At 35.4% G+C, this 68,035-nt stretch overlaps 4 protein-coding genes and 2 pseudogenes across 4 annotated transcripts; 3 read left to right on the top strand and 3 right to left on the bottom strand.

The window, feature by feature from the left end:
- Positions 1 to 8,201: 8,201 nt before the first annotated feature.
- LOC115970332 lies at positions 8,202 to 8,789 on the bottom strand. Its single transcript, XM_031089979.1, has one exon. The coding sequence runs from the start codon at positions 8,787 to 8,789 to the stop codon at positions 8,202 to 8,204; it is 588 nt and encodes a 195-aa protein (XP_030945839.1).
- A 6,131-nt stretch (positions 8,790 to 14,920) lies between these two features.
- LOC115971832 (actin-depolymerizing factor 7-like) lies at positions 14,921 to 17,169 on the top strand. Its single transcript, XM_031091900.1, has 3 exons — positions 14,921 to 15,061; positions 16,146 to 16,405; positions 16,579 to 17,169. The coding sequence occupies exons 1-3, from the start codon at positions 15,059 to 15,061 to the stop codon at positions 16,733 to 16,735; spliced, it is 420 nt and encodes a 139-aa protein (XP_030947760.1). The 5' UTR covers positions 14,921 to 15,058; the 3' UTR covers positions 16,736 to 17,169.
- A 2,240-nt stretch (positions 17,170 to 19,409) lies between these two features.
- On the top strand, positions 19,410 to 21,783 carry LOC115970331 (annotated as a pseudogene).
- Positions 21,784 to 22,596: 813 nt separating this feature from the next.
- On the bottom strand, positions 22,597 to 27,863 carry LOC115971603 (probable LRR receptor-like serine/threonine-protein kinase At1g63430). The gene is made up of 13 exons (XM_031091603.1): positions 27,245 to 27,863; positions 26,666 to 26,804; positions 26,477 to 26,548; positions 26,207 to 26,350; positions 25,977 to 26,126; positions 25,260 to 25,376; positions 25,120 to 25,184; positions 24,561 to 24,812; positions 24,245 to 24,450; positions 23,986 to 24,118; positions 23,715 to 23,872; positions 23,237 to 23,452; positions 22,597 to 23,099 (listed from the first exon to the last, which is right to left on the bottom strand). The coding sequence occupies exons 1-13, from the start codon at positions 27,327 to 27,329 to the stop codon at positions 22,854 to 22,856; spliced, it is 1,983 nt and encodes a 660-aa protein (XP_030947463.1). The 5' UTR covers positions 27,330 to 27,863; the 3' UTR covers positions 22,597 to 22,853.
- A 4,733-nt stretch (positions 27,864 to 32,596) lies between these two features.
- On the top strand, positions 32,597 to 33,280 carry LOC115970329 (annotated as a pseudogene).
- Positions 33,281 to 61,414: 28,134 nt separating this feature from the next.
- LOC115970827 (O-glucosyltransferase rumi homolog) lies at positions 61,415 to 65,160 on the bottom strand. Its single transcript, XM_031090446.1, has 6 exons — positions 65,002 to 65,160; positions 64,245 to 64,804; positions 62,740 to 62,932; positions 62,467 to 62,531; positions 62,134 to 62,344; positions 61,415 to 61,882 (listed from the first exon to the last, which is right to left on the bottom strand). Exons 1-6 carry the CDS (start codon positions 65,158 to 65,160, stop codon positions 61,547 to 61,549), a joined length of 1,524 nt encoding a protein of 507 aa, XP_030946306.1. The 3' UTR covers positions 61,415 to 61,546.
- Between the last annotated feature and the right edge of the window lie 2,875 nt (positions 65,161 to 68,035).

Here is a 68,035-nt window from a genome sequence, read left to right as displayed (position 1 = left end):
GTTAGTTATTTTTAGTGAGCTTTTAGCTTTTTTTTTTTTTTTTTTGAGAGAGAGAGAGAGAGAGAGTTTCAATTGCTTCACATTTGTTTGTTTTCAAACAATCTAAGCTCAAACCTTATGATGAAGCGTGAGTTCGTCAATCAGAGTGGGCAGATGGAACCAATCCCTAGTCTGTGTGAATGTATCCTTAAAGATGGTCACCAATATGGTGCCTGCCACAACGTCTCTGATGCCAGAGTCAGTACAAGGGAACCCTTTGTAAGTTAAAACAGAATTGTAGAAGAACAGTTGAAATTATCTCAGTATCTCTCTTACCCCATGTTGATATCGTGGGGGCCTTATATATGTTTTTGCAACTTCTAGCCGTTGGGGTAGTTATGGTGGCCTTAATGTCCCTCTTGGTAACATTTTATGCTTTGTAATGTCGCTTCAATGTGCTCCAACGATTCATACAGCTGGCTCTGTAATTGCTCCAGGTATAATTGGCCACATTGAATGGCCTGGTTGCCTTCGTCAGTGATGTGGGTATTTGTTTAGCTCGTCTGAGGATGTCCTCGTCTGTATCGTTGAGATCATCTATGGGAGACGAATTCGTCAGTCCCGTCAACTGCCCCCCAATTCTGTGGTCATCGTGACGTGTCATGACGATCATAGAATATGAAAGGTTACAGGTTGTAGGTGACTCTTGGGGTTTCGCTCCATATTAAATGCATTGTGGTGGCGCTTCACAGGTCGTGGCCTACGTGGCACATTCTGACTGGTGGAGTTAATGCTTCAATTTGTGGGACTATTGGGTTTCCTGTTGGTTTTCAGTTTTCTGAGCCTTGGTTTTAAACTTCTCCCATTCTCATTTTTTTTCTTTTCACTTTTCTCAGAAGCTTCCAATCATCGTTCTAAGCATTTTCTTCGCTAAGCTCACTCTGTAACTCTTCTCCGGACTGGTGTGTTGTGAGGTGGTGCTTCCTTTGTCCGCCATTTTTAAGGTACATTTCTTCTCTTTTTCCGATTTTGCCTTTCCCCTTTTTATTTTATTGCTATATAGCTTATATTTCTTCCTTCTTCTCCTTTCCTTTTTCCTTTTGTTTGTCTGTGATTTCTTGGGGATTTAGCTTGTATTGTTCCCTTTGTGTTTTTTCTGTATTTCCATGGTTAGTAGCTCTAAGGTTAGGATAGTTTGCCCATCAATTTCCTTCATTTTCGCACGCTTAGGGGAGTCTTTAGGCGTTTTCCCACATCTTGAGGATTCCGTGTTTAAGGGTAATTGTTTGGGCGTTGCATTGGTTGACCCGTTGCCTTTGCTTCGTCAATCGATTGATTGGTTCGGGAGTCGGGTAAGAGAGCAGGAGATAATGTCTATGGTTAGGTCTAGCGAACTCGAGACTGGGTTATCTTCTAGCGATGACCCAGTGGAGGGGGATACTGCCGTCTCTACCCCTCGAGAAGTTAGGGCTTTTTACGCCCTCGGGAAGGAGTGTGGATTCGATGCTGACACACTGGGGAGATTTAGGGATAGATTCCAATTCCCGAAACGAGTTAGGGTTCATTTGCCCAATGAGGAGGATTGGGCATGTCACTTCTTCCTAGGGGAGGTATGCTTTTATGAGTCTGCCTTCGTCTGTGGGTTGAGGTTTCTTGTCCATCCCTTCCTGATGGAGCTATTAGACCGCTTTGGTAACGCTCTTGGGCAGCTAATGCCTAACTTGTGGAGAATAGTGGTCAGCTGTATGGGAATATGGTTGGCCGCTACGGACAGAGATATGCTCAAGGTTGACGAGCTTGTCTATCTATACCGCTTAAAAGCGTCTAAGGAGCACGGGTATTACGAATTGGTGCCCTGGGAGAGGAGGACTAGGATCGTCAAGGGTTTACCTTCGTCTTTCAGGTATTGGAAGTCCAGATTTTTCTTTGTGTCTGGGGACGATTTTGAGACTTCCTCTAGCGAGGTTTGGGGTGATCTCCAGAGGTTGCATCGTTGGTGGGGAACCCCGACCTTAGGTGCATCAATATTTCTTCTCGTCATTTAAGTTTTATTATGTTTGCCGTTATTGCTACTAATTCTTTCACTTCTTGTTTTGCACAGTTAAAAGACAGCTCAAACTTAAGAGCAAGTATAAGGAGTGAGTGTAGAAGGCCATCAAATACGCACAAACGATTGAGAGCTGTGACGATCTTGTGGACCCAAGGACTCTTACCTTCTACTGTCTCAGACCAGAGCCTTCCACCTTCGACCTATGCAATCTTGAAATTGAAGGAAAAAAGAGTAAGTGTTAGGTTCGTCAATACTGACTTTTTCATATACACCGCTCTTTTTTTTTTTCTTTTTTTTTTTAAACAAGTGTTTCCCTCTTGCAAAGATGACGACCAAATTCAACAAGAACATGTATGCAAAGATGAGATTGAAGAAGGACGAGCCGTTGTCGAACATAGGGAAGAAGACGGTGCGCGTCACTGGGAAGGGTCCCTCCGTCAATCCAGCTACTTCCGTCACTCCCGTCGTTTCCGATGCTAAGACGACGAGGATGGCTTCTCCTTCGACCTCGGTTGAAGAGCTTCCTACTCCCGCCTCTAAGAGGCCACGCTTGTCCGACAGGGAGAAGGAAAAGGTCGATCCTCGCACGTCCACTGTCTGGGATGACGAAAGACTGGCGGTGGACAAGGCTCACGGGATTGTGATTGCTGAGGATTTAAAGGTCTTTTCTAGAGTGCCTTTCAACAATGTCGCGAGTCGCCACATCCATAAGGTTGTTTAGGTAAAATGTTTGTGCAACTTTTAGTCTCTTTTTCTTTTTCATTCTACTGACGATTTTTGAATTTCTTTTCAGGTGTTAGGGGAAAGTCTCCACATTACCTCTGAGTACTTCACTTAAGAAGCCAAGATGGCTTCTCTCACATCGATAATGAAGGCTTTGGAGGTGGAGAGTTCCATGTTGAAGAAGAATCTGATTGACTCCATGGGCAAGGCCGCTATTCTAAAGGAAAAAGTGAAGACTTTGAGTGATGAACTCAGGGCTAGGCGTCAGTTGACCTTGGAAAAGGATGAGCAACTTCTAGGTGCCAAGGAGAAGCTTAAGACTATTGCTGCCAGGTCTGTTGAAGCCTTCCAAACGACTGATGAGTACACATAGTCCTGTTCAGCTGGTACTTCAAGGGTTTTAAGCTTCTGAGGAGATACCTCGTCAAGCATCCTTCCGGGGTAGACTTGGAGAAACTGGATTTGGAAGAGGTCGACCAGGAGATGGCTACTGATGAGGCTGCCCAGTCTTCTGCCACTGAGACTGACGCCCCCGAGAATGCCCCTGCTAGTGACGCCCCCGCCGGTGATAATGTTGCTACTGATGCCTGAACCTGATCCTTATGATTTTTTTTTTTTTTTGTGTGCCCATTAAGTTTTGGGCTTTTTTGTAAATCTAATTTCGTAATGGTTTCTTTTTAATCTGTCTTGAGAACAATATTTTTGGCCCAGTGTTTATGGGCCTTTAGATGTAAAAACAATGGTAATTGCCCGTTGTTTTTGGGCTTTAATTAAATTTATGGCTGCGTACTTACTTGCTTCTACGATTGCACACTTATTGGCTCTTGATATGCTTGTGATGTCTTACATCCGTTGTGCCTTGTACTTAGTAAAATTTTTAGTTTTGACTTTCTTTTCTCTTCATCAGCGATTTGCTTCTCGTCCACGCTGATTCTGTTACTCGGTTGTTCTGTTTGAGCTTTGTTCTTGTTTGTTGCAAGGTTCTTGTCCTCTCTCCTTTTTTTTTTTTTTTGTTTGTTTGTTTGGCTTCGTCAGTAACTTACATCCGTTTGGGCAGAACCTTGTTACTTGGCCATTTCTTTTGTGACATACACCCTTTTAGGAATCTCGTCATTCTTATGGATTCGTTAGTAACTTACATCCGTCTAGGCGGAATCTTGTTACTTAGTCATCTTTGGCTTTTGTGACTCACACCCTTTAAGGGATCTTGTCGTTTTTATATATTCGTCAGTAACTTACATCCGTCAAGGCGGAATCTTGTTATTTAGCCATTTTTGGCTTTTGTGACTCACATCCTTTTAGGGATCTTGTCCTTTTTATGTATTCATCAGTAACTTACATCCGTCAAGGCGGAATCTTGTTACTTAGTCATTTTGGCTTTTGTGACTCACACCCTTTTAGGGATCTTGTCGTTCCTATGGCTTCATCAGTAACTTACATCCGTTAAGGCGGAATCTTGTTACTTAGCCATTTTTGACTTTTGTGACTTACACCCTTTTAGGGATCTTGTCGTTCTTTGAACTTATAGCTGACTGGACCTGCTCATACGAAGACATTAGCTGAATTATCCTTTTATTAATTCAGGAATGAATACATTTATTTGATACATCTATTAGTGGTACTTCTTCAAGTGCTCAATGTTCCATGGCCGAAGGAGCCTCTGTCCGTCTACAGTTTCCAGGTGATAACTGCCTTGCCTAGAGTAGTGGACGACTTTGTAAGGTCCTTCCTATGTGGGACCAAGCTTTCCTTGGGTAGAGTCTCTAGTCGTTGTGGTAACCTTGCGCAAGACGAGGTCGCCTATGTCAAGTCGTTTGAGCTTTACCCTCTTATTGTAGCATTCGGCCATCTTTTGCTGGTACTTCGTCATTCTGTTAGAAGCTTTTTCTCTTACTTCGTCCAAACAATCCAGGTTGATTCGCAGGTGATCGTTATTGCTCTCTTCGTTGAATATCTCTCGCCTGATACTGGTTACTTCTACCTCAACCAAGATCACTGCTTCAGTGCCATAGGTAAGCCTGAAGGGGGATTCTCCTGTTGGGGTTCTTGCTGTGGCTCTGTAGGCCCATAGGACATTGGGCAATTCTTCTAATCAGGCACCCTTCGCGTCATCCACTTGGCTTTGATAATCTTGAGCAATGTCCGATTTGTCACTTCCGTCTGTCCATTTGCTTGGGGATGCCTTGGGGATGAGAATTGGTTCTTGATGTTTAGGCTTGATAGAAGTTCCTGAAGCCTTGGCTGTCGAACTGCCGCCCATTATCTGATATGATCGTCATTGGAATCCCGAACTTGCAAATTATATTTTTCCACACAAAGCTCTGAATTCTTACTTCAATGATTGTTACTAGAGCCTCTACTTCGACCCACTTTGTGAAGTAATCAATAGCAACTAATAGGAATTTTACCTGACCTTTACCTAGGGGCAGTGGGCCGACGATGTCAATTCCCCATTGTGCAAATGGTCACGGGGAGGTTATCGTCATCAATCTCTCTACTGGAAGTCGCTGGACATTCCCGAATTGTTGGCACTTGTCACACTTCTTGACGAGCTCCACTACGTCCACCTGCATAGTAGGCCAGAAATAACTTGTTCGAATGACCTTGCTTACCAGGGATCTAGGGCCAACATGGTCCCCACAAATCCCTTCGTGGATTTCCCAATCACTAGCTTTGAATCATTTTGGACTAACAGGTTCTTAGCTCCAAGCGCCTTTCCGAGTCTCAGTCCGTCGATATTCCTTCGTAATCGGCCTCGTTGTTGGTAGTCGAAAATTTCAGTTGAACTCCGTTTGAGCACTTCTCCGTCGGGGGTGGTTATGACAACCCCTGCTCTGACCCTCTTTTGGGCTGACGAACCGTCGATCTGTATTGTCCATCGTTCGGCCTCGTTGGCGAGACTGTCCTCGTCTGGAAAGGTGAACTCGGCGATGAAGTCCGCCAAAGCTTGTGCTTTAATGGATGTCCTGGGATGGTACTCAATGTCAAATTGGCTAGTTCAATTGTCCACTAGACCATTCTTTCAGCTGTCTCAGGTTTGTTCATGGACTTTTTGATAGGTTGGTCCATCATCACCAGGATAGGATTTGCCTAAAAATACTGTCTTAGTTTGTGTGAGGCTACTATTATCGCGACGCAATCTTTTCAATCCTTGGATACTTGGACTTAGCTCCTTGGAAAGCTTGGTTGACATAGTAAACTGGGAGCTGTTTCTTGCCTTCTTCTCGAATCAGGGCTGCACTCACGGCTGTAATTGATACTGCCAAGTACAAATGTAGGTTTTCCCCTTCCTTGGACAAACTTAAGACGGGTGGATTACTCAGGTAATGTTTGAGTTCCTAGAATGCTACCTCACATTCATTGGTCCAGGCGAAAGCCTGCTTCAAGGTTTTGAAGAAGGGCAGGCATTTGTCCGTTGCTCTAGAGACGAATCTATTAAGAGCTGCGATCCTTCCTGTGAGCTTCTGGACTTCCTTGATGGTCCTAGGCGATGCCATGTTGATTATGGCTTCCACCTTCTCTAGGTTTGCTTCTATTCCTCTTTGGGATACCATGAATCCCAAGAATTTCCTTGAAACTACACTAAAAACACACTTACTAGGATTCAGCTTCATTTGGTACTGTTTGAGGGTGGCAAATGTCTCCTTTAGGTCGTCCAGATGGGCAAGCTCTTCCTTACTCTTGACGAGCATATCATCCACGTATACTTCCATATTCCTACCAATTTGTTTGCTGAACATCTTGTTCACTAATCTCTGATAAATAGCTCCTGCATTCTTTAATCCAAAAGGCATTACCTTATAGCAATAGAGTCCTTGGCTCGTGATGAAAGCAGTTTTCTCTTGATCTTCTTCAGCCATTTTTATTTGGTTGTATCTGAGAAAGTGTCCATGAACATCGACAACTTATGTCTGGCTGTAGAATCCACAAACTGGTCTATCCTTGGTAAAGGGAAACTATTCTTCGAGCATACCTTGTTCAAGTCCGTGAAGTCCACACACATTCTTCACTTCCCATTTGCCTTCTTCACTAGGACGACGTTTGCGAGTCAATTAGGATAGTACACTTTCCGGATGAAGCCTGCCGTCAACAGTTTGGTAACTTCATTGGTAACCGCTTGGTCTCGTTTTGGGGCGAAGACTCTCCGTCTTTGCTAGACGGGATTTCTTTCCGGGTTCACATTCAACTTTTGCTGAATGACTTCTGGAGATATGCCTAGCATGTCCTCGTGGCTCCATGCGAAGACATTTAGGTTCTCTTTAAGGAACTGGACAAGCCTTGTCCTCGTCTCAGGACTTAGCGTTCATCCCTATCCTCGTTGTCTTGGTTACCTCTCCTTCGGCTAGTTCCACTGTTTCTAGGGCTTCCATTTTATCTTCTTCATTCTCTTCAATCATCCATGTATGGTTCTCCTTTGCAGCCAAGACGGCCTGGTAGCACTCTCTGGCTAGGACTTTATCTCCTTTTACTTCGTCGACACCGTTATCCATCGGGAACTTTACCTTCAGGCAATAGGTGGACGTGGTTGCCTTCCATTTGTTGAGTGTGGGCTTTCCAATAATTACATTGTAAGATGAGAGGCAGTCTACCACCAAGAAGTCTAGCTGACGGGTCAACTGCCTCGGGTAGGTCCCCACTGTTACTGTCAACGTCACTATGCCCTTAGGATATACCCTATCTCCACTGAAATTGACGAGGGGGGAGTCAAATGAGTGCAGTCTCATTGGATCTAGCTTCAACTGCTGAAAAGTAGGAAGGTTGATGATGTCTGCCAAGTTACCATTGTCCACGAGGATCCTTTTGGTGTTGAATCCCTCTATATTCAGCATCATGACCAAAGGGTTATTGTGAGGCTGCTTCACTCCCCTGACATTTGCTTCGTTGAAAGACATATCCTGGTCCGTCCGTCTTTGCTTAAACGAAGGTATCATATGGATGCTATTCACCTGTCTTTGGCAGGCTTTCTTAAGGGATTTGAATGACCTTCCTGTAAAGGGCCTTCCTGCAATCGTCTTTATTTTCTCGATCACATCCTGTGGAGGCTGGAACAGACGAACGTTACTCCTGGATGAGGACTCATGTTGGCTCTTATTGTTGTCTGTAAACTTACTATACTCCCCCTTCTTCACATATTTCTACAGTTTCCCTTTCCATATCAACTCCTCTATTTGCTCCTTTAGATCCCGACAATCTTCTATATTGTGGCCATGATCCTTATGAAACCGGCAGTACTTATTCTTATCACGGACGTTAGGGGATGAATGTAATGGTCTCGGCCATTTGAGGTAGTGCTCATCCTTAATCTGCGTTAAAATTATAGGCAAAACTAGAGGGGTAAATTTTACCGTCTGAGGACCTTTATCATCTTTTCTTCTATTCTCGTCACTGGTCCGACGATCTGGACGCTCCCTCTTATGGCTGCTAATACGTCTTCAACATTCATGTACTTCTATGCTTTCAGGAGCATCTTTGCCATCATCTTTGGAGGATTCTTCGTGAGTGAAGCCACAAGCTCTTTGGATCTCAGTCCTGCTTTAAAGGTCGTCAACTGCACCTTGTCGTCAGCTTCTTCTACCTCCAGGGTCTCCCGAGTAAAGCGTTCCACGTACGACCTCAAGGTTTCCCTCTTTCCCTGCCTAATGGTGAGTAAGTGGTCCGCTGGCCTCTTAGGACGCTGCCCCCCAATGAAGTGACGCAAGAAAGCGTTGCTCAACTGCTCGAAGTTGTCAATGGACGATATTGACAACTTTGTAAACCATTCCCTTGCAGCTCCTTTGAGAGTGGTGGGGAAGGAACGACACAGTATCTCGTCGGGGGGCTGTTGAAGGCCTAGCGTCGTTTTGAAGGTATTAAGGTGATCCTGAGGGTACTTGAGCCCGTTGAAAGGCTCAAGTTGAGGCAGACGAAATTTCGACAACACTGGACATTCGATGACTGCTGTAGTGAAAGGTAAATCTGTGACCCTTACCATTCTATCCATGCTCCAATCCGTTTTCTCCTCAATGGCATTCCTCAACTCGTCCATCTCTTTCCTCATCTCTTGAAGAAGATCCGAATTCTGTTCGTCCAGAGTAGTAGGTCTTTAATGATTACTTCTTCTATGGCTGTCTCCCTCACCCTCCGAGTTGTCCTTGGACCTGATTCTCCTCTTGTTGAACCTGTTAAAGCTGTAGCTTCATTTCCTGATTTTGTTTGGTAAGCTCTTCAATGATGGCCGCAAGAGCTTGGATTTGTTGAGCCAAGGTTACGGAATCTTGATTGGATTCCATCTGAATATAGAAGTTGATGGAAACTATGTTTTCGAATATGAATATGAAAATGTCCCGTTCCCACAAACAGCGCCAAACTGATGAAGCGTGAGTTTGTCAGTCAGAGTGGGCAGATGGAACCAATCCCTAGTCTGTGTGAATGTATCCTCAAAGATGGTCACCGGTGTAGTGCCTGCCACAATGTCTCCGATGCCAAAGTCAGTACAAAGGAACCCTTTGTAAGTTAAAACAGAATCGTAGAATAACAGTTGAAATTATCTCAGTATCTCTCTTACCCCGTGTTGATATCATGGGGGCCTTATATATGTTTTTGCAGCTTCTAGCCGTTGGGGTAGTTATGGTGGCCTTAATGTCCCTCTTGGTAACGTTTTATGCTTTGTAATATGGCTTCAATGTGCTCCAACAGTTCATACAGCTGGCTCTGTAACCGCTTTAGATATAATTGGCCGCATTGAATGGCTTGGTTGCCTTCATCAGTGATGTGGGTATTTGTTTAGCTCATCTGAGGATGATCTCGTCTGTATCGTTGAGATCGTCTATGGGAGACGAATTCGTCAGTCCCGTCACCTTATATTTTTGTTTATTTAATAAATGAGTAAAGCTCAAGCAAAATAAATTATTCTTGAATAGACTTATTAACAGTAGAACTTGATTAAATATATATATATTAAAAAAAAAAAAAAAACAAGATGAGCAAAATAAATTATTCCTAAATAGACTTTTTTTTTTTTTTTTTTTTAAATATAAGGTAGAATTTCTACTCTAGCCTAATCTAAGTATATATGTGTGTGAAACTCTCTCCTAGAGACTTGAACCCCGGCTCTTACCCCCCACACCCCATAAGCACTTATACTTGTGGAGTGACCATCGTACTAAGGGTGTGCGATGGTCCTAAATAGACTTGTTAACAGTAGGACTTGAAAAAAAAAACAAGATGAGCTTAAGCTCATTAATGTGCTTGAAAATATGCCTGATATAGACTTGATAATGTAGTGTGCATTTGGGTTAGTGATCTTCAGCAAGCTTTTTGCTCTTTTTTTTTTTTTTTTTTTTTGTCTATTGTTTATTGATCCCATGTGGGTCCCACAAAAAGAAGCTTGTATAAGATGCGTGTTTTTTTTTTTTGAGAGAGTTTCAACTACTTCACATTTGTTTGTTTTTAAACAATCTAAGCTCAAACCTTATATTTTTGTTTATTTAATAAATTAGTCGCTAACCCGTGCTATGTACGGGAACCTACCTATTTGTGAGGTAAACTAAATAATTTTATAAAATCTTAAATTGATTAAGAAACTAAATCATTGCATGATTTGCTATTGTATGACTTCAATTTGTGTTACAATTTGATGAAGAAGCCATTGCTTGAAAGACCAAAAAATATTAAAGAATTAGATTATTTACTGCTTAGAAATTATTGAAACAAAACAAAATATATATGACTAAATAATAGAGAAATATAAAAGAAAAATGGGTTACATTCAAAAGAATAATTTCAATTATTGAAAACTTTTTTATCTTGTAAAAAACGGCTAAAGAGAATTTGGTAGTTCATGTACAAAAACTACTTTTTAAAAAATACATGAAAAACCATAAAATAAATTATTTTTTTTAACAAAGTAAAGGAGAAGAAAATAACATAAGAAGAGCTTATACCTCTACTCGGCTTTTAAAAAAAATATTGGGGTTTGTATTGCTTTTATATTGTTCATAATTAACCTCGCAAAATTTGAGTTTAAGTTGGACTTGTTAGAGAGATAGAATTTCACTCTTTGTTAAGTTTGGACTAAACAAAAATAATTTTGTTTTAAAAAAATGATAATGATGCCTACCAAGCATCTTAATTACTACGTTGTTGTATAAGAAGTTGTAGTAGAATTCTTCTATTATCCTAAGAAGTTGAACTTCATCAATAGTTGATGACTTTTATATTTATCCAAATAAAGCCACGTTTAGGATAATCTTAATATAGGATTTATTCAATTTTTTTTTATATATTTTATTATTAACATTTGATTTTGAGTTTAAGTTAGACTTGTTAGAGTTTCATTCTTTGTTAAGTTTGGACTAAATAAAAATAATTTTGTTTTAAAAAAATGATAATGATGAGTTTGAGTTTAAGTTGGACTTGTTATAGAAATAAAGTTTCATTCCTTGTTAAGTTTGGACAAAAAAAAAAAAAAAAATGATGAGTTTGAGTTTAAGTTAGACTTATTAGAGAGATAGAATTTCACTCTTTGTTAAGTTTGGATTAAACAAAAATAATTTTATTTAAATATTATGCTGACGTGGAAAATTGTGAGAACTTCAGAGGTTTCGGTTTTATATAAGTTTGGACTAAATAAAAATACTTTTGTTTAAAAAAATGATAATGATGAGTATATTATGCTGACGTGGAAAATTGTGAGAGTTTCAAATGTTTCAGTTTTATATTAGTTTGGACTAAATAAAAATAATTTTGTTTTAAAAAATGATAATGATAAGTTTGAGTTTAAGTTGGACTTGTTAGAGAGATAGAGTTTCATTCATTGTTAAGTTTGGACTTAAAAAAAATAAATTAAATGATTAAAAAAATGATGAGTTTGAGTTTAAGTTGGACTTGTTAGAAAGATAGAGTTTCACTTCTTGTTTAAGTTTGGACTAAACAACAAAAATTTTATTTAAATATTGTACTGACATGGAAAATTGTGAGAGTTTCAGAAATTTTGGTTTTATATATATATATATATATATATAAATGAGTAGAGCTAAAGCAAAATAAATTAGACTGAATAGACTTGTTAATAGTAGGACTTGATAAAAAAAACAAGACGAGCGTAAGCTCATTAATGTGCTTGATAATAAGCCTGATATATACTTGAAAATGTAGTGTGCATTTGGGTTAGTGATTTTCAATGAGTCTTTTTTTTTTTTTTTTTTTTTCTACTGTTTATCGATCCCATGTGGGTCCCAAAAAAAAAAAAAAAAAAAACTTATATAAGAAGTTTTCTATCATCATATCAAGACACCAATTAGTTTTTGGTGTAAGCAGAAATTGAATCTCAAATCTTTTATTCAACCATTAGAGACTTCTCTAGTTGAGCAAACTGTAACCAACAAGATATGTGTGTTTAGCTTTTTTTATTAACCGTAATATTACTGTTTACAGGTCCTATGTGCTGTTAGCTTTGGCACTAATAATATTATTGTTTGCAGGTCCCACATTCAATATATTTTTATTTATCTTTTAGCTTATTTTCATAGTATTTTTAGGGAAAAAATCAATTTATTTTATTTAGCTTTTAGTTTTTATTTTGAGCACCTTCAATAAAGAAAAACTAAATAAGTTATTTCTAGGATATCTTAAATATGTTATTTCCAAATAAACACATAATTGTGTTGGATCTCATGCTTAAGAACTTGATGTTGAGCTCGAACTCGGCTTTACTAATGTATCAACTATCAAGCTAAGCCAAGCTTAAACTTTTGAAATTTTTAATGGGATGAACTTAAAGATTTTATTTATGTTGTTGAAAAGAGCTCAAACATTTGTTACCCAATAAAACTCAGTTCGTTATTACGGTTATACAATTTGATTAAATTGAAAGCATGATAAAATTAAAGGAGAATAGAAACCTTCGGGAAATACCAATTATTGATGGAAATGGTAGTGCATTTGGGAAATGGTAATTCACTATAAATTAGTTCTATTTCAGCCAATTTTTTTCTGTACAAATAATGATACTGAAACTCACCTTGAAAGAATGAGGAAATGAGCAACATGGTTTAGGGGCTCGTCACTTGTGTGGAACTGGAAGTGAAGCTAGTGAACGTTACTCGATTGGCACTGGAAGATGTGAGTCCCGCTAGATAGAATTGAAGGAGTTGCGAAGGAGTAATCAAAACCTCTTTAAAAATATGACAGCTGGGGTTGACGGGGAGAGTTCATCGTGGCAACGCAGACGTAGCGATCATCACAGTAAAAAAAGCTCTTCAGTTTGTCTTGTCTTGGGAGCCAAGGTCAACAAATTAAAGGGGCCATTGATGATTAATAAAACCATTAAAAGCTTTTTAAGATTTAACATAACTTTTTGCAATTTATTGGTGTTTTTCTCATTTCAATTGCGATTAAGTTTCAATTGAATCAATTTTCACCTAATGATTTTAAAAATCGTTGCACTTGGAACATATTTTAACACTAAATTATTTATTTATGTTCAAACCTTTTATTTTTTCCTTTTGCTTTAGCTAAGGGATCAAACCTTAAACACAAACCCCAAAAGAGTGTGGATGGCATTGGCCATTGGGACATTGGATAGGCTAAACAATGATGTTAAAACTATACATAATATTACGTCCACAATAAAGTTAAAATATTAACAAGTAAATATTATGTCTATAATAATTTTACAATAAAATATTGATGTTATATTGTTATTAGTAGGTAAAAAAATAATATTAGTTGTGGGTCTAGATTATAACTAGTAATAGTCTACCACTCCAAATTTGTTGTGAAATTATTGTGAACGTAATGAATTTCAACACAAATTTTTTATTAAATTCGACAAAATAGCACAAATCCAACAACGCATTTAAAGCCACCATGAATTGGTTTGGGTTAGCTATTTCTATTTCTGAGCCCAAGAAACTTGGATTACATTGAAAAATATTAAAAACTCATCCACCCTCCTAATTTAAAATTGCCTAGGTTGCTTGTGGCATATTCATGTGACTATGCTATATTGTCACTTATCAAAAAAGTTGTTGAGTCATGAAAACTACCAACAACAATGAACCACAATGGCGGCCAAAATATTGAGCATGATTTAATTGGTGTTTTAAATTGTACTAAAGCCTCACAACCATTCTTCATAAGTATATCCCAATGGCTTAATTTCCTAGCGGCCCCCCACACCTCCCACCCCACCCCACCCCCCCGGGAAAATAACAAAAAACAAAAAGTCTCAACCTTTCTTATTGGTAAGGATAAAATTATAACATTAATACCTACCCAAACAAAGGCATGAAGCAACGACCCAAACGAATCCGTCATCATCCATTGGCAAGTGACGATAGTATGATTATGGCAAAGTGCGCCTCGAAGCTGACGAGAATACCTAAGAGGATGTGTAGCTGACGCCAATAAAGCTGAAGGGAGCAGGCGAAGCCGACGAGCTTAGCATAGCCTAGCTTGGTTTCCACGTTTGCATATATAAGGAAATATCTTGAGGCCCATGTTCCATGTTAATCCAAAAGGACTCCTACAGGGAAAGGAGTTTTGTAAAAAACGCTCATAAAGACTCTTATAAGGAAAGGAATTCTAAACCAAGGAAGAGAGATCAACCCTCTACTACTATAAAAACCCCCAAAACTTTTACAAAACAAGGTACGTATAATTCACCCCAGCTCTGTCACTCTAGAATGGTAAGAAGTTCTAACTTAACCTTCTGAGGATATTTGGCCAGCACCATACCGATGCTCTCTGTTAGGTCTTCTCTTTTTGTATTGTGCAGGTGTTGTTCGAGCACATGAGGACCATGTAATTTACTATTGATTTTTCGGCATCATCACTTATGAAAACATTGCGACCAAATATTTTAAGCATGGCTTACTTGGAGTTTTAAATTGTACTAGAAACCCTCCCACCAATCCTCAAAAATATATGGTAATGTCTTAAGTTTTCATGGACAAACATTATAAAAAAATAAAAATCAGTATTTGATTTTGGGTATTAAAGGCCGTCCTTAAAAAATTTACAACCCATAAGGCTAGAAACTAGAAAGTGAGTTGTGGACATAATTGGATGAGAAACAAATTGTGCTCCAAAATATCCTTTCCCTCCGCTATCAAAGTTCCACCGCTGATACCCCCAAAGAAAAATATCCTTTCCCTCCGCTATCAAAGTTCCACCGCTGATACCCCCAAAGAACAAGGATCTTTTTTTTTTTTTTTTTTTTTCTTTCTTCATTCAAATACCTCCTTTTCTTTCCCTTCCCAACCCTTTTCATTCTTTCTTTCCCCCTTGTCACATTTCACAAGGCCTTTCCTCATTGGTGGCAAAATGGTACGTACTTTCCATCTCTTTCTATCTCTTAATCTTTTCTTTCTTTTTTTTCTTTTCTTTTTTTGTAATGGATGACACTGTTAGATAAATTCATAAACTAATAGTATGATTATTATACTGTAGTTTTTTTTTTTTTTCCTTAATTTGAATCAACTGATCATAGAGAAATCTTTTGATTCTACTTCGAACACCAATACCAGTAGGTCACATTTGTTATCTAACAAAGGAATACTTATATAGTCCAGCCAATTTGCCTAAAACATGATTATTTTTATGTTAGATGACCAAGAAAAAAGAAAAAGAAAAAGAAATGAATGAGTAAACATATGAATAATTTTCAGGGATACGTCTGTATGTTTGAATAGTACATTCCTATCTTTTGTGTCTTAGGATCTGCCTACAAATAATTATAAATATTCAATTACAAGCTACAATGCACACCTTTTGAAAATTTTAAAAAAAAAAGAAAAGAAAAATTTGTTAATTCATTGCATTGTATGCATAAATCCAATGTAATTGTATGTTTTTCTTGACACTTAGATAAAATTAAAATTTTTTTTAATAAAAAAAATGTATAAAAGTATCATGAGATGAAATATTAAATACATCTTAACTTGTGTTATTTGGATGCTTGTTAACAAATAAATAAAAGCAATCACTAATACATCAAAAGTCAAAAAGGGCAATCATTATTCATTTGTTGCAATACCGTTGAAAGCCATAAACAGTTGCTTATCCTCCTCAAGGCCCAACCAATATAGTTTTTTTTATCCTCCTTAAGGTCATAGATGATACATGATTTTTGGCACAATCATTAGAGAATATTGTCAGGGATTTATCAGATAAAGATCACATATAGCCAAGGGATAAAGGTCAAATCTTTCTCAAAGAATTCTGCAGCTCAAACTTATTAAATTTTTTCATAATTAAGTTTTTTTCAATCAACTTGTCGTGATTAATTAAGCTGGTTTATGTTCAATAGCAAATACAAATACAATGCAGTCTAATACATAGTAGCTGCACCAATATATCAGAATTTCTAGTCATAACCAAATAATTTTCTGTAAATTTTGTGTTTATAAAGGCAAACGCAGCATCAGGAATGGCTGTGCACGATGATTGTAAGCTGAAGTTCTTGCAGCTTAAAGCAAAGAGGAGCTATCGTTTTATTGTGTTCAAGATTGAGCAACAACAGGTGGTGGTGGAGAAGCTCGGGGAGCCTACCGAAAGCTATGACGATTTCACTGCCAGTTTGCCTGCCAATGAGTGTCGTTATGCCGTCTATGATTTTGATTTCATAACTGCAGAAAATTGCCAAAGGAGCAAAATTTTCTTCACTGCATGGTAATTTCACACAAAAACACACTTATTAGAAAATGTGGTTTCTCTTATAATTAATTTGCATGGTAATTTCAGCCTTAATTCCTTTATACTTTGCCTAGTATACTTTGCGCTTTTTTTTTTTTGGTGAAAGTTCAGAACAAAAAATTCAACATGTGGGTGTGTTTTGGATGCAGGTCACCGGATTCATCAAAGGTGAGGCATAAAATGGTTTATGCTAGTTCCAAGGATAGATTCAAGAGAGAACTGGACGGCATTTCATTTGAGTTGCAAGCCACTGATCCCAGTGAGCTGAGCTTGGACATTGTAAAAGGGCGAGCCACATCTACTTAATAAGCACCCTTTTGCTTTGCTTTCCTAAACTGTTTCCATCTTTGGGGGGCTTTTTTTTATTGCCATTTGTAAGTTGGTTCCAAGTTCTAAACCCTTGGGATGTAAATTCATTATACCTTCTTCTGTAACCTCAACCCTGTAGAGCTCCAGAATTGATGTGGCTGGAAAAAAACAGAGAGCTATAAATGGCTTTTGCAATTCTCAAGTAGAAATGGGTGAGTTAGACTGAGGCTGCTTCTGCCGCATTTAGCTAATTTGTTGGTAAGACTATGAGTTGTGGAATAAGTCCTAATCCTGTGCTCATTGTGGATCTTCATCACTTGGGAATTGAGGGGGGTCAACTTTGTCTAAGGGTTTGTTTTTAAGGACGAGATATTGTTCTTTTCTTAGTGTATTTGGAAGTGTAATGGTATTGTCATTTTGGAAATGGAAAACCAATTTTTCATCCAAGAAAAAAAAAGAGAGCCTAGCAAACGTCAAGCTTAGCTTAGCCTTAGCAACCAAAAAAGCATTAACCGTAAGATAGTTGTACAAATATGTATTACCACCTCTTTCAGAGTGCAATTACACTAATAAAGAAAGGAAGATGATCAATTATCAAAGTCATTCAACCAATTCATCCTATAAGGTGACAGAATGAATATAAAATTAATGAATAGTGTTCGAGTATAATAGTATTGGGATATATTATTTATATAAGAAGAGAAAGTACAGTGTTATTGTACTCCAAGCATACTGAATAATCACTCATATATAATCCCTAATGATTAGTGAAATGACATAGTAATTTGTGTAAAGATTACAAACCTGGAGCTTTAGAACATTCCTGGAGGCTTTTCCTACTCAAAGGGGTTCTTGTTAGGTTCTTTGATGGCTTCTACAGCAGCGTTTTGACATGTTGGTCATTGTTCTTTTTATTTTTTTATTACACTGAATACTGAATAGTGAGCAAAGGTTTTTAATAGTTAGTGTTTGCATGTGGTACACTGGTATTTCCTATTGTCCCATTTTTTTTTTTTGATAGGATCCTATTGTCCCATTTTGAAGAGGTTGATATGTCATTATTTTATTAGAGGGTGCAAAGAGTAGGCTTTAGTGTTTTACACGAAATCCTTATAAAAGTTAATTTTTTTTTAGAAGGCAATTAGGACCCTTTTAAGGATTTTTTTTTTTTTTTTTTTTTTTTTTTGCTCTCTTAAGTGTGTACTGTACATTCTCCCCAAAAAAAAAAAAAAAAAATTGTGTACTGTAATGAAAGGAATATAAAGAGAACGCTAAAGTATTTACTTATATATTTAATCATTTTATATGTGATAAAAGATACATGTCATATTAAGTTAATCTAACTCGCCAACAAATTGTCATAGGTTTTACCACCTATTTTAATTCAACTCACTTTAAAGCAAACCTAATTGGGCCAAATGAGAAGTGATTTGAACCCTATCTATTTACCAAGTTTATTTGTAGGCTCTTTGCTTGACAAAAAAGTACCTCTTGTGTTAGAAAAATTGTTAACTAAGGCCTTTGGTTTGGAAACTAAATTGATTCTTGGCAAAATAAAGTGTAGAATGAAAAGAAAATAAAGGTTGCTTTTTCTACCAAAAAAAAAAAAATTGTGCTTGAATTTTGCCTTTGATCAATAACTCTTTACGCAATATTTCAAATATCTGATACCAAATTGGTAATAAAATTAGGTCCTCAAAACCTCCTACAAGATTTTTTTTTCTTTTTTTTATTTCATTATTATTTTTTAAATAGCGAGTATTGTGATTTTTTTTTTTTTTTTGGGTGAGAGAAGTATATTTTGAAACTTGGTCCTTAATCCTTATTAGGGTTGTCCAACAAACCCGATCACCCAAGCCATCCAACCAAACCTAAAACAACCTTCACTCAATCCAATGATTCCAATGGTTGATGGCAGATTTCCACCTTCAAAAATCGATACCAGCAAATCAAGTGTCAGGTCTCCTCCTCCAAAATCCAACTTGATCCAATTTGACAGTAAAAACCCTTAAATTCAGCGAGTTTCATTATGTTTGGCAACGTTTTTAGTGAAATTCGGCAAAGATCCACACATTTCTGTTATTGCTTTGCCTCTCTCTCCCATTACCAGTTTCACCCAAATTTGACCGTCAATCAATGAGAATTCAACCTTGCCTCCCTTATCGATCAACAACAAGTCTAGTTCTCTATCACCTTACAAGATTAGATTGAGTACGGGTTGAGCACAAACCCGACTCGAGCCAACCCATTGACATCCTAGTCCTTATATTAAATCTTACAAAAATAAAATAAATAAATAAATAAGACACCTAAAAGAAAAGGAAGTCAAATTTAGGAGTTAAAACTTGAATTAGTTCTCATTTAACCATAAAATAAAAAACGACATCGTTCGTAGCATTCCTCATTTCCCCACTACAACTCCCTTAGCTTTCTAGGGTTTAAGCGCTCTCTCTCTCTCTAGCGTAACCATGGAGGACAACACAAACCCAATAGCCCCAGCTCCAGCACCAATTCGGAGCAGCATAGTGAAGAGCCAACCACCTCCAAAGCCCAACCCCTTCAACTGAAGTCTTCGTCATCGACAACAACAACTGCAACTCCACAAAGGGCATAGCGGTGGCCGTAGTCGATGCCAACGCCTTAATCGAAGGCGGTGATAAACTCACCCGCAATGCCGACAAGTTGGTCACCGTCCCTAAGGTCATGGCTGAGGTCCGTGACCCTGCCTCCCGTCACCGCCTCTCCTTCCTCCCTCAACAAAGGTATTTCTTCCCTTTCCCTTCCATTTCTTTACTTTCCCAGAAAATGAATAATAATAATAATAATAATCGTTTTCTCGAGAAACTAAATGTTGATCTTAATCTAGCTGAGTACTAATATTTTAATGTAGACAAATAGACATATATTTGAAAATTAATCTCGAATTAGAATGATAGTCTCTGATGATTATTATTATTTTTTTGGAAATTTAATTTGATAGTTATAAAGTTTGCGAGGGCGACCGGTGACTTACAGACGCTATCAGATGTTGATTTAAAATTGATTGCATTGCATTGACTTATACATTGGAGTCTCAGATTCATGGGACCAAACATATTAGGGACTGTCCATGTGGTCAATGCGAAAAAGATTACCTCCAGGCTGGGTTTACAATGTGCCCAATTTGGGAGAATGGGAAGCATTAGACCGTGCATCAGTTGGGGATGGTGGTATGTCCAATTCCAATTCGAGAATCCTACCTTTGCAGGACTTGAACTTGAATGTTGTCGGAGGATGGCTTGAAGGTTGGTTCTGAGAATCAAGAGGGTGTAAGTGGGGTGAGGCCTAGGAGATTTTTGTCAAAGAAGAAAGAGGTAACGATTGAAGGGAAGAAGATGGTTGCGAGTGGCATTGATGCGTCTCAAGGAGAGTTTGATGAGGATGCTGGTGATTAGATGCCTGCTGTTAGTCGAAGTACTCATAGACGGTTTCTTAGAAGGAAAGCTAGGCGTGAACATTATGAGGCGATGGCTCAAGAGGATGCTGAAAAAAATAGGGATAGCAATGTTGTTGAGGATGGTAGAAGCTTGGAAAATGAGATTAAGGAGGGGGAGAATGGTGATGAAAGTCTATCTACGATTCTGGAACAAATGAGCTTGGAAGAAGAAGAAGACATGTCGAATGGTCTTCTTCCATAGGGGAATGAGCTGGACATATCTTCTGAGAGGCTTGGATCCAGCAACCCTGAATTAGCAGGGGCTTCGTTTGAGAGCAATGAAGCTGAGGTTGATATGGTTAATGAAGGATTGGATCATGTGGAGATGTCAAGCCAGGCCGATGAAAGTGTTGATGCATCCTATGCTGATGATGGTAGTAGTGAGCAAAGCTGGATGCTGTGATCGTTGTCTGAGCCCAGTGTGGCCTGTGTAACTAGTGACTTCACAATGCAAAATGTTCTTCTACAAATGGGTTTACGCTTGCTGGCACCTGGAGGAATGCAGATACGACAGCTGCACAGGTTTATATTTCATATACACTTCATTGGGTCATTACTTGTTAGAGTTATCTTTTGCATTTTGTTGTATTTATTTTCCTCTCATCCATCCCCTATTTTTGGATAAAGAAACGTAGAAATTATGTGCATTGGCGATTCAAATGTGCTACTCACAGGAATTATTATGCTTCTAATTGTAGCTTAATTCTGTTAGTTTCTAACTAGCAAACACTTGTTCTATATAAGCGTAGTGTTCTCTATCTTGTTCCTACCATTTGATTGTTGCGTACTTTGTCTTATCATCACTGCTTCCTGCCATTTGGTTACAGAAACTAACCCCTCCTTACTGGTTCCTACCTATTATGATGAAAATATTAATACATTATAGAGGATAAGTATTTTTTGGATTTGTTTGGTGGATATTTCATTCTCAAGGCCTTTTAGAATCCAGATTGGAGCTTTACTGGCTATTTGCATGCATGTGTTTTGACATTTGTCCCTCTGCAGTTTTCACTGCCTTTGCCCCAGGGTGGAAGGGAGGCCATTGCCAAGAATGTCATCTTGCGTGAAGATCAACTCCCACAAAAGTTTCTTCATCCCAAGACAAAGAAGAAAATGAATAAGCAGGTTTGTTTTGGTTTGTGTACCTGCTGATTCTTGTATTTGTAATTTTTCCTTTTTTTGGAGATCATGTCTTAATCATAACTGAGACTACTGTATATTTGATTCTCAGGGAGACGGCATCTTCACTGCAGATGACTTCGGCCACCATGTTGATAAAAGAGCCCCCCTGCAGCCTCCTGTAAGAAAGGCATTAGCAGTTTTCAGTGGAAAGAGGAATCCTAATGACAACCATTTTTCTCGTTCTAAGCATTAGTTGGTTAACTGAAATTTTGTTCGCTCTGTTTTCTTGGAAAATGTATCAAAACTGGCTTTGATATTTAAAAGTTTAATGCCACCAAAGTGGTGAAAGCTTTGTCGTGTTGAATGAGACCTCTGGTAAACTGTCACCTATGATTAATATGTTCTATAGATATTTTGCTTAAATGTGAGCACAGTTTTGGTCAGGTTATACCTTTTATGCTTCTTTCTTTATCTTCTTTTACCCCTCATGCTAGATTGCAGAAAGGGATTGCAATCATTGCATTCCAATTGCAGTATTGTTCTCATAGGCCAAGATGTGGAAGTATGATCAAAATTTGTGATATCAAACTAGGTACTGGGTTCCCACTTCCCATATAAATGGATGGTCATATGCTGCGAACCTTCCAAATCTATTGGCCCTAGATTTCGATTCAATCAAAGATGCGTTTTCATAAGTTCTAATCTTGGTCTGCCTAACAAGCTAGTTGTACCTCAGGGCATCTTAATGAGAATTTGATGAAATAATAACCAGAACAAAAAAATTGAAGAAGTCGGTTATTTTGCTGTAGTGTGAGCACAGTTTTTCTCATGTATTGTTGCACAGTTTGTCCCGTGAATTATTATTTGTAAATCCTATTATACGTTTTGAAATTATCTTTCAAGATGGTAGTATCCTTCTAAAGTTAAGTAGTTAACAGTGCTGGATCTTTTGATCGTGTAAGAACTCTTCAAATTCAAAAATTCCTTTAACTACTTACAGAACCCTAGAATTTGTTCTATAAGAGCCCTGAACTTGAGGCCAAAATGTTGTTGATAGATAAGACAGAATTGATAAACGTGAACCAGACACATCTTCAAAGCACTTTGATTGTGACTATATTTAATGCTTTGATGCTCAAGAAAACAGGAGGGGCATGGTTTGTAGATTTTTTTTTTCTTCTTTGAGGAAGTGGGGGAAGGGTGAATGCTGGTCAAATGGAAAAGTCAAAAACAGCTCACCGCATCAGAAATAACTCAAAAGTCAATGTTCCATCATGTAAAATAAATTCATTTCTGATTTGCACCCAATGAACAATTTCTAAGAAGATTGTTATTCAATTAATCTCAGAACTTTACTAGTTAACTACTCGTATACAAAGACTTTGTCATGCCTGAAGCTTTACTTTTCCTCTCGCATGGAAGCATTTACAAGGAACAGATAAAATTGAGGTGGGAGAAAAAGAAAGAAAAATGAACTACCGTATACTCCTGCTTTACAGTGTGTTAGCTTCAACTTATTTATGAAGAAAGAGCAAGTTCAGCCCATGCCAAAGAAGATGACTTAAAGTCAACCGATATTGATGTGTCAATTCCACTCTCTAACATGGTACACAGTTCCTTCATGGACAACTGCTTGCTGGAGTCGGGATTAATGCAATGATTAACTACCTCACATACAACTTTGAGGTCTTCAAATCTGAAATGTTTCAACTCTGGGTCCACCACATATGACATAACTTCTGGCAGGTCAAGATATTCCTTAGCCTGCAGCAGGAGAAGTTTTGGTGCCTTAACTACCTTAAACTATTATATACTTTTTAACCATCCCTTTAAGATCGCATTTTAATTTAAAAGGAAGCTTGTCATAGTCATAAATATTCATAATTTAGAGAGTTTCTTACCCAATCTACCAAGCACCCTTTCTCCCTACAATATGGAGGTCTTCCGCTGATTATTTCCAGCATAAGTACACCGAAAGCGTACACATTGCCTTGGACATCCAGATGGCGTGCCTCCAGAGAATTTGGAAGAACACAGATAGCACCTTGATTGCCGATAGCACCTGAATTCTTTTCTGACCTTGCAAGAATTGTCTTCCAACTTTCAAAATCAACCAGCTGCAGATGAATGTACTTCAGAATTCTATATGAAGAATAGCCAGTACAAAAGGATTTATGAAGAGGGTTTTGGAGTTTTATCAAAACATTTTTACTAGTATTAAAAACCACACTATCTAAAAAATGGATAAACAGTGACAAGAATTATTATTCTGACAAAAAGAAAGTTCACTGATTTACCATTGGATTAAGAAGAGGAAATAGATATTCTTTATGTCACGATAAAAAAAATAAATTAAAAAAGAAAAGGCTTGGGACATGCCTTGGGGGAAAAATCTTCTGTAAGATAAATGGCACTAGAATTCAACTCTGATATGGTAAATGGTGGCTCAAGTTCTGTGTGAAGATACTTGAGTCCACGTGCAATGCCAATAATAATTTTCATACGCCTAGTCCAAGAAAATTGGCATCCTTCTCCATCTGCAATAAAAGATAAATGCTCAGGGTTTGAGTTGGTGAAGCACGTAAAAGAATAAATTTCCAGTGAAGCAGGTTAAAGTAGACAAACATTGCAATTACGAAATTTGACTTACAATGTAGGTACTCATACAGTGTTCCATTTGATGCATATTCAAAAACAAGCATCCTTGTAAAGGGAGTGCTCTCTTTACAATATCCCAGTAATTTTCCTGTATTCTCATGATTTAGTCTTGCCAAATCTGCCACCTGAATGGCATTTCAAGTCAAATAGTTGTTTTGAACATGGTTGAATTGCCAAATCTTACATTCTGTGATTGTATTTTTCGTTAAATGCTTTAGGCTACAGTTTTTTGCAGTAATAATAGTGGTTACCTCTCTCTGAAAATAAAGCTCAAGATAGCCTGTCCAATGCTCTTCTTTGATGCAGAGGGATATCACAGCTATCTCAGGCCCACTTTTCATTGTACCTTTATAGACCACACTGTCTGGTGAGGAGCCAATAATGTTGCTGAAGTCTTCACAGGCTACTTCTAGATCCTGTCTGCTGTATCTTACAACATCTTTCAATATTTCAGAATCTGAAAGAAAACCCACCAAATTAACCAATAGATTTTTTTTTCAATACACTTCTAGTCTTCTGAACTTCAAATGCATTTAGGCAGAGGTAGCATGAGCTAAGGAACCCAACCTATGTATACAGTCATATGGTCCTTTCCACTTGCTGATTTCTTCCAGGGCATTGTGATAGAAGATTTGCCATTGCACTTCTGAAGAGCAGTGATAATACCAACCAGAAAGAGAGAACCAACCATGGTTCCTGTTGCTATTTCCAGAGCCAAAAGCCAGGTAGGTTTTGATGCCCCCTGATGCTTGGGTATATTATCAGTTGGCCGGTGGTTTGAGTTGGCTCCTGGATGGCTTTTGGAAGGTGGAGCACCACCTACAAAAGAAAAACTGTCACTACTAACTACAATAGTTAGAAATGAATTTTTATAGGCCACAAGACTTATAAAATTGTGAGAATGAGTTCAGTTCCAATGCAGAAGTGAGATCAGCCAATTGCAAATTAGGATGTTCTTGAAAAATTGATTAAGCTAGTTTGCTTAGAACTTAGAATAGAGCATAATATATTGTCATCAAGTTTAAATGTTCAAGGGTTTGTTCTTCATTTTGCATTTACTATTTACTGAAACTTATATGTATATGTGTACCAATAAACAGCATTGCACGAGGGAAAACTAATATACCACATTGCCCGGTTAAACGTTGTTTGGGATCTTTGTTTTGGAGGCAGTTCCCTTGAAAGCTTGACCTGTATGGAAAATGTCAAGTAAAAGAAGACTTAAGCAAAAAGAAGCAAGCATGAGAAAAGCTCAGAAAAAGGGACCTTGGAAGACGCTCCAAGCACTTAGGTATGCTACCAACCAAGAAGTTGTATGAGAAATCTGCAACTTGTAATTGAGAACTGCGACAGAAGCCAGTTCCCTTTGCACTTGAGGTATACCTGAAGCAGAATTGAAGAGATGCACTTTAATAAAATCAAAACCTTAAGCAGGTTTAAGTAACACAACATTTTCCATTTTAGTAAGCCACCTAATATCTTAAAATTAATATCACTATACACCAAATTTGAATGAAGCCCAAGAACATTACTCGCGATGACTTGTCTCAATACTAGACACTAACATAAATTTCCATATTCACAGGACATATGAGCAGTTTACCATATCCATTGCCAAAGCAAAGATGAAATTAATTATACAAAAATGATAAGAAGAAAGAATCTTTTTAAAATCCCCTCTAACAGGTGAAATTTTTCAAAAAAAAAAGATGTAGATGTATTTGATGACACCATACTGCTTGTGTATGAGCTATCTATATTATATATGCATATACTGAAACTCAATAAATTTGCAAGGAAAGCAGATTATGCAATGCATACTTTTTAGCATCAGTTGATCAATTCTTCTTATTGGGATATTAAGATTTATATTGTACCCATCTTCACACACACACACACATCCACAACCAGAATTGCACACTAAATGGAGCATCATCTTCAGAACTTAATCAAACATTTCCACTTGAAGTATCTTCTACTTACTTTCTACGTATATCAGATGAGAAATCTGGACTGCTAGCAGCAGGAACACTTCCTTGAAACCTATTCCTGTCCAGCCGAAGTTCTAGGAGATGATTCAAATTGCTAAGCTCAGGAGGTATTAAACCAGTCAATCCATTTGACTGAAGATTTCTGCAACAACAAAAGTTAATTAATTCTGAGAACCCAACACAGCCTAACTTTAAACAGATCACCAACCCAATTCTTTTTACATTTTCACTAGACTTGTCAAATTTCCAATCTCTGGAGGAATTGGACCCGAAAGTTGATTCATCCCCAAATCCAAAATCTTGAGGAATGTCAACATGCCAATTTCTTTAGGTATTATCCCAATCAGATTGTTCCCATGCAATATCCTACAAACCATCAATCCATGAAATAAAGCTTTAACCATCGTATTCTCAATAAATTAAAAAAAAAAAAAACAAAAACAAAAACCTTCAGTTGTAGGGGATAAATAAAAAAGAAAAGCAAGAGCATACAATTCTTGCAAGTAGGCAAGTAGCCCCAATTCTTGTGCAAGATATCCCCTTAAGGATGACCCAGAAATGTTTCTGCAGAACAGAATTCCATAAAGTAAAGGAAGCATGTATTAGCCTAATCAGCTGCATTTAATTGCAAATAAGACTACTCTACAATTTACACTAAGATAGGAAGATATGAAATCTTACAGCTTTATAACATGGTCTCGAGCACCATTACACGAAATGCCAGACCATTCACAAGGATCTGGATCTAGGGCATTCCAGTTGGACAAAACCAGCAGTGGGTCTTCATATATACCTTCCTTAAAGGTTGTGAGGGCCTCAACTGTGCAAAACACAGAGTTTCCAGTAAGAGAACCTTCTTTGAAGTAGCAATTAAGTACATGAATGCAGTACTTTTGTCTTCTTCAAAAAAAGCAAATATAGTACACATCTCAAAACAACAACAAAAAAAAAAATCCAAGATTTACTTAACAAAAGTACGCCAACACTACTTCAAGAAAACTAACCCACATTTGGTAAAAGAAAATAGCAGACAAAGAGAAAATAAAATAAGAAGTACACAGCTTTGAAACTTAAAATTTGGCCTGATTGTCATATTTATAGCTAAGTCATACTCTGAATGAAATTCAGAAGATACATTGGCAACTTGGGTTTCACATCTTTCCCACATTTTCTCAGCAACCAAATGGATCTTAACAAAACATCAAGATCTGAGAAAGAAAAGTTACCAAAAAAAAAAAAAAAGTAAAAAAGAGCACATACCTTCATATGATGGAAAGGGATCACAGGTCACAAAAAGAAGCCCAGATATCAGACATAGAAGCAGAATTGAAGTATATGATCTCATTCTTGTCCTTAGTTTTCCTCATAAAACCAAGAACCCAAAAAAAGTCATGAAACCAACACTAAAACAAGAAACAAGGAGGAAAAAGAAAACCCACTTGGTTGGAGATATGGGGTTTTATGAGAGAATAGAACTTACATAAAGTTCAAGTCTTTAATACTGTAATGTACTTATGTGTTTAGGTTTAGAGAACTTTAAAAAAAAAAAAGAAAAAAAGAAGAAGAAGAAGCTATACTAAAAGAGAGAGACAGAGACAAAAATCAAGCAGCAATAGTAGGGAGTTTTAAATCCAAGATTTGGTAACAACCCATGAAAGCGAATCACTGAGTGAGTGGGAAACAAATTGTAGGAAAATTGAATTTGAAAGAACCAAGAAGTGGGTGAAACTTGGATTCAAAGAGAGGTTTGCAATATGTAAAAAAAAACAAAAAATAATAAGGAAAAAGATAGAGCTTAAAAAGAAAGCAGATTTTGATAGAGAGACTGTGTGTGAGTGAGAAGATGTTTAGTAATTAGTAATTTAGTAGTGTATGTTAGGTTAAAGACTTGAAAGCTGGCTTTTTTTTCTTTTCTTTTTTTTGAATTTTCTAATTAGCGTTTTGGTGTCGTACGGGGGTGCATTTGGATCTTTTTAACCAATCATTGCCTTAAACAGAGGGGTTTGATTGCTTTGGGAGGTGTTTATTTCTCGTGACTCGTGAGATGATAATTTAACTTCTCGAATCTTTTGGTAAGCTGTGGTTTGGAGCATTTTTAGGTGGGTATGGCTTTGTTTGGATTTTGCAAAATTGAGCGACTTTTGTTACTTCATAACCCAAAATTCGTGGGGTTCATATAAGGAAACATTGTTTGGATGATTTTTTGTTTGTTTACTAAGATTGTGTTTGGATTTCGCGTTTGCGCGTCCACGTTCACTATTTCTGCGTTTTCCTTTTTTTTTTTTTTTTTTTCCAAGCCGCATTTGTTGACCAGATTTTCCATGAACAGTGCTCAGATGCACTGTTTATGGACCCACAAATTACACTTTTTAGCAAATTTTTGAATTTTTCATTAAAAATGGGTCCCTCAGCACTAATTACACATTTAAAAATTATTTCGCTACAGTGTTTTCAGTTTCAGTTTTCAGTTTCAGCAAAAATAAGCTCAATCCAAACAGACCCTAAGTAAACAAAATTGAGTTTTTTGAGTTTTGAGTTACCAATTTCGAAAACACTAGAAGCTTGTTTTCAAGTTATGAGTTTATTAACTCAGTGGTAATTTTTGTAATTTTTCTTTCTAAATGGGTCCCACAACAGTGTGTAGTTACATCACTACAAACCTACAGAAGCTTCAACGGATATTTTGGCTTAACTTTCCCAACTACCCAAGCTCACTTTCTTCATCTCACTTTACCTTTTCCTTCTCCCAAACCCACAACAACTAAAGCAGAGCTCTAGTTTCGCCGATCAACACCTTCAGCCTGAGACAAGCATTCATAACTCCGTTCACCAATTTTTGTTTCCAATGAGACCCAAATTCAACCCCTCCATCTATTTACATGCCCGAAGCTGCTGGGCTTTATTTTGATATTTTTTGTTTTTTCATGTTCCTCCATTTTTTGTGTTGTGTTTACTGAGACCTTGGCTCACTTGGCTATGAATGCTTGTTTACTGAGACCTTGGCTCATTGGCGACGGACAATGGAGATCAGCAAGGGAGATTCTTTTGGAGTTATGGGTTCGGGTTTGTGCTTTGGGAGAGTATGTGGGCTAAAGGGGGAAAGGGAAATGAGAAAAGAGAAAAAAAAATGGGGAAGAAACCTTCCGTGGATAGGCTAACAGCTTTGCTCTGACCAAGTTATAGGTATGGGGCCCACAAAAAGTTGAAAATTTTGAGTGATGACAAGTTGAGTAATGTGTGCCAAACGGGTGGGTATAAGAAATTGGGGTATTTTGAGTGATAAATGACGAGTGACGAGTAACGAAAATTAAGTGAGGAGTGATGAGTGATGAAAAAAAAAAAACCAAACAGGGCCATGCCTGGCTGAGATGTTGGGAGTTGGGATTAAATTGTTCCCTCACATAAACATTTGTTGATATAAATTCCAATTCCATTTGCCCATAATATCACTAGTGATGTCCACAGTTTTTATTGATATTCACTTTTAGAACTTAAAATAGGTGATATGTTTGTACGATATACAATAAGGAGTGTATAAGAATTATCATCCATAATATAAAGATGACCTATAATATATATTAATAAGAATTTATCATCACCTTTCATAGGTCATTGTAACATTAGGAGGGAAGGGATATATATATATATATATATATAAACTTTTGTAGTACCATGGATCAACAATGGTATAATAAGAGCTTTGTAGACTTGTAGTTCAAGTGACACATTATGATATTTCCAATGTATTTCAAGTGGGACCTCCTTTTGTATACAACATATTACGGCATTAGTGATTATTGCAAAAGCTAGGAGAAGTCACATTCAATTGATTTTTGTGAATGTTTAGACAACTTATTTTCATTAATTTATATTGTTCAAGAAACAAATTGAATGAAATTACAGTTGTAAGAGTATAAAATTGTTATGTAAGATGAGGATGAAGATTATTATTATTTTTTGGAGAAAGAAGATCTAGAACTTTTATTAAGATGAAAAGGCACTACATTTTGGAATTGTTGTAAAACATCTTCCATCCAATTATAAGATTTATGATACTTTTAGCATGTTTTGCAAGATTATGAGCGACACTATTGCCTTGGCATTGGGTATGCATGAGAAAATCTCAAACAACTTTATCTCATACACTTGAAAGTTGCAAACATATATTTTGCATCTTGGAATAGATTACCAAACGGAGCAAAAATATTCTTCTGTAGATTCAATTATCTCAATGATCAGCTCAGAGCCTCCCTCTAGCACAACTTTATCCACTCCAACTTCTAAAGAGAATTTGAGGGCTCGAACTACCACTATAGCTTCCACTTTAGCCACAGAGTGTGGTAGGGGTAAGTTTCGAGACATGGATGTAATCACCAAACCGTTCTCATCTCTAATTACCACTCATATTCTGGCGCGACCTTCAGCTTTAAAAACAGTTCCATCAAAATTAATTTTAAAACAATCCGCTAGAAGGAATTTCCAAGTCGCTCGAGGGCGTGGTAGAACCGGTGTATGGGCTCCCTTGAGACTTTGGAATTGATGATAGCGATCTCTAAAGACTTGGGCAAGCTGTTATAATGGGCAAGAGGGTTGATTGGTACGAATTTGATTTCGCCTATTCTAGATTGCCCAAACAAACATGGCAAACAGGTCTAGATTATTGTCTTCATTCAGAACTTCTTGTACGTTATATAAAGTATAAACCATGGTATTACTTATTCATCTCTTTAAAGATAGAATCTATAACACTTAAAAAAATAATAATAATAATAATAATAATAATAAATTGGGGACAATTATTGAATCACGAAGCTAGTTCAATGAAACTAGGGGCATACTTTTTGGGTAGGTGAAAAAATATTTAGATTTTTATTTTTTGAGATAAAAAGGTACAGTTAAAAACACAAAAATTAAAAAAAAAATTACCATTTCGATTTGACTTAGGTGGTAAATTAGGTAAGACCTGGTAGCCAAAATATTTTCGGTTAAAAAATTTAAATCATTGTGATAAACTAAAACTATCTCCACCTCAATCCTTTGTTTCATATTTTAAATTTTCTTACTTTTTTGGGTAAATTTCACTAACTACCCTTGAGTAACTACCCCTGAGGTTTGGGGTAGTTAGTAAAAACCAACCAATTTGATCCTAAGTACCACTTATGGTCTGTTTGGAAGTTTAGAGAGGGAGGAGAGTAAAGGGGAGTAGAGGAGAGGAGAGTAGTGGAGAGGAGAATAGAGGGAAATAATTATCATCCACCTTGTTTGGATGTTTTTAAAATTAGTAAGGGGGAAGGGAGTAATTAGCCCTTCCTCTTGTTTGAATGTTTTAAAAATTAGAATGGAAATGAGAGGAAATGATTTAAATAGAAAAATTTACCCCTATAATAGAATTAAAATCCATAATTTGATAAGGAAAAGTTGAAAACGCTGTCCCATTAGGTTCAGATCCCAATTGAGACGGATTTGGCCCCTTTGATTCGCTCCCTGCACTAAAAAATTTCCAATACCAAACAAAATCAAAACTGATAATCAGTCAATCATACATATATATGCATGAATAAAGGGAAAGAGAGACTCTTTGAGCCACGGCAGCGCTAGTGAGGGTGAGCTTGCTTTTGAGAACTGCGCGATACTCATCGGAATCAACAGAGCCATCGGAAATGGATTCGATGGCAGATGAAGGAGTTCGTCGAATTTGTCTGGTTTCGACGAGGATGATTCCACCGGTGAAAGCACGTCGGCAACGATCGCAGCAGGAGTCTTTGGAGGAGGAATCTCTAACTTCATGCGCTGCTCGACAAAGTTCATCAACGCCCACTCGGATTCACTCCGTATCATCGGACCCGAATTGATATTGTTGTTGGTGTCGGACCAGAAGGAATCGGTGATTTCGTCGACTGGAAAAACTCTATTTATTGCTCTCAATTCAATGAGAAACGAGTTATTGAAACTTGCTTTTTGATTCGCTTGCATTTCGAACTCAAATTGTAATATATAAAAAGGCTTGCTGAGAAATTATCCAGTGCTGTAAGAAACTGGTAATGTAGTGTAGACTCAACCAAATCACCACAGATTTTTTTTCATTCACTTTAAATTTTCTCAGGAAACAAACAAAAATTATTTATATAATTGGTTTGTAATTTTGTTAATTTAGAAAGGGTAAATTAGAGAATTCATTTGATTAATAATTTATCTACTTTACTTTCCCTCCAAATCTCTCCAATTTGGGAGAATTAAAAATGAAGAGTTAGAGGTAGTTGAAATCCCTCCAAACCCCTTCATTTCCTTCCTTAAAAAACTTCCAAACAAGGTAATTGAATTACTCTCCCTCCCTTTACTCTACTCTCCCTCCTTTTTTAAACTTCCAAATAGGTCATTAATCTCTGAACAAACTTAACAAATGTTATTTTTTAACTCTTCATTCTCTCTCTTCTCCTCTCTGACCAAACTTCTCTTCTCTCTTCTCACTTTATCTCAGATATTTCTACTTTGATTTTGATTTTTTGTTTTGTGTTTGAAACCAAAAACCTGTTCTTTAACTTTGATAAGAACCAGGTTGGTGTTATTTTTTCTTTGTTTGGTCTAATTAAATATTCTAAGTGTTTTGAAGGCATGGCAGCTATGATGGATTTCTACAGTAGTAGACCTCTTCAGTCATCAGTACCCTTTGGGGGTGAGCTAATGGAAGCATTTGAACCATTTATGAAAAGTACTTCCTTAACACCGACACCAAGCTCTCCCTCTGAAGCTCAATCTCCATTTCTTTCTTCTTCTTCAACACTTGCTCTCTCTTCTCCTTCTTACAACAATCTTTCTTTCTCTCCTTCAGTCCCAACCCAAACACAGCCCTCTTCTTCATACCTAGATGGTTGCTCCACCTTGATGACCCACATGTTTTCAAACGGGTTCTCGACTCAAAACCTTATAGGTTTCGAGCAACCGGGTTCGATTGGGCTAAACCAACTAACCCCATCTCAGATCCACCAGATCCAAACCCAGATCCACCTCCAAAACCAACACTTTTACCCACAAAATCAATAGCCACAACATGGTTCTTGTTCTTCAAATACCCTCAACTTTTTGAGTCCCAAACCTATCCCAATGAAGTAAACGGGTTCCCCTCCAAAACCAACGAAGCTTTACAGAGGGGTTAAGCAGCGACATTGGGGCAAATGGGTAGCTGAGATTCGGCTCCCAAAGAACCGAACTCAGCTCTGGCTCGGTACCTTCGACACAACTAAGAAGAGAGAAGAGAAGTTTGGGTCAGAGAGGAGAAGAGAGAGAATGGAGAGTTAAAAAAATAACATCTGTTAAATTTGTTTAGAGATTAAGTGGTACTTGGGACCAAATTGGTTAGTTTTGAGAAGTTGTGCACCTACTTGGCATTACTCCAAACCTTAGGGGTCGTTAGTGAAATTTACCTTACTTTTTTTTATTCGTCTAAGTCACCAATATTTTCTGTTTTGTTTTTTTAATGATGTAATTATCTTAGTCACCCACGGGTATAGGCCCATAGTTCATTAACTTATCCAAAAAAATGATGAGAGTTTATTTAAACCTAAATCTTACTCCATGAAAATATCAAAATTTGGCAAAAGAAATGAAAAGAAAATTAATAAGATTTCATTCATTGTTTTTATGTATAGCATTCAAGTCATCAAGAGTTTCCTGTTAAAACAATCAATTTTAGATATTGTTCAACAATTTTGGGTTTTAATTAGTTGGTCGATTATGTATGGTCTTATCTTAAGTGAGTGAGAAAAAATCAAGAATTTTGTAACTTAGTGACACTTTTTTTTTTAATGAGGAGAATTAGTGTTTGAATCACTCCTCTTATTGTAACAATTGGATAATTAAGTTATTAACAAACAAAAAAGAAAAGAGAATTTAAAAGAAGAAGAAGAAGAAGAAGAAGAGGAGGAGGAGGAGAGAATGTATCTCTTGCAACAACTAAATGTATAGTTTAAGGATCCACACTACATATTGTAAGACACCCTATGTATATACAATTACAGATGGTAAAGATTATTTACCTGTCTTTTTATTTATTTATTTTAAATCATGATCTTATTGGTAACAAAAGTTAGAGAACACATCTTAGGTCTAAAGATCATGCAGCAGAGTGTGGCGGTGAGAGGAGAGGCATTCGATAAAGTAGCCTATCATCACCAATAATGATGCGACTTCATGTATCCCATAGAAAACTGCCACCACTATGTTCCAACTGGATAATGGTGTAAAGCCAAGCTCCAAAATACTAGATGATAGCAGCGAATTTTTTTTTTTCCAAATTTATCATTTGTTTAATCAATTTTATAATCTGAAAATTAAAATAATGCCAAAAGTTAATGATTTTATATATCTACTAGCATGTGAGCACGCGCTCATGCACGTGCTTAAAGACTCTTCTATTTTTATCCAAACTCTTCTATTTTTTTGGGTAAAGGTTAATAATTTGCATCTATTATTGTAGAAAGCAAAAATTTGTCAAGCCAATTACAAAATGCCACATCAAAAATTTAGTGACAAATTCCAAATTAATATGTCATTAAATTAATCAAGTCAAATGATAACATGTGTCATCCAAATTGACATCATATTGGCATATTAAAATCTGCCAAGTGTCATTTGGCCCACAAGATAAAGATAAATTTTCTATTCAAAATTTATGGATAATTATCTTTATAAATAAATAAAATAAAGATAAATTTTCTATTCAAAATTGATAGATAATTATCTTTATTAAAATAAATTAAATAGAGATAATTATTTATCTTTATTGATTATTATCTTTATCAAAATATGATATTTGTCAAAATTGATAAATAGAGATAATTATCTCTAAGAAGAATTTGGACTAATCAAAAGTCTACTACATGCTTTCAAGTATATCAATTCGAAGTGGAACTTATCCTCTAAAATCACTATAAATAGAGGACATCCCCTCTCATTTTCGACACCAAGTTTTCAAGGGGTCCAAGCTCTATAGAAATTCTGTCTCAAGAATCTTTGAAGAGCTTGAAGCATCTTTGAAAAACTTGAAGAACATTCAAAGGGCTTGAAGAACAACAAATCTCTAACAAGCTCAAGGCTAGAGATTCGTTGAGAGGCTAGAGATTCGTTGAGAAGACAGTTCAATCCATCTTCCAATCAAAATCAAGAAGATCTCTTGTTCAAGTTCTTTGAAGTTCTATTGGAATTAAGCTAAAAAGCCTCCATAAACCTCAATAAACCCAAATCTTTGAAGCTCAACGGATCAAGCCTTTAAAGCCCCGAAGAACTTCAACCCTATAGCCTTCACATTCGAAGACTTGAAGAACAATAAATCTCTACTAAGCTCGAAGCTAGAGATTTATTGTGAAGACAGATCAATCCATCTTCCAATTAAAGTCAAGAAGATTCTTGTTTGAGTCAAATTCAATGAAGATAGAATCAGAGGGTATTCTTTTGTAAAAGAATCGAAATAGAGATTGTACTCATTATACATCAATACAAATTTATATTTGCAAACCTATTTCTTTTCAATTGTTTGATTTTCTGCAATTGAGAAAAATTTGTGTTTACAATTATAATTTTGAAATTTATTTTTTTATTTTTCAAACAAATAAAAATAATAAATTTTAGAGATGAACAGTAACTATAATTCTAAAAATAATTGTAACTCAGATTTTCTTTTAGATTAGAAATTCTAAAAATATCTTTAAAAAACCAAAAATTGATAGCATATTCTGTGTTTCTTTTTTTTTTTTTTTTTTTATATTCTTTTATTTCATCTAATGTAGCAACTAACAACTTAAATAATGCTTAACTTATATTATTTTTTCTTGACATGCATATCCAATATAAGCTACTTCAAATAATTCACGGATACTATTTTACAAACTTAAGATAATTATTCCCCTAAAAAAAATCTTAAAGATAATTATTCAACCATATGCAATTATTTATGAGAGGTGTTACGTCCACAAAATTTTCACAACAAATCATAGGTGGTTAGTTGTTATTAATTCTAATGAGAAATGATATGTCCACAATATTTTTACAATAAATCCTAAGTGGCAGGTTGTTACTCGTTGTTATTGTTGGGGCAAAAATGTAATCTTAGTGTTAGGTTCAAATTTGAACCAATAACAACTAACCACCTATGATTTGTTGTGAAAATGTTGTAAAAATGTTGTGGACATAGCATCTCTCGATTCTAATTTTTACCCCACCAATAACAATTTGTAACAATTTGCCACATAACATTTGTTGTGAAAATGTTGTGAACATATCATTTCTCATTATTTTAACTTGTAATCCCAATTTTATCCAAAAAAAAAAAAAAAAAACCTTGTAAACCCATTGTCCAAATATTTATAATGAATCTTTATGGAATAAAAAAGATTATTATTTGTAATAAATTGAAGATATTTTTATCATTCAATTACTTTGACATGTAAAGTCTTTTATTGTCAAATAAAAAATTTGGGGTTCAAAGTTTAAACCTTGCCTATACCAAAAATCAATTAGTGTCTAAGAGCAATTATTATGAAGCGTATGCCATAGATTTAAATTCTACCATATTTATAATAAAAAGAATTATGTTGGCTTGTATGGGTTGTGATTCATCTGAAAACCCAATGATAATGGTAACTTTGGTTTCAAAAAAGAAAAAGAAAATGATAATAGTATCTTTTGTAGTGTTTCAAAAACTATAGGCAAAACTTATATACAATATATTATGTTTTTCAATTAAATTCAAACGTATGCTTCTATTCACCAATCAAACATAAATAAAATTTCATTTTCAAGAATAATTAAATTCTTTATAAATATATATGAATGATTAAAATTATAACAATTGATTTATTAAAAAAATTTTAAAACAATTGAAATAAATGAGGTGATGAAATTTTTTTAATGAAAATAAATGAGTTGAATTATTGAAGTAATTACCAAAAAAAAAAAAAATGATCTCAGAAAATAATTCAATAAAACAAAATATGTGTCTGTGGGCTCTTCGTGTTTACTTATATTGTAATGTATTAGTATATGTATTTCTTTTATTTGAGAAACACATGCATATATATATATATATATATATATAAAAGAAGAGAGATGAGATAAGAGAATACACTTTCCCGTCAATACTAAAACTGTATGTGCATTTAGTGTATTAGTACATGTATTAGTTTAGCACTTTGCGGAGAGAGGCTTTTTCGAGGCTCCGATATTCACGCTAGAAATCAACTAATCATGTTACGTGCCCGCATTCTCAGCGCACGTTAGATTCACCACCATCCATTATTAGCCTAGCCTAGGCACTATTTTATCGCCAAAATACCATGATATGAGATGAAATGATACCACCCAAGCTAGTAGCCTAGTACAGTGAAAACTTTTTGTTCGTCAATGCCAAAATTCTATGATACGTACGTGGTCGTAGGTTGAATTGACACTCTCTTACTCATTGATTTGCTCTTTGAAAATCAAATCTTCTCTCTGTTTTTTCTTTGATGTGATTTTTTTTTTTTCTTTTCTTTTCTGAATTTCTTTTATGTTGAAGCTATCTCATTTCTTAGTACAAGGGGCAAAGAAACAAAAGGTCGTTTGAATAACACACATCACTTTGAGCTTTTTGATGTTGTTTAGCTAATGTTAGGTTACTTGGGCAAATGGTAATCTTTGAAAAAAAAAGGCTCTTTGAGCTTTTTGATGTTGTTTAACTAATGTTAGGTTTACTTGGGCAAATAGTAATCTTTGAAATAAAAGGGTTACCAAGCTAGACTTCCTTCTTAAGTTCCACTTATTACAGTTGTTCTCCATGAACACCAATAGATGTTTAACAAGTAACAACCACTACTTGCTTTTCTTTTCTTTTTCTTTTTTTCTACTTTCTGCTTTTGGGCATTAAGAAAAAGACTAATACCTAAAAAAATGGCATGTATGATGCATCTTGGTAAGTTTTACCATAATGCATAATGCATATAATATATTGTCTTGTAGATTAGGTACAACAATAATAATAAAATATAACACATGATGAAAGAGGCAAGTAATTAGTAGTAATTTTTAATTTCGTATTTAATGTTTTTGGGTTTGCCTTTTTCTGTTTTGGCTTGAGTAGAAATCTCTGTTTGTATAATTTTGGGGTGACAGAAGACATTGAAGATTGTTTAAGCATGAAGGGTCCTCACTGACAATGTCTCCAAGCAAGACCCTTTTAAAAGTAGGAGTAGTATATTTAAAGAGAGGAGCCCCATGATTTTCAATTAAGGCTGCCATGATCAGATGGACTCAGTTGAACTTGGACAGATGTCAAAATATGATTGTTTCAAAGAATAAAATGTCAAAGAAAAGAAAATTTCTGGGACAATTTTGAGCAATCTAGGCAATAGAATACTGACACGCCCTCTCATTTACAGGCTTGAATTTTTCCAAGCTGAGATGGTGTTTCTGTTGCTTTTTAAAAGGCACATTCATATCTATGTTGGAAGGGGCCAAGAAGACCCCACAACCTTCCTCTCTTGCTTGCTATGAACATTAATTATGGACACTCCACATGTGTTATCATAGATAAGGACCGTTCATGTTTTTTAAATTAATGAAATGGTGTTGGCTAGAAGAGATAAGGACTCCTCTTCCTTTTTTCACCTTTTTGTTAGGTTTTGCATTTAATTGAGTTCCTCTATGTCCACCATATCTTCTTAGTTTGGTTTTCCTTTCATTTTCTATATTTCAAAGAATTATTAAAATGAAAAAAAAATTTAAGTACATATTCTTAAGTGCTTTACCTTAACTCCTTAAGTTAAATAGATTTCACTGGGGAATCTGGGCAAATGCCCTTTTCGTGCAAATTATACAGCCCTCTGCCCTCTTTTTCAAACTAATTAGAGAAATGCTCATCTTTTGTAACTCGATTTTCTCAAAATTGAGTTTCAATATAAAACTCGATTTGTAGAAAATCGTGTTATAACAAACTGAAAATTAAAAAAAAAATTGTTGGAACTCGAGCTCAATGAACTCGAGTTCCATGCAATTGTTGGCATTCTATCCATGTAACATTTGCATATAATTCATGGTCATAGAGAAAAAATCTTACATGGAAATTAGTGGCATGGCATTCTATCCATGTAAGATTTTAGTGACCCAGTTGAAATCAAAGTAAGATTCACAATAAGGGAATATATTTATGGTTGAAAATGACAAATCTTCAATAATCCAAAGTAAGATATCATATCAGAACATCTAGATCAAGTTGGCAATATCTAAATAAAAGTAGAGAATTCAATGCCAAACCTGTGTTAACATTCACAACTGGTAACATTTGGATAATCATACACAAATAACAAATTTACAATTTTTAACACAAATAACAAATTTAAAGGCACTGCTTTTAAATATTAATCCTTCAGACTAATAATTCAGGAACAGTTTTTTTTTTTAGAGGACATGATATTACTTGCCCATTGTGAGAATTTACAGCTTGACTTTTTCAGGATTATGACAGTGATGAGGTATTCTCAATCCAAGATGATCGCATCAGCCACTTGTTGCCTGCATTTTACCAAGATATGATAGTGAGGGTGTACTCTAAGAAGCCTGAATTGGTTTGTGGAAAATAAAGACATTGATTTTGCTAAGTCATTTATATGGTTAGGATATTTCTCTATGACCATGAATTATATGCAAATGTTACATACAGGTGGAAGCAGTGTCTGAGGCCTTCGAAAACTTTCAGCTGAAGACTTATGGAATGAAAGCATAGGTTCATTCAACTCCTGACTCAAAGAAACAGCGCCAAAGATAACATAAGGAATAGGCCTCACGCAGCCAAACCAAGATAAAAAAAAAATAAAAAAATAACATAAAAAATTTGAAAATGAAATAAACACTTACTAAAAGAAAAGAAACATAAGAGGACTTTTACGACCAGTAGTAAAACTAGTAAAAAACAAGCAATCCTTGAGCATCTGTTTTGACTTTAATCCATCTAAATCTATTGGAGCACTGACAACGTTGTTGTTGTTAAATTCACCAAGTCCTAATCTTATGTTCACTAAACTATGATGCAAATTATCCCAAAAACTTTGGATCTAAATCATGCACGAACCTAAATTGAGGTGAGATACCATAGGAAAAAGTGTAATACCTGAGATGGGAGGAGGGAGGCGGGTCAGTGGTGCGAGGGAAGAAGGGACGCGGCTCAGTGGCTTTTGCCGACGGTGACTAAGGCTTGGGCTATCGTCGGTGGTGGCTAGGGCTTAGGTCTCCACCGGCGACAGGTCAGAGGGAGGTGGTGTCGCGTAGGCTAGCGTCAATCTCTCCTTCCCCTTTCTCTCCCTGGCGCCGTCGTGCGTCTGTGTTAAACCAAAATTAGATTTTAAAAAAAAGGGTTTACTTTGTAACCGGGTTCTAATTTACAATTTGATTTCAACCGGGTCACTAAAATCTTACATAGAAATTAGTTATTGTAATTTTTTAATTTAAAAAATGCCATGTCATTTAAAAAAATGCCTAGCCATTTTTCCGTTAGCCACGTAAGTAACATCACTAACGGCAGTTAGTAAAAGGACTAATACAACTCATTTTATAAACTTGAGGGATCAATTGTGCTCAGTTAAAACTTGAAGGACCAATTGCGCACATAGGGTAAACTTGAGGGACCAATATTGTAGTTTCGCCTTTTTTTTTCCTAGAAACATTAAATCAAATAATGTGAATTAGTTAGAGAATTTAAGTATTTCCCTTAAGAAATTGAACTATACATAAGTTTGATCTAAAAAATAAAAAAGAGAATAGTTAGGTAAAGAAAATTTTCAATTGGCACACTTATATATAAGTTGTAAATTATCCTAAAAAGTTCATTCAAAAAACTTTGAATCATGTAATATAAATAAGAAATTAAAACTATTAGCCCTTTGTGAAATTAAATATTTCCTCTATCATTTGATAGTTGATACTATGACCATGTTTATGAAACGTATGCATAGATAGCGACAAAAAATGTGTCGGGGGACAATACTTTTTGAAAAATTATTATTGCGTTAATTCCTGGCTTAATGTGGGTAGGTTAGAAAATCTGTCTCCTTCACCATTAAAACAACTAAATTGAAGAGATAAAAAGAGAGATCAAACTCCCATTAAGGAAAAAAAATGTTTCCAATTTGTGGTTAAGCATTTATATAAGCTAAAACGTTGATGAAAGATGAGTGGAAATTTTACTGTTGAAGTCAAAGTAAAAGCAAAAGCAAAATTTACCTTGATTATAGAGACTAGAGTGGCCTTGGCATTAGCCTGATTTTCCACAAATCAAGTCCATGCTAAGCTCCATTCTCAAAAAAAGAAAAGGAAAGAAAAGTCCAAGCTAAGCTCATAATTAATCTACTGACAATGGCAATATCTAGCCAATGGAATATTTTTAAAACGAACTTAGAGTGACCGCAAAGGAATAATCTTGTCATGTTTGAGGTCCACCAGTCCACCTAACACAATTTAAGTTTTCTAAGAGCATCGCATCAGCTCTCTAAAAAAAATACCATTTTGACACACCAAAAATTTACTTTATCATTTTAGTACATCATTTTACAATATATTATTTATCAAATGTTCTATACTTCAATTCTATACATTAAAATAATATTTCCTACACATTAAAATAATATATTTACCCGAAACCCAGCAAATATACAAATGCATAGCACAGTCACCACCGGGTCCAACAACCACCGCTACAACCACTACCACAAACTACAACCACAATCACTGGATCTTCCAACAAATTCCAAATCCAAAAACCTCAACCAAAAAAAAAAGAAAAAAAAAAACTCAAAATCTTCTATAAAACCCCAACCCAACAGATCAATCAATGACCAAACTCAACCAACCATCGGCGATGAGATCGGTGGTGAGAGCTGTGGACGACGACGAGCAAAGAACGATGACCGTAGAGGACGACAAGCAACGATCGGCGACTACCCCTAGGCGAGTAGAGCTTCAGATCGGTGAGCAGAATGCGATGGTGATGGCTGTTGCAGATGGAGAGAGGAAGAGAGTGAGATAAAAAAATGAAAGTGAGAAAGAAATAGGAGCAACGGAGACTAGAGAGGAGAGAGAAAAGTGAATAAAATAAGGAAAAAAAAATTATAGCATTGATGTCCGTACCGTCTCATATTTGAGACGGTACTGTAGCGGTGTGCCAAATTTTTTGGCATTTGGCACACCTCATGAGGGTCTATTTTTTATGTTTGGTGTGCCAAATGCCAAATATTTGGCATTTGTCACACCTGATGAGAGTGCTCTAATAATCAACTAGCAAAAAAAAGAGGTCTTCTAATAATCATTAATTCATGCCCATAAATAGTAATAATTAACATAATTAAAGTGAAAGCCATCTAGTCTTGCATGCCCAAATAATCTTGGCTTACATGCAAGCATAGTTTTGCCCCCACCCACTCAGCCGACGGTGGTTTTAAACAATAAGTGATTCAGTTGCGGTTCTAGGAATTTTGTTCAGAATGTTCTTTAGGAAGCATAAATTACACAATCTTATTTCTTTTTAACCTTTAAGTAATTAGGTTTGATTCAATGTTATTAATTCTATTCCGTTCTAGCCGTAACGACTAGAAAATACCATGCCGGTAAACAAACTTGAATAGTAACCCACCCTATTCCACTTTGAAAAAAATTTCGGATCATTTCGGTTTATTTCAGGTGTTTCGGGGTGTTTCGATATATACCGGTTGATATTCAAGATTCGGCTGGCATGAAGTTTGTGCTTAAAAAAAAAAAAAAATTGTTCTTAAAACCAAAACAAATTTGTATTCAGTAAACCAAAAAACCTCTAAAGGAAAAAAAAAAAAAAATGAAAAGAAAAGGAATGAACAAAGGTACCTGTATAGCTAAAAAAAAAATCGTATTGAGAAATTTGAGACTCAAAACTTGAGAAGAGGCAATGTTGCACTAGTACTGGTAGAAGACACAGAAGTTACAAATAAGGAGGAAGGCAAAACGTAGATGTAAAAGTGTAGATGAAGATGTGATAAAATTTAAAGTATGAAGTGTAAAAGTCAAGGAGATAGAAGACGTGTGTGGTTAAGAATAAACAAGAAAAAACAATGAAAAATGAGAAGTAAGTAATATATGTCTGGTGAGGAAAAATAATAATGTAATAAAAAAATAATAAAAAGTTGAAAATTGTGTTGTATTGGATAGTGTGCTTAGTCGAAGGAATCAAGCCACTACCTAGCCTATAGTAGTTTTATTTTTATTTTTTTAGATTTTAGTTCAATTTTTTTTTTTTTGAGTTATTCCTTTTTGCTTGAAAGACCCCAATATATTTTTAAGTTGTTCAAATTATGGACAAAAATTTAATTTTATTGGCATAAAAAAAAAAAATCAAGGTGGGCAAGGTGGTCCTAGGACCACCTTGAATTTTATTGGCATAAAAAATTTAATTTTTTGGGACCACCTTGAATTTTTTTAGAGATAAATAAATATAAAATTTTAAATTATTATATATATATATATATATATTTTTTTTTCCAGGTCAGGGTGGTCCTGGGACCACCCTGGCCATAAGGTAGTGCCACCGATGTAAGTGAAAGCTCGCCTTTTCATTTTACTTAAGTTTCATAGAACCAAATTTGCATTAAGATTACTTATAGCAAATCTGGGTAAATGGGTTCCTAAGCAGTGGCAGACCAACCAACGTGGGATAAATATCTATCTCCTTTCTTTTTTGAGTAAACAGTAATACTTATTAGAACATATATAAAAATAGTAATATTAGTATTTAACGTCCGCTGTTTATAACTCCAGTCTACAACTACAAAGGTTAGATCCTTTTGTAGTTGTACTCTGGTTAATAATCTGTATATCTATATAAAACCGAAGCCTTTGCTGGCATCACAATTTTCCACGTCAGCACAATATTTAAAAAATAAAAAATAAAAATAAAAACATTATAACTCCTCAAAACCCTAGCAACTTTACCCCTCTCTTAAGTTAAGAAATATAAAGTCACAGTTTCTGCAAACTCTTAAAATAAAAACATTATAACTCCTCAAAACCCTAACAACCTTACCCCTCTCTCAAGTTAAGAAATATAAAGTCACGATTTCTGCAAACTCTCTCTCTCTAGACGTAGAAAGCCCTAAACGCACGGTATAGCATTCAAGATCTATAACGCATGGTATATATTTTAGCTTATAAAGTTCAGCTTTTGTAAGGTTAGCCCCTCTTTCAAGTTAAGAAATATAAAGCCACGGTTTCTGCAAACTCTCTCTCTCCAGACGTAGGAAGCCCTAAACTCACGGTATAGCATTCAAGATCTACAACGCACGGTATAGATTTTAGCTTATAAAGTTCAGCTTTTGTAAGATTAGTTTTGTTTATATATTAATTAATACATAGTACTTTGTTCACCATTGAATACTCATATAATCAATTTCCAATTTAGTGTTCAAGAATTAAACCAAAATTCTAACTGCACTATCATAAAATATTATTATTAGTATGAATTTTATGGAATTGCGGTGTTCAGGAATTAAACCAAAATTCTTTTAAATTATCTATAATATTTTGTCCTCCGAAAATTTTCTCTCTTTGATTTTAGTATATTGTGTTTCTTAAGTTATAGAGAGATTTTCATTGGTTTCTGCAAACTCTCTCTCTCTCCAGATGTAGGAAACCCTAAATGCATGGTATAGCATTCAAGATCTACAACTCACGGTATAGATTTTAGCTTATAAAGTTCAGCTTTTGTAAGGTTAGTTTGTTTATATATTTTGATAGAGAAACATGTACAATGTGGTACGGCTTAATAATCGCATTAATAGCCAATAGTTAATACCATTTGCAAATTCAATTCATGGAGTTGCAATTTTCATTAAATTGTTCTATGGCTTAAAGCACTTGCATTTTAACAAATTGGACATGTCTTTAAAGTCCTTTTATAAGAGAGGATATGTTGCTCATAAAGATGTATGCACATGATCTACTTCCCTTTGCTTTTAGTGAAAGATTAAATGCACGCCAATATTGAGATCAACCACTCTAAAAAAATAGTTTGTGCAATTATAAAATATTATTATTAGTATGAATTTTATGGAGTTGCGGTGTTCAGGAATTAAATTTTAAGGCTCAGTTGCACAATATGTGTAAATTCTTCAGAAGACTACTTTAAATAGTAAGTCAATGTGTCTCTTACATTTATGTATTAGTTAGAATTGTTTTCAAATGATTGTACCAATAAAGGTGAATGTGTATAAATTTTGTTTAACTATCCCGTGCATCGCACGGGTTAGCGACTAGTTTATTATAAACCCGGTTTAAAACACTAATATTACTATTTTTGTGTGTATTCTAATAAATATTACTGTTTGCTAAAAAAAAAAGCAATGGCAGACCAAGAAACATATATAAAAAGTGGGTAAATAGGTTCCTAAGCAAGTGGCGGACCAAGAAATATATAAAAAAAAATTTGTTTTATTAGTGGATAGTTAATAACAATGTAATGATCTTTACCTAGACAACTTGAGTACGATGTTTGACAGGAATCAATAATTTGTAAGATGATAAGTCGTTTGCAAATCGTTCTCTTGGCTACTCGAAATCTCTTAAAAGATTTGATTTAGTCTTTGTGTTTTCAACAGAGAATGTCTAACTCACACACAGTGCTTAAGTGTTTGGAACAATCGGGGAGGTTAGAAGAAAAATGATTCTTGGATCTAGTTTTTCTTGTGAAGGTGTGGTTGTCTTCTTCTCTTGTGATTAGGGTTTAAATTTTGCCTATAAAGGTGTGGAGCTTAGGGTTAAGAAGGCTATAGAAGCTGCCGTGGAAAATTAAATTAATGCTTTTTTAACGTTTGCTCCGACAAGTTTCAAGCGAATTTGAAATGAGACTTTTTTTCCAAATTCCAATTTCGCTTTATTGATAATGAATTCTCTCTCAATTGATATATCTGATCTTGCACAGTGAACTGGAACTTCGAACTTCAAGCCTTATACCACCTTTACATGTTACAATGTGCATAACCTAAAATTACAGTACAAACTTTTTCATGGAAGTAGCCAATAATAAAAATCCTAATAAATTGATATTAGTCATATGGGTACTTCACTATGATAATTATGATGCGTGTTACACAAAACACAGATAGTGCCAAATTTGAGCCACAATCACTATTATGGTGGTTCGAAATACGATTAAGAATCTTAAAAGTTTTTAAGATAATTCTTGTGCAGAGTTTTTAAAATCTTGTCTACCATTAAGAACTAAAAAAAAAAATTGATTTTTGTTATGTTATCAATAATTTAAATAAATAACAAGATAGTTTTAGATGTTCTGTTTAAATTATTAATGAGGCAATAAAATCCAATTTACTAATTTAATTATAAATAAATAAGATTTTAAAAGAAATTATTTTATAAATTCTAGAGGATCGTAATCCGTTAGTGATATACCCCATTAGTAGAGAAATTATACAGTATTCTGGTGGACCACGTTATTTGTCCATTATTCCACTAAAAGACTCCCACTTGTTTAAAATTGTTGAGTCAAATCCTATTTGTTTAAAATTTCTGAGTCAGTAATCAATTTCTATTTAAAAAAAATTTCTAACTCAGCAATTTTAAACAGGTGTGAGTCTTTTAGTGGAATGGTGGACCACGTCACTTGTCCACTATGTGGATCTTATAATTTCTCCCATTGGTGCACATCTAGGACTGCAAAATTGCACTGTTTATGTATAAGTTCTTCATTAAGTGCAAAGTTATGGTAAGAGCATCCATAGCAGCTGTTGTAAAAATTATGCCATTTTACCACATCAAAAGCCTACTTTATTACTTTATCATATCATTTTACAATATCTCATTTATTAGATGTTCTATGTTTTTATTACTTCATTTAAAATAATATATACAATACTTTAAAATAATATAAAAACAACCTCCACAAAATCTAACAGCAACAATCACAGCCAGCTCTGCCACAGCACTACCAGCATCAACCTCCACTGTGGCAACCAAAATCCACCACATGAAAAAAAAAAAAAAAAAAAAAAAAAGGCCCATCCACTACCTTCCTCTTCCAAATCACAAAACAACCACCATCTCACAATCACAAAACAGATCAGCGAGAAGAAAGAAGACAATCACAAAACCCAGATAGATGAGAAGAAAGAAGAAAGATAGAAAGGCAAATCCATCACACCGGCGAGCAAAACACACACACACACACACACAAACCCACCACAACCTAGACCCACAACCCAAAGACCCACGCCGATCACAATCCGAAGTCACAAACCCATAACCCATCATGTTGGCGAGCAAAACACCAAGCAAAACACACACACACACACACACACACACACACACACACACACACACACACACACCACAACCTAAAGACCAACGCCGATCACAATCTAAAATCACAAACTCACAACCTAGAGACCTACACCCACGCCGATCACAATCGGAAATCACAAACCCACAACCAGACCCATGTCGATGGCGACTCTGAGATAGAATAGAGAGGAGAGAGCGAACAAAAGGGGAACAAAAAAAAAACCGGTGAAGGAGATTTTATAGATTAGTGATGATGGAATTTGTGAGATGGTAGAGAGGAAATCAGTGGTGGCTCATGATTCATGAATGGGAAGAGAATAGAGCAAAAGGGAAGAGGGAAGAAGAAAGAGTATGGGAGAGTAGAGATGAGGCGGTGAATAGCTAAAGGAGAAGATAAAAGAGATATAAGATAGAAAGAGGGATAAAAATAATAATAAATCCATATGCCACACCCATCCGAACCGTAGCAAATTTGTGACTCTACTGTAGCATGTTGCAAAAAATATAAGATTTTGAACATCTAATAAATGGGGTTTTTTGATGTTTGGTGTGTCAAATGTGCCAAATATTTAGCATTTGACACATATGGCACAGCTGCTACGGATGCCCTAATGGTTATTTATGTCAATTATCAGTCTGTTCATTTCTGTTCAGAGACAAGGACATGATGGTGGGGAAGTGTAAAGAAAAGAAATCCGAATCTTTTACCACCTGCCAAATAGAAACTGAAACATCTACAACCCCAGGTATAGCTATCAATCCCATGGCATATAGAGCTTTCATTGGATTGGGTTTGAAGCATTCAGAACTCAACGGTAGATGGCCTCTTAATGTGATTTGAAGCATGTTCAGTAAGGCCGTGTCATACTTGAAATGTGACAACCTAGAATCTTCCAATTTACAAAAATGGTGTTAGACGTACTATTCAAATTTCAAAGTTTCAAGCGACCCATATAACTAAAATTAATGTTTTTCTGACATCACAGTATTCATTAATTTACCCTATTATGTCGTATTGGTATGGTGAATGAATATTTGAAAGTTCATGCACTGATGCACCATTAATAAGATATGAGAATCAGACAAACCAATATCTTCCATATGATACGATGAACTTTGGCAAAATCCTATGACAGGTGAACTCATTCCCATTTCTGGATCAATGGAAAGTGATGAGGTATCCGAATCTCAATGTTGCATGGGTTGGTTCATTTAATGGTTTGTTGCCAACCATCATAGAGTGCCTGGCAAGAGAGAAAATGACTGGCTATAGCCGATAAGGCTATCCTTTTTTTTTTTTTTTTACATGGGGATATATTCAATGATTGAACGAGAGACTAACCATATATTGGCTCTTTCACAAAATTCAGCTAATGGGGTTTAGATATCTTATATAATCTGCTCAAATTGAAAATCCAAGGACTCAATTGGCACTCAAAATCTAAGGGTGTTTTATTTTTGAAATAATTTTTTTTTGAGTCAAAAAGGGTATTTTAATAGTTACATTCTTATGTTTATTTATTTATTTTTAAATCGTAAAACTATTTTAATATATAATAAAATGATATTAGTCTTAGAGTTACATGTCACGGACCATGGTTATGATTACACAGTGGAATAATATGCTAATAATACAAAAATGACGTTTGGCTGAAAGGGATGGAGAGCTTGTTGCCCCCTAATCCTATTTGTAATTTGTTTGTGTTACTTTAATGGAAAGTATTATATTCAGCAAAAAAAAAAAAAAAAAAAAAGGATAGGGATAGGGAGCGGTGCACAATTAAAGCACAAGACTTTGGCAACCAAGTTGGTTGAGAAAACTAGTACGTATGTTGTTATTGTGGCGAAATAATTTCATCTTCCAACTGATAAGAATCGTTATTTGAAAATCTGTGTTGTGCATGAAACCTACTTATTTATGTAGCAGATTAAAATAATTTTTATAAAATCCCAACTTAATTATGAAACTATACCATCACATAAATTACTTCAGTCTTTTATGTTTAAATTTGATAAAAAAAAGTCATTGGTTAAACGTGCAATGACTTACAAAAAAATTGTCAGATGTTTTAGATATTGCAAAATAAATAAATAAATAAATAATTCAGATATAAAAACTTCCAAAATGTCAAAAAATATTAAAGAATCAAAAGATTCATTGTCTAGAAATTATTGAAACAAAACAAAATATATATGTGACTACATAATAGAGAAACACAAGAGAAAGATGTGTTATCTTCAAAAGAATATTCCATGGTTATAATTGTTGAAATATGCCAAATTGTTTCAGATATTACCAAAAAAAAAAAAAACCAAAAATATTGATGTTAAAACTTCCAAAAGGACAAAAAAATAAAGAATCAAAATAATCAAAACCTACAAATTATAGAAACAACATAAAATAATATTTGTAATGTGGAAATTTGTAAAATAGTTTCAATATTGTAAAATAATATCTCACAAATTCATATGTTAAAACTTCTGAAATGCCAAAAAATATTAAAGAATCAGAAGATTCATTATTTATAAATTATTGAAACAAAACAAAATGTATGTATAACTACACAATAGAGAAATATAAGAAAAAGATGGGTAGCCTTATAATAAAAAAAAAAAATCCATGGCTATAAATTATAGAAAAAAAAAATGTGACTATATTATTATAAATCCAAACAAAAATTGAAGTTTGATAGATGTAAAAGCACCCACAACTAACATTGGATAGCACATGATCAAAAAACTTAAATTTGTAAACAATCTTAAAACCAAAGCAATAAAAATTGGAATTGCATATCGTCTTATTAGCGATAAACACCTATGAACTACAAAGATTCGTCATATGATATATCTAAAAACACCCACAACTAATATTGGATAGCACATGATCAAAATCTTAAATCTGTAATTAAGCAAATCCTAAACCCCAAGCAATAAAAATTATAACTGCATGTAGTCTTATTAACACCTACGAACTAAAAAGATTTGTTATTTCTCAATTTGTTTCCTGATCTTACATGAAGTTAGCTCCGGAGAAGTTCATCATGTTGGGATCGTGAGCCATGAATTGGATCATCAATTGTTGCTTTTGGTTTACAGTTTTGAAGAGACTAAGAGCATTTGCTTTTGATCAAACATCATCTTCTCCACAAATAGTTTTTGGTTTACAGTTTTGAAGAGACTAAGAAAAGAGGGAGAGCAATTCTTAAATAGGAGGGAGTAGAGATGGTGGGAGAGTGTTATTGTATTTGGCTAAAGTCTAACTTGGGTTAGGGTTTTTTTTTTTTTTTTTTCATTAATTAATTATAATATTCGATAGGATAATTCCTTCGTCCATTTATATTGAAAGCTAGATGATGATGATGATAATGTTGAAGATTCCATATATAAAGTGAGGAAATTGCTACAAGAAAAAGTGATTTTGATTCTCAAATTCCTATATCTTAAACAAACATTTACAGATAGTATTAACGTGTAACCATGATCCTTATCTTTGTTGTTCTGTACATGAAACAAACTCTTTGTACTTTATTATCAAGTGTCCACAACGTGTTAAAGTGAAATACTTCATAAACCCATTTCCTTAATGTGGGGCCCAATAACTTACGGGCCAGGCCCATTTATCCGTGGGGAGTCTAAAGGTCCAAACCGAGGAGGGCTATGGCCCAAGCCCGATAAAATATGGCCCAAGCCCGACAAAATAAAGCACAAGATAGCCATGGGATACCGCCGAGGACAGTTCAGTCCTCGGCAGAACCCAAAATCCCACCAGACCGAGGGACAAAAACGGTAGAGGACGGAGCTTGAAAGAAAATCCCAAAATATCCAGGGAAAGCTGCCCTCGCTGCCATTCAATGCTTTGCACCTGACAGAGCCGCATTCTTTGGCTTTTACAACCACCTCTTTGGATTTTTTTACAACCACCTCCAACGATTTTGAGTATAGACTGATGGGACAAGTATCAGTTTTGGAAAGTTTAAACCTACACGTGGATAAAGGATAGTGGACACAGGCTGGTATAAAAGGAAAGGTAAGTAATCTATAGAGGGGGCTGGAAAAAATGGCCAAAAACCAGAGCCTCCCAGCCCACCTCTAGGAGTAAGGCTCCAGGGGTGAAGAAAACTTTACCATGTATGAACACCACGGAAAACCCACCGCCTGGTGACCAAGGCCTAGCCTTTCAAACCCACGCTCTACAAATGATATTGTTTGGGCCTTTTTACGTGCGAACCCAACACCGTTACGGTTCGTTACGAATCGTGTCCTTACAATTGGCGCCGTCTGTGGGAAAGGCTTGTGTGTTGGCATAGACGGTAGGTTGAGAGAGTTCCTTTGCCATTTTTAACAACTGGTTATAGAGTTTTAGTGTAAAGTTCCGCTAAGGTCTATGCTTCTTGTCTAGGGGCTACGCTTGGTAGCGTTAATCGTACGGACAATTCTAGGGGCTTGGCCAAGTCATTGTATGGTCCTCGGACTCAAGCCTATGGGGAAACCAACTACTTGAATGAGAAAAGGATTGAGTTTTGTAAGGTGGGCTACTTAATAGCAATTCTAAGTTATTCAATCCTCGGCTCAAATGCTGTAAAAGGTCAATGCCAATAGGAGTGTTAAGAAGATGGTGAAACGCGCTATTCTTCAGTAGCCTAGGGGGGCTGTTCATTTTGCGAGTGGTGCGTCCTCGGATGGTTACTTCCTACACCGCATCGAGCATTGAGCTATCATCTCGGCTAGTTTTGAGGTAAGTATCGTTTTTTTTACAGGTCGGCATTGTTGTGCCAAACAACTCTATTAAAGTTATGGTGATATCTTTTTCTTAGCAAGCATTTTGGTCGTAGATGTCATTAATTCAAATGCTACATTATTGTACTAAATAACACTTGCAAATTCGTAATAGCACCCTTATCTTTGATGAAGGACTAGAGCCCCGAGTATTGTACTCTAAGGTCGGCGGTATTGTGCCAGGCCGATATAGTAAGCTCATCATAATGTCCTTTCTTTTCCTGCTCAATGGGAGTTTCAGCCTTAAGTGCCATTTGTTCGATTCAGTATTATTAAGCCGGATTGTTTTTATAAACACAAAACAAGATCTTTTTATTAACTAGGACTTTGGTCCTAAACGTCGGTCATGGTTTAAAAATAAAAAGAATTCACAAGATTGTGTGTCTACACATTGCGCTATTACTTCGAAAAGATAAAGGTAGAATATGTGAAGTAAAGTAATAACAATTTGTATTAATATAAAGATGTATTACAACGAACAAAGAGGGGCTTAAACAAGCCTATACAAAAGGTAGATTGCCAAAACAAAAAAAAAAAAAAAAAAAAAAAAAAAAAAGAGCTGTACAGTAAGTAAACAGCTAGACATCTTTTTAAACTCGTCTCCGAAATCCTTCCAAAACTTTGTCTCGGTGGAGCCCATATCGAGAGAAGGACTTTCTTCAGAAGAAGATGGAAGAGATGGAGGAAGAAGATGGAGGAGATGAATGAAGAAGATGGAGGACATGAGTAAAGAAGATGGAGGAGATGAATGATAAGAAGGAGGAGAAGAAGAGAGAAGAGATGAAAAGGAAGAAAGAGAGGCGAAAGGAAGCACCAGTGAATAAAGAGAGGAAGAAGCAGGGGCACTTAGTCTCTACCTCAGTCCTGACTCCTAACACACTGGTGCCATGTTAGATATGCTCGTGAGAGGCCGGTTGGTACTGATAATGGATGTCCTCGGCTCAATCACGCTGAAAGGTGGACGTGACGAACCCCTGCTTCGGATTTTGGCTGAAAGGAAAGTGAGACAAATCTTGAGTCTCCGCCATCCTTGCCCTAACCGAGCCATTTCGAGCTTTATTAAAGCATGGTGTTTTTGAGAGGGGTACAGTTCCTTCATTGCCTACTACTATAGTGAAGGTATTACAACTTAAGGAATAAACAAAGGATAAAATTAAAAATCTGAGAAGAGTCTAAGGGTTTCAGATTTTGGGGGGGTTAAAGTGGTTCGGGTGTGAGTGAAACAACTCTTGCCTCTTCTTTTTATATGAGGGGTTACACGGAGGGCACTTAATACTTTCAGATCTCCAAGGAAATCTGCAAACAAGAATGCGCCCGTTCCGTTTCCCTACGCCATCAATAACCGTTAAAATCTGGAAGATCTCGTAAAGGGAAACTATTAAAGACACGCTTTGAATAGTCAAACGGCATGAGCGCGTCTTGAATGAATTAGGGGGAACGTCTCGTAGACCGGTTCGTCTCTTGGGTAGGTAGAGAACCGCCAACATCGATGAAAGGCAGAATTAATTGAGCCATAATAAAATCTCGGTATTACCAAAACCCTCCTTTCCAACCAGGAAGTCGGATAGCAGGGTTTTGAGGGGCTATTGTGGGGCCCAATAACTTACGGGCCAGACTCATTTATCCGTGGGGAGTCTAAAGGTCCAAATCGAGAAGGGCTATGGCCCAAGCTCGATAAAATATGGCCCAAGCCCGACAAAATAAAGTACAAGATAGCCTTGGGATATCGCTGAGGACAGTTCAGTCCTCGGCAGAACCCAAAATCCCACCAGACCGAGGGACAAAAACGGTAGAGGACGGAGCTTGAAAGAAAATCCAAAAATATCCAGGGAAAGCTGCCCTCACTGCCATTCAATACTCTGCACTTGACAGAGCCGCATTCTTTGGCTTTTACAACCACCTCCAACGACTTTGAGTATGGACTGATGGGACAAGTATCAGTTTTGGAAAGTTTAAACCTACACGTGGATAAAGGACAGTGGACACAGGCTGGTATAAAAGGAAAGGTAAGTAATCTATAGAGGGGGCTGGAAAAAATGGCCAAAAACCAGAGTCTCCCAGCCCACCTCTAGGAGTAAGGCTCCAAGAGTGAAAAAAACTTTACCATGTATGAACACCACGGAAAACCCACCGCCTGGTGACCAAGGCCTAGCCTTTCAAACCCACGCTCTACAAATGATATTGTTTGGACCTTTTTACGTGCGAACCCAACACCGTTACGGTTCGTTACGAATCGTGTCCTTACACTTAAACTTCCTTAAAATTTTAATTAAACATTAAATTAAAATAGCATAGAGTTGGCTTTGATTTGGTATTGTAGACTTATAGTAGGAAGTAGAGTTTTAATCATAGAACTTTTATGATATGGAGCTTTAACCAATACGTTTCTTAATATTTTGAGAATTATAATATTTATTTAAGTAATACTGATGTGTAAAATTGTGGAGAGGTTAGAAGCTTCAGTTATATATATATATATATATATATAAATTAATTTATGATTTGACTAATTCTTTATATATTTTATTTTAAAAAAAATAAACATAATGATTACAATTTGATAAGATGGTTTGTGGTTCTTAAGTTGAATTTGATTCACTTTTCTTTCAAGCAAGCTTTCAATGAGTTAATGTTGAATTGCATTTGAATTAAAGCTTTGAATATTTAGGGGAAAGAACAAAAGTTCTACCCGCTCATTCTAAAATTTTGGGCCGAACTAAAGGCCCAGAGTTGGTTTATTTGTATAAACTACGCTTTCGTTTTATTTGACGTGTATATCTAAAAGCTACACTTGCTCAACAATTCATTGAGCTTCGTTCAACATGCAACTCTGTTGGGCCTCCTCATACGCCCAAACCTAAACCAAGAAAAGCACAGGCAAACTACTACGAAAGATCCCAAAAAAGAAAAAAAAAATCGTAATTTATTTTTTAAATGAGATTTATCAATTTAATGGAAATAACATTTGGCTCCAAACCGATTTTGAGCTATCATTTTCAACCCATTATATGATGATTGATAAGATTATCTATGTGTATTATTTAAATAAGTTACATGACCCATTAAAAAGAGTCATATAACTAAAAATACATGTAAATAATTTTTTCAATTATCACATAATGGATTAGAGGAAAATAACTCCAAGCAAGTTTGGATCACGTATGATGGTGGAATAGTTGTGTATTGTAGTATACAAAAATGATATATACTTTCGTGGCATACAATCATGAACATTGTTCTCATTTTCTCTCATTTCTAGGAAGGAGGAAGCCTATTGTAAAGGGGACTCCTAAATAAGAAATCAAGTGCAGCTTTATCTTTAAAATTCCTTTCTTAAATAAGGTTTTAAGACAAATCATGGTTATATATATAACCCTTGAACCGTGTCTTAAACCATAGTTGGTCAATGTGACCCTCCCATTTCTTGGAATATTTTTTTTTAATAAATTGTTAGAACTAGTGAGAGAGAGATGTAAACCTTGATTATTGTTAGAAATATTCAAGCTCGATAGTCAAGGCCTTAGCCAATCCTACGTGGTATACAAGCAAAGATTAAAGTAAGTGTGCATTTAATTCCAAATTAAAAGGCTATCTTATTTTACTATTCAGCTTATTTTTGCTACTATTCATGGGCCCATGGCACTTTTTGGTACTATTCATGGGTCCCACTGTACTATTTCAGTTAACTTTTACCTTTATCTACAGTATTTTTAACAAAGTAAGCGGATTCCAAACAGACCCTAAGATTGAACTTGGGCCTTAACTATCAGTTTTGGATATCTTTAACAATTCTTATCTTAAAAGGAGATTAATAATGATTACAATGTGATAAGAGGTTAAGTTAAATTTGACTCTCATTAGGAGTTAATGTTGAATTGAATACTTGAATATTGAATATTTATGGGAAAAAACAAAAGAGAAATTCTATGTTCACAATATTTTTATAATAAAGCTTAAGTAGTGGGTTGTTATTGGTTGTTACGGGTAAGCAGGGATGGACCTAGGTAGAGGGCTAAGGGGGGCCGGGCCCAAAAAAAAAAAAATTTAGCAAGTAAAATTTTCCAAAAAAAAAAAGGGGCTTAGGCCCCCCCTGAGTTTTTAGATCAGGCCCTCTCCCAAAAATCATGAACCCCTAGCCCATCATCCGGGTAGGAGCCCATGACCCATGTAAAAAAATAAATAAAAGAAAGGAAAGTGAAACTCTCATCGAGACAGAGAGATAGAGAGTACTCAGAGACAGAGAGACCCATCTTGATCGGAGACTCGTGTCGCTGTGACGGAGAAAGACAGAGAGATAGAGAGCCGTGTCGGTGAGGCCGTGGCCCGTGATTTGTGAAGCTTGCGAGACTAGAGGTGGAGACCCATCTTCTGATCTTCATCTAATCATCTTGCTACCCAGACCCAGTCCTGTCCAGTACCCACTCCGGCGAAACCCACGCCACCACGTGAGACCCATTTGCCACCGCCGCTACCCACGGAGACTCATCACACTCACAGGTATTTACTCTTATCACAGAAACTGAGAATCTATGCTTGATTTGAGAATCTGAGATTCACAAAAGAAACTATGCTTGTGCCTTGTTCATGTTTGTGTTTTTACTGAGAATCTATGTTTTTTAGAATTTGAGAAACTATGCTTGTGATCTGAGAATCTGTGTTTCTTTTTGGGCTTTTTGGCTTTGTGATTGTCACTTTGTGTTTGTGACTCTCTCTCTTGCATTATATATATATATATATATAGAGAGAGAGAGAGAGAGAGAGAGAGAGAGAGAGAGAGAGAGAGAGAGAGAGAGAGAGAGTTTGTAGAGATAATTTTTTCTTTGTTGACTAATAGTTGGGCATAATAGGGACAAGTGGAGTTGACGGACAAGTGACAGAAAAAAAAAAAAAAGGGTAAATTTAAGAAAAGTTTTTGTTAGCAGTGTCGGTAGTGGGATTCATTGAGTTAGTGGGTTAGAATTAGAAAGATGGAGACAACACAAAGACATAAATAAAGGTAGAGAGAGACAACACAAAGACATAAATAAATGTAGACCAACCAAACACAAAAACATAAATAAAGGCAGACCAAAGACAAAAAGAAAAAAACAAATCATATAATATAGAAAATTGTCACACAAATTTAAGAAAATAACAGTGATTCTTATATGATTTTTATTTTATTTGTAGATCATGAAAAAATCAACTACAATGCTTGATTTTTTTCAAAAGAAAAGGTTCAACTTCAAATTCTTCTGAAGTCAACGTGGAATTGCCAACAACTAATGTTGCTATTCCAATTCCGGAAAATGTAGATGTTCCAATTTCTCAAACACAAATTCAAAGAATTGACCTTGATTCTTTGGATTATGATCCTGGAACACGCAAACAAATATTGGAATATCATGTTAATTAACGTGATGAAATTTGACGGGCTTATATTATAAAAGGTCCACACCAACCTCCTCTAAAGACATTAAAAAAAAGTGGAAAGCACAATTGTAGCTTTCAAGCTTCTTGGTTTGGAAATTATTCAACATAGCTTGAATATTCTCCTACGACAGATGCAGCTTATTGTCTACCATGTTTTGTCTTTTATAATTCAAATGGGGTTATGGGACAAAATAAATTCATTGTTGGTGGATTTAGAAATTGGAGAAAGGTTGGGGGCAAAGATTGTTATTTTCAAGGTCATAAAGGAAAAGATCATAACTCAGATCATAGAGTTGCCTAGCAAATGTGTAAGGATTTGATGAACCAATGGCAGCATTTATAAAGGGTAGTTGATCATTTCACTACTGAACAAATTGTAAATAATCGGTTGCAACTGAAGGTCACAGTTTTTATTGTCCGATATCTTGCCTTTCAAGCTAGAGGTCGAGATGAAAGTTTTAGTTTATTAAATCGTGGGAACTTTTTAGAATCATTGGATATTGTGACTTTTTGGAATGAGAAGGTTGCTGAAATAATAGAAAAAGCTCCCAAAAATGCAACCTACACATCACCTAGGATTCAAAAGGAAATTCTACATGTTTTCTCAATCAAAGTGAAGAAGGCCATTCGGGAAGAAATTGGTGATGCAAAGTGATGGGATAGTGAAAATTACATCTCATGTTCATCCGTATGGTTCATCTATGAGCCTTGAGCTAAATGTTCAAATAAATCGTCTATGAGCAAAAGGGTCATCCATGGGCAAAGCACAAGGACGATCACATAACACTTGAGAAATCTTCAGGTGTAGACTTATTCACGTGTGTGGAGGATTCGAGCTACAATCTTGGAGCGGTTACCAAACCAAAGTCCATCGCCACAAATTCCTCATTAGTACTTAACTTCCACCAGCGGTTGTAACTCCTATAGCCGTTGAGGAAGTTATGTTTGGACTCACTGATTTCCACAAATCTTGGGGAAGTTACTAATCCAATAACCGCTCCAAGGTTCTCTATATAAGGACCGGTCTGAATCAAATCAAAGTAAGTGCATTATGAGATTTTACTCCTTAAAAAAGTTGGAACTCTATTCTTGTGAGAAATTAACTTAGTCATTGGAGGGTATTTGGCTGGTCCACTCCGGTCCCCTTTGATAGTATATTCATTTTCCTAGGTTTTCACTACAACGAGTAGCCCCATTGAAGTTGGAACATTCAGCCTACTGATTCCGTGAAGTATCACAAAGTTTTGCATAATGGTTGATGAAGCTCGTGATGAGTCCATGAAAGAGTAAATGGCTGTGATTTTTAGATATGTTGATGCAGAAGGTTTTGTGAAAGAACATTTTTTTGGGCTTATTCATATTGTTGACACTGCAGCTTTGATTCTAAAGAAAGGGATATATTCTTTGTTATCTCAACATTACTTAGATATACAAAATATTCGAGAGTAAGGATATGATAGAGCAAGCAACATGCGAGATATGTGGAATGGATTACAAGTGTTGATTTTGAATGATTGCCCATATACTTACTACATCCATTGTTTTGCACATCGCTTACAATTGGCATTAGTAAAAGTATCAAAACAAGTTGTTCCCATTAGTCATTTTTTTTCTTACATTGCTTTTTCTGATCAAAATTGTTAATGTTTCATCCAAGCGAAATGAGCAATTGAAAGTTGCCAATGCTAATGAAATAGCACGATTGATTGATCTTGAAGAGCTTAAGACTAGAAGTGGACTTAATCAAATTGGCACTTTACAACAACCTGTAGAAACACGTTGGAGTTCACATTTTAGATCAGTTTCTAGCTTATTAAGGATGTTTACTTCAACTGTTGAAGTTTTACAAAATATAATTGATGATGCAATTGATGGAGAACATTGAAAAGAAGCAAAGTCAGCTTATGAGGGTTTAACTTCATTTGAATTTGTCTTCATCTTGCATCTTGAGAAAGAAAATATGGAGATCACTGATAAACTTTGTCAAACTTTGCAAAGCCAATCTCAAGACATTTTAAATGCCATGCATTTAATTTCATCTACTAAAGCACTTATCCAAAAATTTAGAGATGATGGATGGGATGGCTTACTCACCACTGTGATATCATTTTGTGAGAAGCATTGCATTGATGTCCTAGATATAAATGCTTGTTATGTTGCGAGGCGAGGTCGAGCTCGTAATCAACAAGATAATGTTACAATTGAGTATCATTATTGAGTAAATATTTTTTATGCTACAATAGATTCTCAACTACAGGAACTAAATTATCGGTTTAATGAAGATGCAATGAAGTTACTTAGGCTTAGCTTAGCTTTAGAACCTCAAGAGACATTAAAATCTTTCAGAAGTAGTGATCTTTGTTTGTTGGTAAAGAATTTCTATCCACAAGATTTCACAAATTATGACAAACAAGTGTTGGAGAAGGAGCTTTATCATTTTGAATATAATGTAGTCCAAGATCTAGAGTTCAAAAAATTGAAAAGTTTATCTGAGTTGTCTCAATGGTTAATGAGAATTGGAAATTCAGAACACTACAAACTTGTTTATAGAATAGTGAGACTTATGCTTATTCTTTCAGTTTCTACTACTACTACAGAACGAGAATTTTCAGTTATGAAAGTTGTCAAAACTAACCATTTGAAACAAAATTGAAAATGATTTTTTGATGGACTCTTTGATGATGTTATACATTGAAAAGGATATAGTTTCGACATTTAGTTTGGATTCAATCGTAGATGATTTTGAAAATTTAAAAGAGCGTTGAGTTCCCTTTTCATTGATGATTGTATAAAGAAATAATAGTATTTCGTGTCTTTTGTTTTTGTTAGTAGATGATTGTATCTTAATATATTAAGAAACAATGATTTTTGGGTATTTGTCTTGGTTAATAGTTTATTAATACTATATGGATACGTATTTGAAAATTTTTTTTTCGCTTATCTTTGGTCCCCCAATTAAAAATCCTAGGTCCGTCCCTGCGGGTGAGCAAAAATGTAATTTAAATTTTTAATTCAAGTTAGAACCAATAATAACTTACAACTTATGACATTCTTTAAGAGTTGTGAATATACACCACCATCATTTTTTTAAGACATTCTCTTCTCTCTATGTGTATGTGCTAAAAATACTTAATATTCTTAACAAAAAAAAAAAAAAAATACTTATAACTTGTTGTGAAAATATTATAAATATAGCATTTCTCAAAACAAAAATTCTTCTGGCTCATTCTCGAATTTTAGGCCAAGCTAGAGGCGCAGAGTTGGTTTATCTTTATAAACTAGGCTTTCGTTTTATATGACGTGTATATCTAAATGCTACACTTTCTTTACAATTCACTGGGCTTCGTTCAACGTGAAACTCTGTTGGGCCTCCTCATACGCCTAAACCTAAATCAAGAAAAGCCCTGGCAAAAAGCTCAAAAAAAAAAAAAAAATTATATCACATCATATTGTAATTTTATATTATTATTGTATAATAAAAGTTGCGTCCACTTTTACTCATTCAGATGAAATCTCCTTTTTCCTTTATGTACATATTTTCTCTTTGCATTTTGTTATATATACATTATCAAAAATTAAAATTAGTTTTCCTCTATTTTTTTTTTTTTAAATTAGGTAAAAAATACACAATTGCTATTAAAGGTTACCTATGAGTTATATTGGTTACTAAATTAAAAAAAAATTACATTTTTTGTCTTTAAATTTTAAATTGACCTTTATTAATTACTGTCAAAATCTGTTATTTTCTTGTTGTATAACATAATGATAATGCTTTTTTTTTTTTTTTTAACTTTAACTTTAGATATATATAACACTCATTTTTAAAACTTCAAAGACAGATAGTGATCACTTGAAATTTCAAAGACTAAAAACACTTATTTTTTGAACTTTATAAACCAATAGTACTAATATAAAATTAAATGTGAGTGGAGTTCTTATTATGGCTCAAGAGAGCATGTGTGTCACAATGTCTTTACATCAATTAGTGTCGTAGAAAAAAAGACTATATTTACCGCTAGGAGAAGTGATATTTTTCCACTATTTATTTTCCCACTTCTCCAATTGCCTAATTATATTCATATTCCTCCTATGAAGATTTCCAAGAACTCGGGGTTCATAAGGAGGAGGCATGGTGCATGGGCTTGTCACAGAAGGCCCCTTCACTAAGGATTCCATCATGAACTTCTTCTCTAATCCATTTGCACTACAGGCCATAGTCTCCGAGCACAGCTCCATAGCTCCTTCAGGAATTTTGGGCTCAAATTTCAAGAGCTTACCATATTCATTTAATAGATGAAACATATAGTCATACACATAGTCCATCTTCAGCTCTTCTTGAATGAAGTCACTTGCTGCTTTTCCAATTGCTTGTGCCTACAAAGTCCATGGGATCTTACAAATTTAATAAGCAACGAATTGTATAAGAGTGTAGTTGGATTATTTATTTATTATTTTGGTTTGCTTATTAGCTTATTTATTTAGGTACAATTTTTTAATATTTCATTTTTTTTGGGAGAATCGTATTTTTGCTAACTTTCAACATATAAGAAGTATAAGATTTTAGCAAAACACTGATCCAAACACACATCAAAGCGAAAAAGAAAAATCAAGTTATAGTGACTCACTTTTTGTTTGTGATTGTTTCCCCAATCTACAGCAAATTTAATGGATTTGCACTTGTCGTCATCCCTTATAGGCCAGTAGTGATGCACAGGTTTTAGACCTCTAGTGAAGAAATCATAGGATGTTGGTTTTACAAGCAGTGTGACAGAATCACAGGCTAGAATGTATTTTTCACTCACAGACCAGGACCATCCTTCAATATAGATCTTGTATCTATGTGAATCATAAACAAGTGAAAAGGAAAGTGTCTAAGATTAGCTAGATTCCAAAACAAGTGAATTCATAACATATATATTAATTTCTTGTTTGATGGGCAGGGTGAGTTATTTAATTACCTGTGTGTGCATTGGCTTGCTGGGTCTGATTTCTTATATCCTTGCTGAGACTCAAGGATCCAGTCCTGCAAATTATACCCATTTTGTAATGCATATATTAATTGTAACAAAATTTTGCCTAAGAGGTCCATATAGCCAAATAAATAGAATGGCATAGGGGCCTTTGATTTTTAACACTCGTGCATGTTGAAGTTATCTAAGAAAAAAGTATAAGAAATTTCTCGGATTAATAGCATGTGATCTTAGTCCTAAAATCACAGAATTCATAATTACCTGGGCATATAAGCGAGCATTCCAGTCTTGTTTGTCAGAGACATTGCATTTGAGGAGGTCTCTTCTGGTTTCAGCTACAGCAGGGTTTCCCTTCCAGTAAGCATATGGTTCCCTTTTGATCCACTTGCTCCTCTTGTTACCTTCTTTAAGTTCTTTTAGCAAGCTTTCCCATGGCTTTATATTTATCTCAGACCTATATAAACCATGTAGCACTTTAGTGGGTAAGAACGATTTCCTTGCTTAGAGGCACAAAATAGAGGTTTTTTTTTTTTTTTTCGGGAGGGGGTGATCCTAATCATGAAAGTTCCTATTAAAGGAATTCCAAAGAGGAATATGTATGACCATTTGTATTTAAATTGTTAAAGAATTGTTGATTCAGTCAAATGGGAATTGAAATTTTTTTTATTTAATGATCTAAGCCTTGGAAAAACATATATATATATGTGTGTGTGTGTGTGTGTGTGTGTGTGTGTGTGTGTGAATTTGGTGATCCGATCAAATAAATAAACAAGCTTCGGACCTAGCATCTTTATGTAGCCCATAGAGGTGCTACTAATATAATAACTATAACCACTATTGTACTATATATTATATACTACATACCTTTTTTAGTATTTCAAAAAAGTTAGAATCCATTATTTGCCAATCAAAAAAAAAAAAAAAAAAAAAATCAATAGAATCCATTATTTGAGTAATTAATTTAATAACTTTGTAGCAGTAATCATATGACTACCTTAAAAAACCTTTTTTATTTGCGTGAAAGAAAGAGGAGACTGTGTCAAACTGTCAAAAAAAAAAAAAAAAAAACTAGGTTGGTAAGCAAATTTGATTCCTTGAAATAAATGAGAAGAGCCCCACTCAGTCACTGTTCAGGCTTGAACTGGTTTAGGTCTCATGTGGTATAGGTCATATGTTATTTTTGTGGCAACCCACGTTAAATATCCAGCTTTCATATTGGTCAGCTTCTCAAGTAGGACTCACAAACATTAGCCTAAATTGTAAATTCAGCTAAGAATAGACTACTCTAGCATGAATGGAACTTATTACCTACCATTCTTGCAACAAAACATGAAAGCTAGGTTTTTATTTTTTATTTATTAATTTGATTTTTGTTGTTGTTGATAATTCGATGTTATAATAATAGGGATGAAAAATTAGAATCCTAATTATGCTAATAAAGGAGTGCTCTTGATCATAAAAATAGGTTGTTAACAATATATGAAAAATTCAGTAAAAGATATTTAAATATGACTCATGTTTATCTAATAAGTATTAAAAAATCAAATTAGATATTTCATAGAAAAGATTTTGTTGTCTAATGTGTTTAAAATTTGTTTAGATAAATAAAAAAGAGAGGGTAAGTTCTAATTAATTTATACTACTATAATTTAACATTACCATATTTTATAAGGCTGACGTGAAATTACGCGAGCTTTGAAAAGTTTTTAGAAGTTAACCAACAATTATATAGCTAGGAAGAAGAGAAAAACCATTATCAACCTTACCAACCCCAGAAGGACCAATCAGGGAAGACAATATCCATCGTCCACCTGTCACCACAATACCGAAACAACGGCGGCGGAGCCAGCGTCATGTTGTAGCCGTCTGATAGGATGATCGGCCGGTCATTACAGTCAAACATGAGCTCCAAGTCCGGAATCCTACCAGGGTACAATCTTAGAAGCTGCAAAATACCCCATATAGTAAACACGTCCCTTGTCTGTATTGATTTCTTGTACTTCTTAATATAGGCCTTGCCCTTAACTATCACTAGCCGAAAATGTGCACTCCCCTTGGCTTTCTCAACCATATCCCTTGTGATTCCTGTGGCTTTCCATGGCCGTAGATCCTCGTGGATCCACCGGAAATATTCTGGGCATACGGGTCTTGGTGATGGGTCGAGATCATTGATGGGGTTGAAGGTTTTAGGGTAGTTTGTTGGACAGGTTTGTGTTTGGTTTCCAATGGAATAGTTCAATGGGAATTCAATTCTTTTGGTGGGTGTTTGATGCTTGTCAGAGATTGTTATAGTAAAATTTGTTGATATATAAGCAGAAACTTTAGACTGCAAGATTAAAAAAGGCAAAACGATGATACACTTTTAATTCTCTTTGCTAAAGCTCAAACTATTAGCTATACAAGTTAATTTTGACAAAAAATTAATGACCCAAGAAAAGAAAGTATGGAATATTAAAGCAAAGAACAAATATATGTATATATGGTACTAAATAATTATGGGCTACGAAGTATACTGAGACTTACAGTGTGAAGACGAATGGCAGAAATAAAGGTGAGGGTGATGAGAATGAGAAAGAAGAGGATGGTTGTAGCAGTAGTGGCTGTAGGTCCCTTTATCAATCGAGTCTGCTGTATTGTTGTGCCTGAGAATTGTCTAGCTAGCAGTTCAGAAACTCGCAACATCAGGAGATTCAGGAACCTTGTGTATTTTCTTATGTCTTTTGTTGCAGAGAGAAAATGATTCAACTTCGATTATGCAAAAATTTCTAGTCGTTACTTTTTTTCAGGTGCCCCTCTCACCAATAACTGTTGAAATTTTCTATTTTTTTTTATTTAACATAAAAAATAGAAAGTCAAAGTAGATCAACTTTGATGTACTAATTAATTACTATTAAATTAGGCTTGTAGCTAAGCCCTGGCTAGATATGACAATATATGGGTCCAAAGGAGAACTTGGGTGAGGTTATTTATATATATATAGTAAAATAGGGATCCAGGATCTCTCCAGAAAACCTTCACTCCAGGAGATTTATGAGGGTCTTGATGACATACAATTTGACTTGGAGATGTCATTCTTTTGCAAACACAATAAGGACATAATGGCATGAGGACAAGAAGGATCAGTACTCATGTAGCAATTTCTATGCGCACAATACAGAAGCGGAGCCAGAAATTTTTGTTTGAAGGGGCCAAGTTACGACACTATATATTTATCAACCCCCCATACACATATGTACTCACATATATATATTTATCAATCAGTACACACGTTTTTTTTATTATATATACACACATATATATACACACTTTTTTATTTGATAAGTTATATATATACACACCTACCAAAAAAAAAAAAAATAGAGTTTAGTATTTTCAATCAAAATTATGTTTGATGGTAATCTTTTATAAAATAAAATTCATTTTTTCCATTTTCATAGTGAAATTTTTAGAAAATTTCATTTTAAATACAAATTATCAAATTTTATATTAAAGTAAGTAAAAAAATCTTTCAATTGAACTAATGAAATTTTCAAAAATATGAATGATTCAAAATTTGGAGGAATAAATTAGTTTCCAAACATATTTGAAGCTATCTTGCTCTAACCTATTATGTGGCAACTGAAGGCACATTTCATGTATAGTTTTAATGACAAGATTTTTTTAATGAGTCAATGACTTGTTAATCGCCACATAACGGGTTAAAAAAGATAGATTCAAACATGTTTGATGCCAAACTTCATCAAATATTTAACAAATATAAGAGTACATTTTACAATAAAAAATAAAATTGCGAAAAATAAAGTTATATCTTTATTACTATTAGACCAATTATTTTTTTTTTAAGAGCATCATTGGACCGATTCAAATATTTGGGGGGGCCAACTCTTATTTTTATAGACTAAATTTTAAAAACATTAAAATAATTATATATATATATATATATTTTTTTTTAAATTTCAAAATTTTGGAGAGGCCATGGTCCCCCACCCTTCAACATAGCTCCGCCCGTGGTACAATATAGTACACCTACCAAGCGGATTGGGTCCGTAGGTTTGAATTATATTGGCTTCGGGTCAAAAAATTATTGGACAAAAAATGAATTGTTATTTCTATGACCCTTAATTACTTAGACTTTCATGGATTTGGTCAACTTCAAATAACCCGTATTTTTTAAATTCCCTACCCAAAAAAAAAATCTAAAATATTTTTTAATTTCATTTTTTTAGTAATTAAATTTAGAGAAGTTTGCATGTGGGTGTCATTTTAGTCTTTTTACATAGAAGGGGAAAAAAACGAATTGCAGCCCTCACATTTAGGATGTCACCTTATTATCTTCTAAAAAAAAATGTCACCCTATTATTATTATTATTATAAAATTGAAGTCTCTGACCAATATTTGACTTTTTTTTTTTTTTTTTTTTTACAGCTCCCATGTTTTTATACATCAGCTTTATTATTATTATTATTATTATTTTTAAAAAGAAGAACTATTTTTAACCCAAAAACAAAACCCGATTCTTCTTCTAAAAAAAAAAGTAAAAACTAAACAAAACCCGATGCTTCCCTTTTCTTTTTAGATCCTCTCATGTGACCATCTCCTTCCCCAGAATCAAAACCAAACCCCACCCTCCCCCCCCCCCCACCCCCACCCCAAACCCAAAAAAAAAAAAAAAAAAAAAAAAAACCTGAGATCCCCTCACAGCCACCACCAGTGTCGTCAAGGAAGCTAGAAGCAATCCAAAAATCCTAATGCAACCTCTGAAGTAGGGCCTTTTATGGACACAAGGGGTCTTTTTGGAGTCGCCACCTAGTTTTTGCAATGGTTTAGGAACCATATATATAGCATCCTTTCGAGGAAGGACCTTTGATCTTACAACCAAAGTATGAGTTCGTAGTTTGGGTACACTGATCTTGAGAAGGTGTTAGGCATCGAAGATCGCCCAATCCTAAGGTTGGCCTCCCATCGTTGTGTCTTATGTCTTAACCTTATTAAAAACATGTTCAACACTTTGTATCCTAACTCATGCACACACTAGCATGCATCTAACATACAACATGGCATCATTCATCCCAAAATGCATATCTATCCATAAAGCAATAAAGAGCCAAACACATATAAGAAACCCTAGCATGTGAAACTCCATCATACATCTCAAGGCAATGTAGCAACCCAAACATGGCAGCAAAGCAAACCATATCATAAATCAAAACAAGGCATTAACTTCATACACATATATCAAGGGAGGATTAAACAAACAACATGCATGTACATGTGAATTAATGACTTGCCTTACTTACCTTACAGCATCTCGGCACCTATGGCATTGTGCATGGACACGTGAATGAATGATCATGGTGTTTAATCAAGACATAAACATAAAACCCTAATCTAAACATATTAAATATGAGCAAGCATGCAAGACAGAGACTCAATTATGTATAAACATAAGAAAATGGTTTAAACAGAGACAAAACATGTGAAGCAAACAAACCAAACAGCATAAGAAATCTAAATTAGGGTGTCTGGGCAAGTACCTGTGTACGTAGCCAATGGCCT

This window comes from Quercus lobata, chromosome 12 (assembly GCF_001633185.2).
Source record: "Quercus lobata isolate SW786 chromosome 12, ValleyOak3.0 Primary Assembly, whole genome shotgun sequence".
Classification (NCBI taxonomy): domain Eukaryota; kingdom Viridiplantae; phylum Streptophyta; class Magnoliopsida; order Fagales; family Fagaceae; genus Quercus; species Quercus lobata.
This window is presented reverse-complemented; position numbering and strand designations above follow the sequence as displayed.

Bases quoted from the DNA above. Each gene is read 5' to 3' on its own strand.
- LOC115971832 (XM_031091900.1), top strand. The intron at 16,406-16,578 runs GTAATTTCACAC...TTTTGGATGCAG, and splicing joins AAAATTTTCTTCACTGCATG to GTCACCGGATTCATCAAAGG.
- LOC115970332 (XM_031089979.1), bottom strand. From the start codon at position 8,789: ATGAGGAAAGAGATGGACGAGTTGAGGAATGCCATTGAGGAGAAAACG.
- LOC115970827 (XM_031090446.1), bottom strand. From the start codon at position 65,160: ATGTTGCGAGTTTCTGAACTGCTAGCTAGACAATTCTCAGGCACAACA. The intron at 64,805-65,001 runs GTAAGTCTCAGT...TTAATCTTGCAG, and splicing joins CTGCCATTCGTCTTCACACT to TCTAAAGTTTCTGCTTATAT. The intron at 62,532-62,739 runs GTAATTATGAAT...TATAATTTGCAG, and splicing joins ATGCTCGCTTATATGCCCAG to GACTGGATCCTTGAGTCTCA.
- LOC115971603 (XM_031091603.1), bottom strand. From the start codon at position 27,329: ATGAGATCATATACTTCAATTCTGCTTCTATGTCTGATATCTGGGCTT. The intron at 24,813-25,119 runs GTATATTAGTTT...TTTCTTTTGTAG, and splicing joins ACGTTTAACCGGGCAATGTG to GTGGTGCTCCACCTTCCAAA. The intron at 24,451-24,560 runs GTTGGGTTCCTT...GTTTTCTTTCAG, and splicing joins CCATATGACTGTATACATAG to ATTCTGAAATATTGAAAGAT.